Source organism: Ranitomeya imitator, chromosome 8 (genome assembly GCF_032444005.1).
Source record: "Ranitomeya imitator isolate aRanImi1 chromosome 8, aRanImi1.pri, whole genome shotgun sequence".
Taxonomy (NCBI): Eukaryota; Metazoa; Chordata; class Amphibia; order Anura; family Dendrobatidae; genus Ranitomeya; species Ranitomeya imitator.
Window position 1 is genome coordinate 132,219,355 of NC_091289.1, and position 72,089 is coordinate 132,291,443.

General features: G+C 43.9%; 1 protein-coding gene across 1 annotated transcript in view; it reads right to left on the reverse strand.

The window, feature by feature from the left end:
- Window positions 1-962, reverse strand: part of LOC138647968 (uncharacterized) — a 2,028-nt gene extending 1,066 nt beyond the window's left edge. Inside the window, exons 1-2 of the mRNA XM_069737378.1 lie at window positions 425-962; window positions 1-288 (exon numbers count right to left, since the gene is read on the reverse strand). The exon at window positions 1-288 is cut by the window's left edge and continues 1,066 nt beyond it. Coding sequence (XP_069593479.1) covers window positions 1-288; window positions 425-771 — 635 coding nt within the window. The 5' untranslated portion in view covers window positions 772-962. The remainder of the gene's footprint in view (window positions 289-424) is intronic.
- Window positions 963-72,089: the final 71,127 nt, after the last annotated feature.

Consider the following 72,089-nt stretch of genomic DNA (forward strand, 5'->3'; position numbering starts at 1 on the left):
GTTGAAAAGTATTTTTTATAATTGTAGAAAAGGGATCCACTTTTCGCAGGCTTGGTAATCCGAATGTGCTTTCCATCGACAGCGCCAATACAGTTTGGAAAATTACACACTTGGTTGAATTTCTGTGCGTTGGCCTCCCAGATTGCACTTGTAGGGACAGGTAAATATTCCTCCCGGAGATTATCCCACAAAGCGCGGCATGTCTCAGCAATAATTCCTGAAAGAGTGGACACTCCAATCCGGAATTGAAAATGAAGTGACCTCAACGTTTCTCCGGTAGCCAGGAAACTGCAAAGAAGATAAAGAAATTTAGAATAAAGCACATTATAATTTATAAAAGTACATTGACCATTACAATTGAAAAAAATTAATAAAATAAAATAAAAAGTAAATACATATCACAGTCATTCAAACAGCAACGTACCGTAGAGTCACCAGCAGCCGTTCCTCTGCGGAAATAGCTCTCCGGAGCTGCGTGTCCTGCCTGCTAATGGATCCTTCCACCCGACGCAGAAGATAGCGGAAGCTCTCCTGTGACATCCGGGTATATTCGAAATATTTTTCCCGGTTGTCATTCAGTTCGCCAAACAAGCAATGGTATGCTCCACGACTCTCCCGGACTTCAACTATAGGGTGGATCCAAAAGCGGCGACGACTCCATCTCCGTTTTTCCCTTTCCCTTTCATTAAAACAGGCAACAGCATAGGCATGAGCCAAGGCAAATTCCATATCCATATCCATGTAGATACTGTTCATGGTTCGCTCCATCATGAATACCAGCAAAATGTGAGGAATTCATCTCTGCCAGGGTATATACACATTTGTTAACACCAACCCTCTTCTAGCCATTGGTGGTTCTTTATCTATTGTGTAGACACTTTTTATTGTGGGTGGGGGATGATGAATGACTCACTGCACTAAAAACGCATGCGTCTAAAAACGCTGCGTTTTTTGGTAAAAACGCAACTGCGTTTCAAAAACCTGCAGCGTTTTGCGACGCATGCGTTGAACGCATGCGGCGCAAAACGCTGCGTTGTACATGCGTTTTGGTGCGTTTTTGTTTGCGTTGTGCGTTGCGGCGACGACGCTGCGGCGCACAACGCAAATGTGAACTTAGACTTAAAGAGAATCTGTCAGCAGGTTTTTGCTTTGTAATCTGAAATCAGCACAATGCATGGCAGGTAAGCCTGATTCCAAGGATTTGTGATTTAATATAAAGTGCTTTGTATTTTGAATATCAGTATTTTATCAACATGAGATTATCGCTACAGGACTACATCTCACGTGCACAACAGTCAAGCTAATCAGTGTAACCCTGCACCCGCCACTGATAAGCAGCTTGCTCACAATGCACAATGTACACAATGTAATGCGAGTCATCAGTTTTTCATCCATGCATCCGTTTTTACCATCAGTGTTTTTCCGGCATGGATAAAGAAAGAATTAAGAAGGGGGAGAAGCCAGCGCTGCCTATGGTCAGAACGCAATACATAAAGTGCAAATCCACATATTGATTTCTATCTGTATTTCAAAATGAGACATTTAGCAAACAATTGATCAATTCTTTGAGCTACCCCGCCACTTCACGGCAATCTCATAATGGGGCAGTCCTACACTACGTTTTTTATATTCGCTGTGCCATAAAGGCCTCCTAAATAAATTAAAAGCAAGACCACATTAAATGCAAACTGTACCTAGAGCATTTCTGAATCACTCCCATAGCGTCAGAGGGGCAGGTAAGGATAAAGGTTGACCAGGTCCAAACAGACATTTCAGGTCCAACTTCCACACTGCCCAGTCAGCTCCACAGATGAAGAGTGAGACAGGCTGAGACACAGGTGCACAATTAAACAGAGCCTAAGGCAGGGCAGGGCTGCTGTATGTGTGTGCCTTGTTTAATTGTGCACCTGTGTCTCAGCCTGTCTCACTCTTCATCTGTGGCGCTGACCTGGTCAACCTTTATCCTTACCTGCCCCTCTGGTGCTATGGGAGTGATTCAGAAATGCTCTAGGTACAGTTTGCATTTAATGTGGTCTTGCTTTTAATTTATTTAGGAGGCCTTTATGGCACAGCGAATATAAAAAACGTAGTGTAGGACTGCCCCATAATGAGATTGCCGTGAAGTGGCGGGGTAGCTCAAAGAATTGATCAATTGTTTGCTAAATGTCTCATTTTGAAATACAGCTAGAAATCAATATGTGCATTTGCACTTTATGTATTGCGTTCTGACCATAGGCAGCGCTGGCTCCTCCCCCTTCTTGCTTCGATAAAGAAAGAATTACAAAGCTTCTCCTATACACATATCCTTCTACTAAACACGTATATCACACAGATGCCATCCGGTTGCTGCACATGTTTTTCACAGCCCTATAGACTTGTAATGTCCCTTCTCCTTGCTGAAAAAAATAGACATATCGCCATGTGTTTTGCAAGAACACAAGGTCCATGTAAAAATATGGACTTGTGCATAGCAGCATAGATTACATTGGAATGAACGAAAGGAGAATTAGGAGTAGCAGGTGAAATTGAATAAAAGCAGATATAAATTTTATTAGATATCATATAAAAATAGAAAATGCATGTACTGTATGTTCACAAATACAACAGGACAGCATAGATACACCAAGGTCACCCAAAAGAAAGGGCAGAGAGATCAAACGTTTCTACATGTGTACAGACATACAGAGCCATAGACCGTATGGTGAGCTAAAAAAATAAACCATCCAGAAGAGACGTGCAGCAGCCAGTGATACAATAACAAGCAATACTGGAGGACAGAGCTTACCAGCGGTGTGGAGGGTGAACAACTTTCATTAACTGTTACGTGCAGGAATAACTACTCTGTAGAGACTCGCATCGGACCCACAAAAGTGCAATCCCAGATGCACATGGCGCAAGCCACCTCTGCTAGGCAACTCCGTAAGGGCCAGAATATTCTACACACACTCCCAAAAGGGAGGGGGTTTTACAGACCCCTACCCAGACTGCTGTTGCCGGATAGCTGGCGTATGGTGACGTGGATGATGTAGAGCCAAGTAATAAGAGATAATCCAAAGATAGCAGCATAAAACTCAAATGAAACCCAACAGGAAACCCCAGGACAATAGCTAATGAAGAAGAACCAATAAAGACCATTAGCAACTGCTGAGAAGCAACGAAAACCAAACCAGGGAGCACTCACCATATCACTACGCAGGGCAATTGAATAAACAGCACTGGACTGGATTAGGAGCAGGCTTTGAATAGCCGGCCCAAATCTAAAGATATCAATCAGGTGATACATTCCTCCCAGTCATGTCCAGGGAGCCACTCCCTACTCACTTATACAGCAAGGTGCACACATTTCCATCATTGGCCAACACCAGGCAAGGTATTGTCCTGGATTACCGGGCAACTGGGAGACACAGTGTCCCATGTTCCCACATAACTCACCACTTGCACATGTGAGGCACCACCGTATGTAGTTACACCACCCAAGTGCACGATAGCTCCACCCCCAGCGCAGACAGATCAGCGGAGCAGTCTGGAAACCAAAGGAGGACAATTGGGTCTACAGCAGGTATTCCTAACAAAACCTTTCTTATTTATTGGCTGTTGTACAGAATTGTCCTTAAAGGGAATATTTCACTAAGTTTTTCCTACCCATCTGAGAGCAGCTTGAAGCAGGGGCAGAGACTGTGATTATAGTAATGTGTCACTTAAGCCCTCCATACACATTAAACTAATGTCGGCTGAGCCCACCGATATTGATGAGTTCAGCTGATAGTCTAATGTGCATAGGGGTCAACTGATGGTCGAGAAAGATTTTGATCAGGAATGTTTGACTCCAAACTGATGATCACCTTGTTCTCCCTGAGATAATCTGCTGGTTGAGGTGTCAGTTGGCGGTTTTCTCTAAGTTAACACATGAGCGCTCAGGCAAACGAGCTGTCCTGTATATGTGAGTATCGGCTGAGATGGCTGTGAGCCTAACGATCTGCTAAAGTGTAAGCAGATTGCGGGATCCAGTGATGCAAGAAAGGCAGAGCAATGGTTAACAATTTAATTTAATAGTGAAGGTACTCTTCGAAGGGAGATAAACAGTAAAATAGAAAATGAAGGAAAGGGAAACAATGACAATGCAGCAACAGATCACTTAATAAATAGTGATGAGCGAGTGTACTTGTTGCTCGGGTTTTCCCCAGCACGCTCGGGTGACCTCCAAGTATTTGTTAGTGTTCGGAGATTTTGTTTTCATCGCGGCAGCTGAATGATTTACATCTACTACTCAGCTTAAGTACATGTGGGGGTTGCCTGGTTGCTAGGGAATCCCCACATGAATTCAAGCTAACAGCCGTAAATCATTCAGCTGAGGTGATGAAAACCAATACTCAGAGGTCACCCAAGCGTGTGCGGGAAAACTTGAACAGCAAGTATACTTGCTCATCACTATTTATATTATCATGTACTTGGCTTCCTCAGCCGCAGATGATCTGGTGAGGGTTGTAGTTCCAGCAATGGCCAATGTAATGTCCCCAGAGGAGGCTCCACAGCTCATGGTCATGTGGGGGTAGTAGTGCCGGCAACAGCCGGTGTAGATTTCTCTGATGAGGTCCGACAATAGCGATCTGTCTTCTGGCGGCAGCGGGCTGTCACAACTTTTGCCTGCTGAGCCCCAAGTTCATTTAACTGCGGAGCAAAAGAGTAAAGCTCTCTGCAAGTTTCATTGTATCATGTGTCTCTCTGAGCAGCTGCCATCACCTGAATGGTTGCTCTGCATGGCTCTGCTCCTCTGTGTGCCAGACGACACCCAGATGCCCGTGCTGCAATGCTCTGCCTGGCACATGCTGCTCTGCATGTCCACATTACCGGAAAGTCTCTCACACAGTAAGTCTCTCACGCAGCCGTCCTGTATCTGCGGTCCTTTTCTCTGCTGCGTGGCCTGTCATTGCTCGTGGTGCAGGTCATCACTTTCTGTCCCGCTCGAGCGCTCAGGAGACCTCGGCGATAGTACGTCTTCACGCTGTCTGTCACTTTGCGGAGCATGCCGCACACCTTCTTCTGCTTGCGTTGTTGGCGGGAAACTGACTGTGCACTTTCTCCTTACTGCCTACTGCCTGGCTTGGTCACATGTGGCACCCCAGGAGTTCGGTTGCCACACTGGCAATGCCTTCCTCTCAGGGGGGGGGGTGATGTCATGTCTGGAAAAAGGAGGGATCCCCTTAGCAGGTAACACAAACATACAGCACCTTCCTGACTCCAGACCAGAAATGGGAGCGCTAAACCCAGTTTCAGGGGAACTTCCCTATAAGATCTGGTCTGGAGGCGGGGTTAGGGAGTGAAGTGTGAGACAGTGGAGGGAGAGGAAGCTTGTGAGGAGAGAGACTGGGAGTGGAGCTGTAACTGAGCTCTTCCCAGAATTAAGCGTGAAAGAAGCCGAACACCAGAGTCCGTGGTTCCACGGGTACCAAGGGCACAGCAAAAGGAACCAGAGGGCAGGAGATTGAAGGTCTCCTGGCCCATCTGACACCTGGAGGCACCACAGCAGGTCAAGAGCCTGGGGCTGCCAGTGAAAATACAGTGCTTATGTGTTATGATAAGGTAATTCAGTACCACAATGGACATAGAAGTCAGAGCACATACAGTGACCTGACAATAACCCAAAAACATAGAACGAGCTCTGAGACGTGGGAACTCTGCTGACCGCAATCCCTAATCCTCTCCAACCATACTAGAGGCAGCCGTGGATTGCGCCTAACGCTCCCTATGCAACTCGGCACAGCCTGAGAAACTAGCTAGCCTGAAGATAGAAAATAAGCCTACCTTGCCTCAGAGAAATACCCCAAAGGAAAAGGCAGCCCCCACATATAATGACTAGTGTTGAGCATTCCGATACCGCAAGTATCGGGTATCGGCCGATATTTGCGGTATCGGAATTCCGATACCGAGATCCGATATTTTTGTGATATCGGGTATCGGTATCGAATCAATAGGGATGTGTAAAATAAAAAATTAAAATAAAAAATATTGATATGCTCACCTCTCCGGCGGCCCCTGGACTTCACGCTGCTATCCGGGAGGCTTCTTTGTTTAAAAAGCGCGCCTTTCGGACCGGTGAATGACGTCCCGGCTTCTGATTGGTCGCGTGCCGCCCATGTGACCGGCACGCGACCAATCAGAGGCCGCGACGTCATTCGCAGGTCCTCAATTCCTAGAATTAGCAGTTTTGTGAATGAGAATGACGTCGCGGCTTCTGATTGGCCGCGTGCCGCCCATGTGACCGGCACGCGGCCAATCAGAAGCCGCGACGTCATTCTCATTCACAAAACTTCTAATTATAGGAATTGAGGACCTGCGAATGACGTCACGGCCTCTGATTGGTCGCGTGCCGGTCATATGGGCGGCACGCGACCAATCAGAAGCCGGGACGTCATTCACAGGTCCGAAAGGCGCGCTTTTTAAACAAAGAAGCCTCCCGGTTAGCAGTGTGAAGTCCAGGGGCCGCCGGAGAGGTGAGCATATCAATATTTTTTATTTTAATTCTTTATTTTACACATCCCTATGGATCCCAGGGCCTGAAGGAGAGTTTCCTCTCCTTCAGACCCTGGGAACCATGAGAATACCTTCCGATACTTGATGTCCCATTGACTTGTATTGGTATCGGATATCAGTATTGGCGATATCCGATATTTTTCGGGTATCGGCCGATACTATCCGATACCGATACTTTCAAGTATCGGACGGTATCGCTCAACACTAATAATGACTGTGAGTTAAGATGAAAAGACAAACGTAGAGATGAAATAGATTTAGCAAAGTGAGGCCCGACTTTCTGAACAGAGCAAGGATAGGAAAGGTAACTTTGCGGTCAACACAAAACCCTACAAAAACCACGCAAAGGGGGCAAAAAGACCCTCCGTACCGAACTAACGGCACGGAGGTACACCCTCTGCGTCCCAGAGCTTCCAGCAAGCAAGAAAACAATATTAAACAAGCTGGACAGAAAAAATAGCAAACAAAAAAGCAAAAGCGGAACTTAGCTATGCAGAGCAGCAGGCCACAGGAACGATCCAGGAGAAAACAGGTCCAATACTAGAACATTGACTGGAGGCCAGGATCAAAGCACTAGGTGGAGTTAAATAGAGCAGCACCTAACGACATCACCACATCACCTGAGGAAGGAAACTCAGAAGCCGCAGTACCACTCTCCTCCACCAACGGAAGCTCACAAAGAGAATCAGCCGAAGTACCACTTGTGACCACAGGAGGGAGCTCTGCCACAGAATTCACAACAGTACCCCCCCTTGAGGAGGGGTCACCGAACCCTCACCAGAGCCCCCAGGACGACCAGGATGAGCCATATGAAAGGCACGAACAAGATCGGGAGCATGGACATCAGAGGCAAAGACCCAGGAATTATCTTCCTGAGCATAACCCTTCCACTTAACCAGATACTGAAGTTTCCGTCTTGAAACACGAGAATCCAAAATCTTCTCCACAATATACTCCAACTCCCCCTCCACCAAAACCGGGGCAGGAGGATGAACAGATGGAACCATAGGTGCCACGTATCTCCGCAACAATGACCTATGGAATACGTTATGTATGGAAAAAGAATCTGGAAGGGTCAGACGAAAAGACACAGGATTAAGAACCTCAGAAATCCTATACGGACCAATGAAACGAGGTTTAAACTTAGGAGAGGAAACCTTCATAGGAATATGACGAGAAGATAACCAAACCAAATCCCCAACACGAAGTCGAGGACCCACACAGGGTCTGCGATTAGCGAAACGTTGAGCCTTCTCTTGGGACAAGGTCAAATTGTCCACTACATGAGTCCAAATCTGCTGCAACCTGTCCACCACCGTATCCACACCAGGACAGTCCGAAGACTCAACCTGCCCTGAAGAGAAACGAGGATGGAACCCAGAGTTGCAGAAAAACGGCGAAACCAAGGTAGCCGAGCTGGCCCGATTATTAAGGGCGAACTCAGCCAAAGGCAAAAAGGACACCCAGTCATCCTGATCAGCAGAAACAAAGCATCTCAGATATGTTTCCAAGGTCTGATTGGTTCGTTCGGTCTGGCCATTAGTTTGAGGATGGAAAGCCGAGGAAAAAGACAAGTCAATGCCCATCCTACCACAAAAGGCTCGCCAAAACCTCGAAACAAACTGGGAACCTCTGTCAGAAACGATATTCTCTGGAATGCCATGTAAACGAACCACATGCTGGAAGAACAATGGCACCAAATCAGAGGAGGAAGGTAATTTAGACAAGGGTACCAAATGGACCATCTTAGAGAAGCGATCACAGACCACCCAAATGACTGACATCTTTTGAGAGACGGGAAGATCTGAAATAAAATCCATAGAGATATGTGTCCAAGGCCTCTTCGGGACCGGCAAGGGCAAAAGCAACCCACTGGCACGAGAACAGCAGGGCTTAGCCCGAGCACAAATCCCACAGGACTGCACAAAAGAACGCACATCCCGCGACAGAGATGGCCACCAAAAGGATCTAGCCACTAACTCTCTGGTACCAAAGATTCCAGGATGACCAGCCAACACCGAACAATGAACCTCAGAGATAACTTTATTCGTCCACTTATCTGAGACAAACAGTCTCTCTGCTGGGCAACGATCAGGTTTATTAGCCTGAAATTTTTGCAGCACCCGCCGCAAATCAGGGGAGATGGCAGACACAATTACTCCCTCTTTGAGAATACCCGCCGGCTCAGATAAACCCGGAGAGTTGGGCACAAAACTCCTAGACAGAGCATCCGCCTTCACATTTTTAGAGCCCAGAAGGTACGAAATCACAAAGTCAAAACGGGCAAAAAACAGCGACCAACGAGCCTGTCTAGGATTCAACCGCTTGGCAGACTCGAGATAAGTCAAGCTCTTATGATCAGTCAAGACCACCACGCGATGCTTAGCTCCTTCAAGCCAATGACGCCACTCCTTGAATGCCCACTTCATGGCCAGTAACTCTCGATTGCCAACATCATAATTTCGCTCAGCAGGCGAAAACTTCCTGGAAAAGAAGGTGCATGGTTTCATCACCGAGCAATCAGAACACCTCTGCGACAAAACAGCCCCTGCTCCAATCTCAGAAGCATCAACCTCGACCTGGAATGGAAGCGAAACATCTGGCTGACACAACACAGGGGCAGAAGAAAAACGACGCTTCAACTCTTGAAAAGCTTCCACAGCAGCAGAAGACCAATTGACCACATCAGCACCCTTCTTGGTCAAATCGGTCAATGGTTTAGCAATACTAGAAAAATTGCAGATGAAGCGACGATAAAAATTAGCAAAGCCCAGGAACTTTTGCAGACTTTTCAGAGATGTCGGCTGAGTCCAATCATGGATGGCTTGGACCTTAACAGGGTCTATCTCGATAGTAGAAGGGGAAAAGATGAACCCCAAAAATGAAACCTTCTGAACACCAAAGAGACACTTTGATCCCTTCACAAACAAAGAATTAGCACGCAGGACCTGAAACACCGTTCTGACCTGCTTCACATGAGACTCCCAATCATCCGAGAAGATCAAAATGTCATCCAAGTACACAATCAGGAATTTATCCAGGTACTCTCGAAAGATGTCATACATAAAGGACTGAAACACTGATGGAGCATTGGCAAGTCCGAATGGCATTACTAGATACTCAAAATGGCCCTCGGGCGTATTAAATGCAGTTTTCCATTCATCGCCTCGCTTAATACGCACAAGATTATACGCACCACGAAGATCTATCTTGGTGAACCAACTAGCCCCCTTAATCCGAGCAAACAAATCAGATAACAACGGCAAGGGGTACTGATATTTAACCGTGATCTTATTTAGAAGGCGGTAATCTATACAAGGTCTCAGTGAACCATCCTTCTTGGCTACAAAAAAGAACCCTGCTCCTAATGGCGACGATGACGGGCGAATATGCCCCTTCTCCAAGGACTCCTTCACATAACTCCGCATAGCGGCGTGTTCAGGCACAGATAAATTAAACAGTCGACCTTTTGGGAATTTACTACCAGGAATCAAATCGATAGCACAATCACAATCCCTATGCGGAGGTAGGGTATCGGACTTGGGCTCATCAAATACATCCCGGTAATCAGACAAGAACTCTGGAACCTCAGAAGGGGTGGATGACGAAATAGACAGAAATGGGACATCACCATGTACCCCCTGACAACCCCAGCTGGACACAGACATGGATTTCCAATCTAATACTGGATTATGGACTTGTAGCCATGGCAACCCCAACACGACCACATCATGCAGATTATGCAACACCAGAAAGCGAATAACCTCCTGATGTGCAGGAGTCATGCACATGGTCAGCTGGGTCCAGTACTGAGGCTTATTCTTGGCCAAAGGCGTAGCATCAATTCCTCTCAATGGAATAGGACACTGCAAGGGCTCCAAGAAAAACCCACAACGCCTAGCATAGTCCAAGTCCATCAAATTCAGGGCAGCGCCTGAATCCACAAATGCCATGACAGAATAAGATGACAAAGAGCAGATCAAGGTAACGGACAAAAGAAATTTTGACTGTACCATACCAATGGTGGCAGACCTAGCGAACCGCTTAGTGCGCTTAGGACAATCAGAGATAGCATGAGTGGAATCACCACAGTAGAAACACAGCCCATTCAGACGTCTGTGTTCTTGCCGTTCAACTCTGGTCAAAGTCCTATCGCACTGCATAGGCTCAGATTTATGCCCAGATAATACCGCCAAATGGTGCACAGATTTACGCTCACGCAAGCGTCGACCGATCTGAATGGCCAAAGACATAGACTCATTCAGACCAGCAGGCATAGGAAATCCCACCATGACATCCTTAAGGGCTTCAGAGAGACCCTTTCTGAAAATAGCTGCGAGCGCACCTTCATTCCATTGAGTGAGTACGGACCACTTTCTAAATTTCTGACAATATACCTCTATCTCATCCTGACCCTGACACAGAGCCAGCAAATTTTTCTCTGCCTGATCCACTGAATTAGGCTCATCGTACAGCAATCCGAGCGCCAGGAAAAACGCATCGATATTACTTAATGCAGGATCTTCTGACGCAAGAGAAAATGCCCAGTCCTGAGGGTCGCCACGTAAAAAAGAAATAATGATCCTAACTTGTTGAACTGGGTCACCAGAGGAGCGAGGTTTCAAAGCCAGAAATAGTTTACAATTATTTTGAAACTCAGAAATTTAGTTCTCTCTCCAAAAAACAAATAAGGAATAGGAATTCTTGGTTCTAACATAGAATTCTGAACCACAAAGTCTTGAATATTTTGTACTCTTGCCGTGAGCTGATCCACACATGAAGACAGACCTTTAATGTCCATTGCTACACCTGTGTCCTGAGCCACCCAAATGTCTAGGGGAAAAAAAAGGCAAAACACAGTGCAGAGAAAAAAAAATGGTCTTAGAACTTCTTTTTTCCCTCTATTGAGAATCATTAGTACTTTGGTCCTCCAGTACTGTTATGATAAGGTAATTCAGTACCACAATGGACATAGAAGTCAGAGCACATACAGTGACCTGACAATAACCCAAAAACATAGAACGAGCTCTGAGATGTGGGAACTCTGCTGACCGCAATCCCTAATCCTCTCCAACCACACTAGAGGCAGCCGTGGATTGCGCCTAACGCTCCCTATGCAACTCGGCACAGCCTGAGAAACTAGCTAGCCTGAAGATAGAAAATAAGCCTACCTTGCCTCAGAGAGATACCCCAAAGGAAAAGGCAGCCCCCACATATAATGACTGTGAGTTAAGATGAAAAGACAAACGTAGAGATGAAATAGATTTAGCAAAGTGAGGCCCGACTTTCTGAACAGAGCAAGGATAGGAAAGGTAACTTTGCGGTCAACACAAAACCCTACAAAAACCACGCAAAGGGGGCAAAAAGACCCTCCGTACCGAACTAACGGCACGGAGGTAACCCCCTCTGCGTCCCAGAGCTTCCAGCAAGCAAGAAAACAATATTAAACAAGCTGGACAGAAAAAATAGCAAACAAAAAAGCAAAAGCGGAACTTAGCTATGCAGAGCAGCAGGCCACAGGAACGATCCAGGAGAAAACAGGTCCAATACTAGAACATTGACTGGAGGCCAGGATCAAAGCACTAGGTGGAGTTAAATAGAGCAGCACCTAACGACATCACCACATCACCTGAGGAAGGAAACTCAGAAGCCGCAGTACCACTCTCCTCCACCAACGGAAGCTCACAAAGAGAATCAGCCGAAGTACCACTTGTGACCACAGGAGGGAGCTCTGCCACAGAATTCACAACACTTATGAAAGGCTCATGCTGTTAACCATACAGGTTAGGAGTAAAAGATAATGAGAGTAACTTGTGCAAAGCTTCAGGCAGAAAGAGACAGAGAATACAGCATAAAAGGAAGGCCTCCAATCCCCCCTGGCTAGGTGGATCTCAAATTACATCCAGGCTGCCCGGACCCCATCAACACCTGTAACCTGTGCTCCGGACTGCACCTGCAATTCACCTGTAAAAGGTAAAGGAGACTGCAATCCCTGTGTCCACCAATTATTTCCTGTACACTCAATCCTGCACCCCACCATCTATCATCCCTTACCAACTGTACTGGTGGCCCTGAGGCCCACGTTCAACCTGTGGGGAGCAAAACCATCCTCGTTGCATTACCATCTGTCCAGCGGTCCCTTTAAGCAGTGTCGGCCATCCTGGCCGAATACCACAGTTGGCATCACGAATTGTCCCCCATAGACTTTGTATTCCACTTTCCTCCATCATTTTTGTTGGACAGGCCACGGACGGGTCACTGCTTCCGTGACCACCCCTTTAATTACCGCCGAGTACCCCACTGTTCTAGGGGGTGTTGCACATGCCCCCTCTTCCCGTGTGGATCATGGGGCCTGTACTGTCCCCTATTCTTTCCCTCGTACAACATGTGAAGCAGCCTCAGCAGTTCCAGACCCAGCCTGATGCAGGCACCTGCCTCCCGGTCTTCCTTCTTATAGAAGCACCATTCGACTGACAGCCTTCTAATGTGTATAGCAAGCTTTAGTTTACTGGTCACTGCAGATCTACCAGTTCTCTGAATGTTGAGCCGTATATATCCCCACCCACACCACTGATTGGCAACTTTCCGTATACACTGTGCTGGGGGTGGGGTTTGACTACCTGTCAGCAGGTGTACTTGTCTTCTAGGGATAATCTTTTGTTGCTAAAATTCAGATTTCATCAAGGTTACTGCAAGCAGCCCATTAAGTGACACATCGCTGGACTCAGGTTCATTGTCTCAACCTCATGCTCTTTGACTAGATGGCAAAAACCCTGGTGACAGTTTCCCTTTCACCAGATATTTTAGTCATAATTGGTATGAACATCGATTATACATGTGAACATTTCCAATGAAAAAAATAAAGTAACACAAATAAAGTGAAAAGAGAATAAGCAATAAATGACAGTAGCTCAGGATAAGTCCAAAAATGCTGCCACCTGTAAAATGACATGCCTGCTTCAAGTTTTAAAACAGTCCTCATTTGGCCCTTTCTGCTGGTGCCAAAAATGACCCTGGTGTTCCTTATTATCGACGTCTATTTTCTTTGATAATACTTGGCTATTGCTTTTATAACAACAGACCGGCCCTTTATCCTGCAATAGGCATGAGTGATTTAATTGTCCATTAAGTACGTGACAGGAATGAAGCAAGAGGTTAACTCTTTGCTAAATGGGAGAGATATTAATTATTTGCATGTAAATGTGCCATTACTGCCTAATCATTGGCTGAATGCCAAGCAGAATGCGGAACTGTAAGACAGTATTGTCACCTTTCATCAGGACTACGGATTGACAAGCACCTAGGAACAAACAAAGGACTACAACAATGGCCATATTACCTCCTGGCGCTAAAATACTATTGAGAAATTAACAAATGATACCCAATGATGTAGTAAAGTAAGTGACAATGATGTATGTGTAGTAGAGTGAACAATGAAATCTACTGAGTGGTAAATGTGCTGTTATCTTAAAGGGAACCTGTCACCTGAATTTGGCGGGACTGGTTTTGGGTCATATGGGCGGAGTTTTCGGGTGTTTGATTCACCCTTTCCTTACCCGCTGGCTGCATGCTGGCTGCAATATTGGATTGAAGTTCATTCTCTGTCCTCCATAGTACACGCCTGCACAAGGCAAGATTGCTTTGCACAGGCGTGTACTATGGAGGACAGAGAATGAACTTCAATCCAATATTGCAGCCAGCATGCAGCCAGCGGGTAAGGAAAGGGTGAATCAAACACCCGAAAACTCCGCCCATATGACCCAAAACCAGTCCCGCCAAATTCAGGTGACAGAGTCCCTTTAAGTAGAATCCCATTATAGGAATTCCTGATTAATTCCCCAACTGGGAAATGTAACTGGGAATGTGTAATTCACGCTCCTGACAATATTGCTATTGCTAACATAACTGTTGGTAGAAAATGTTAGAAAGTATACATTGGAAAACTTAGTTGCTCTCTAAATTGAATTACGATCCCATGTAGGATGAACAATGGCCAATTACTGCATTGTACGCGGGAGGAGACATGGAATGGTTACAGCTTTATAAAATACCATCACTTGCATCAAAGAAAGCAAAGCAAATGAAGAAAAAAAGAGAATAATTCAATTGCTTTAACGTTTGATGTAGTCAGGTAAAATATCATCTTTAATGGATATGGCCACCCTTGCAACCAACTATTTTGTTAAATATCCTGCCTGCAGGATTTCACCCCACAAACTATTTATTTGTTAGCTCTTTCAAATACAAGTCCAGAAATACCTTTATCTAGACAGTCCATTCCTCCATTAAAAAAAATGCTTCCCAAGCCCAAGAGCTCTTTCCAAGCCTCTGTCATTCCAGCTCTACAGTATACCTTGCCCAGGGCCACCTCCTCCTGCTTGACTAATAGCTTCTTTGTTTAGGGCCACACAACAAAGGAGGTGTCAGACAAGCAGGAGGAGGCAGCGCTGTATGGGAGTGACAGTGGCTTGGGAAGAGCTTCCATCAACCAAAAGCACTTCAGCCTCATTTAAATATCTATTCAAATGCCAATTTCTCAGTAACGAAGAATCGGAGTGGACATGTAAATGCATTGCTGGGCTTGTCTCTGAAAGATTTACATGTACACTGTAGTGTACTGTAACTACAGAATCAGACTACACTATTTATTTGTAGTCTGTAGCCATGGAGACTTTGGGTCAAGATTCATCAAGAACGAAGTTGTTCACGCCTTTCTTAATGAGGGATCATACTGGAGTCATATACTCCAGATTCATGAAAACGTACATGCCTCTTTATGAATCTGGGGCATCTGATGACCTGTGCCCCGACGCTCTGTGCCACAAATCCTACTCTAGTCAGATATTGTAGTGAGATTTCTGGATTAAGAAAATCCACAACTCTTCATAAATATTGATGAGCCATGGTTCCATGCCCCCGCTGCGCCCTGTCCCACCCCAGCTCGCCAACATATTGATGGAACTGGGAAAAACTGAAAGCTTTAAAAGATGCAAAATTTAGGTACCGAGTTGCATCTAAATTTTGCAAATCCATGAAACCTTTTACGATAGAATTCTTTAGTAAAAGCTTTGATGATCAGACCTTTGTTTCTAGATTCCAGAAGCAATAAAAAGCAAAACTATCATTTCCTAGTATAAATCAGTTTCTATATTGCCCAGGCTGCATGTGTGAATCAAAAACTCTTTCAAATCGTTAACCCTGTCACAACATTTCATGTAAATGTAGGTCAAAATTCGTGTCACGGTGTGACCTGACCCAACTGGTGGTCGGTCAATGGATGGCACAACTCACAAACAATGGGATGGAAAAGGTGAGAGGAAGGCCCTACCCATAAGGAATGGGGGATGGCCATCACCTGAGCCCAAACCTGAGCCTGTCCCTGCATTCATCTAACACCCTATGTTGGTCCTTCCCCCCACCACCGTCAGGATACCTTGTCCCTAGTAGTCACCTATTACTGCCCTGGCTAGTACACTGGTCATCAATGAGCACTAGCCTCACCTCTGCAGATAATACACACAAGGGGAAGTGAAAAAACACCACACTTAGCTTAAGAACACCGCTGCTAAGCTACACACTGCAGATAACAACAGCAACTGGACTCCAATCACCAGACGTGGCTGACATCAGAGAGCTGCTCCTGCTAGGCTGGTCACCAGAAAGAAACTGTATCACCAACAGTCAGCTGATGCATCAGGTGACATTTTAAAAGATGGTGGGAGTGGTCACCACCTGCATCAGCTGACCCAGCAGCACTGCAGTAACACCAGAAAGCCAGCGGGGGAAAAATTAACATTAACCCCCGATAGTCCAAAAGGAAAAAAGTTTTAAACTGAGTAGAACCAGAGCTGCCTCAAGTCCAAAAACTGGATTGTGATAGTATCCCCCTTTCCATGAGGGGCCTCTGGACTCTCAGCACCAGTCCTCACCAGAAAACAACACATGGTGAGGACGCCACGATCCACCAGAGTTGACCTCTGCAGTCACCTGACCCTCAGGTTTATGGCGAATGCAGCCCGATGGAGGTAACGATAACGTAGGCTCCAGAGGCACCACAAATCTCCAGAGCACCAACCTGTGGAATGAGTTGTGTATGTGCATTATAGGGGGTAACTACAGTTGGAAAGTCCCTGTGTTGAGAATAGTTGACACTCGATACGGCCTGATCACCCTAGCACACTTCCATCTGATGTTTTCGGTGGACATCCACACGTACTCGTTCACACGCAGATCCGGAGCTTAACATTTATTCCCACGCATACATTTGCCACAAGATGGTGAACTCTTTGAGGAACCAACAGCAGAGGTGTCACCACACTCATACCCCCACTATGCCCAGAGGGAACCAACACCCTCCCCTGACCCCTCCTCATCTGAAGACTCCCACACAGGGTTTGCTTGTGGTGAGAGTTGAGTCTTGCCCCTACTCCCTGGCAGCACCTCTGCTGCCCCCCCAGATAAGAAGGGGTAGGTTGCAGAAAGATGGCAGAGATTGTAGCTACTGGGCAGCAGTCCTTACATGACTGGTTCCAGCTGACTACTGCCCTGAACCGTCAATCTATGACCGGTTTGTGTTTTATCAACCAAGGGAGGCCTAAAACAATGGGAGTTGGCATACCCTCAAAGACGTAACACGACAGGGACTCTTCATGATGAGTCACTATACGCAGGTGTATATTATCTACGACTTGGATCACAATCCCCTGGCTGAGTGGGACTGAGTCATTGGTCTGAATGCTTAGGGGTCTTGCTAGCGTCCTATCCCTTAGACCATGGGTTTGAGCAAAGCAAGCATCCACCAAATTGACTGCTGCTCCACTGTCCACAAGCACTGGTACAGTCTCAGTTATATAGTAGCATAGTTATTAAGGTTGAAGGAAGACCTTAAGTCCATCTAGTTCAACCCATAGCCCAACCTAACCTAACATGCCCTAACATGTTGATCCAGAGGAAGGCAAAAAAAACCCACATGGCAAAGAGTAAGCTCCACACTGGGGAAAAAAATTCCTTCCCGACTCCACATACTGCAAATAGACTAGTTCCCTGGATCAACACCCTAACAAGGAATCTATTATAGATACCCTGTAACATTATACTTTTCAAGAAAGGCATCCAGTCCCCTCTTAAATTTAAGTAATGAATCACTCATTACAACATCATACGGCAGAGAGTTCCATAATCTCACTGCTCTTACAGTAAATAATCCTCATCTTTTATTATGCTTAAACCTTCTTTCCTCCAGACGTAGAGGATGCCCCCTTTTCCCTGTCTCAGGTCTATGATTAAAAAGATCATTAGAGAGGTCTTTGTACTGTCCCCTCGTATATTTATACATTAACATAAGATCACCCCTTAGCTTTCGATTTTCCAAACTAAATAGCCCCAAGTGTAATAACCTATCTTGGTATAGCAGACCCCCCAGTCCTTTAATAACCTTGGTTGCTCTTCTCTGCACCCGCTCCAGTTCAGCTATGTCTTTCTTATACACCGGAGACCAGAACTGTACACAGTATTCTAAGTGTGGTCGAACAAGTGACTTGTATTGAGGTAAAATTATGTTCTCCTCATGAGCATCTATGCCCCTTTTAATGCATCCCATTATTTTATTTGCCTTTGTAGCAGCTGCCTGACACTGGCCACTAAATGTGAGTTTGTCATCCACCCATACTCCCAGGTCTTTTTCATTGATGGTTTTGCCAAGAGTTTTAGAATTAAGCACATAGTTATACATCTTATTACTTCTACCCAAGTGCATGACCTTACATTTATCTCCATTAAAGCGCATTTGCCATTTATCAGCCCAAGCTTCTAGTTTACATAAATCATCCTGTAATATAAAATTGTCCTCCTCTGTATTGATTACCCTGCAGAGTTTAGTGTCATCTGCAAATATTGAAATCCCACTCTGCATGCCCCCTACAAGATCATTAATAAATATGTTAAAAAGAAGAAGGCCCAATACTGACCCCTGTGGTACCTCACTGCTAACCTCGACCCAGTCCCAGTGTGCTCCATTAATGACCACCCTTTGTTTCCTATTCCTGAGCCAGCTCTTAACCCACTTACACATATTTTCCCCTATCCCCATTATTCTCATTTTATGTATCAACCTTTTGTGTGGCACCGTATCAAAAGCTTTTGAAAAGTTCACATACACTACGTCCACTGGGTTCCCTTGGTCCAGTCCGGAACTTACCTCTTCATAGAAATTGATCACATTAGTCTGACAGGAACGGTCCCTAGTAAACCCTTGTTGGTATTGGGTCATGATGTTATTCCTCTTCAGATACTCCAGTATAGCATCCCTTAGAATGCCCTCCAGGATTTTACCCACAGTAGAGGTTAAGCTTACTGGCCTATAATTTCCAAGTTCAGTTTTTGTTCGCTTTTTGAATATTGGCACCACATTTGCTATATGCCAGTACTGTGGTACAGACCTTGTTATTATGGACTCTTTAAAGATTAAAAATAATGGTTTATCAATGACTGTACTTAATTCCTGCAGTACTCGGGGGTGCATCCCATCCGGGCCCGGAGATTTGCCAATTTTAGTGATTTTTAGATGCCGACGTACTTCCTGCTGGGTTAAGTAGGTGACACTATATGGGGAATTTTTGTTATCACTGATCATATTGTCTGCCATGGAATTTTCCACCATTTCACCCAGACTATTTTTAAGGGGGCCAACACTATCATTTTTTAGTTTCTTACTATTTACGTAGTTAAAGAATATTTTGGGATTATTTTTACTCTCTCTGGCATTGAGTCTCTCTGTCTCAATCTTAGCTGCCTTGATTTGCTTTTTACAGAATTTATTTAATTTTCTGCATTTATTTAATGTCTCATCACTACCTACTTCCTTTAGTTCTCTAAATGCTTTCTTTTTGTCACTTATTGCGCCCCTTACAGCTCTATTTAGCCATATTGGTTTCCTCCTTTTTCTAGTATGTTTATTCCCATACGGTATATACTGTGCACAGGTCCTATCCAGGATGCTAATAAACGTATCCCATTTTCTTTGTGTATTTTTATGTCTCAGGATATCGGCCCAGTTAATTGCACTAAGAACATCTCTCATCCATTGGAAATTTGCCCTCCTGAAGTTTAGTGTCCTTGTAACCCCTCTACTACACATCTTATTAAAGGATACATGAAAACTTATTATTTTGTGATTACTATTCCTCAAGTGACCCCCAATCCTTATATTTGCTATGCGGTCTGGCCTGTTGGTTAATATTAGGTCTAGCAGTGCCCCCCTTCTTGTTGGGTCCTGAACCAACTGTGAAAGGTAATTGTCTCTCATAGTTGTCAAAAACCGATTACCTTTGCTGAAACTGCAGATTTCCATTCCCCAATCTATTTCAGGGTAGTTGAAGTCCCCCATAATAAGGACTTCTCCTCGAGTCGCAGCTTCATCTATTTGCTTTATGAGGATATTCTCCATTGCTTCCATTATTTTTGGAGACTTATAACAAACCCCTATCAGTAATTTATTATTTTTTCCCACTCATCTTATCTCCCCGCCCTCCACCACTTCAGCAGTTATGGTACACTGAGATGAGAAGATAGAGGATATATACATACCCTGGTCACCTCCCTCCACACGACCAGGGGGACACGACTTTTGAGATGGTGATGGTACTTTGGTGTGAGCTGGGCCGACATTGATAAAATGACCAGTCTGCCCAAAGTAAAAACATGCCCCCATATCAGGGCGAACCGCAGGCAACTCCATTTGAGATAACACTACTTCAGTTCCAACTACATAGGTTCATCCTTCTGCAAAGCTGTGTTCTCCTCCCTAGAAAGGTAACAGGGGCAGATTTGGTGTATGACTCTCCCTTTGGCGTCTATCCTTCCGGATTGCAAGGGACATGGTGGCTTTCAACAACCTGGGAGCAGCGTACTGCACAAGAGTATCTTGAAGCCTAGGTGCCAGACCCTGACAAAAACGGTTCCTAAGGGCAGAGTCATTCCACTGCACGTCAGTGGCCCACCTCCTAAACCCTAGCAGTACTCCTCAGCCGGCTGATCCCCTGCTTGATTTTATGAAGTCGAGACTCGGCCAGGGAGACACCATCAGGATCCCCATACACCAGCGCCAATGCTGCAAAAAACTCGTCCACCGACCGTAAAAATGGTGAACTGATTGGCAGGGAGAAGGCCCAGGATTGGGGATCACCCTTGAGAAGGGAGAATATAATCCCCACACGCTGTTCCTCACTCAGCTTGCCGGATTCTTTAAATACTACAAACTTATCTCTCCCTCCAGAGAAACGGTCAGGGAGAGATATTTTGGGTTCCGGTTGAGCCTACAACTGAGCCGAGGCCCAGATACCTGTCAACTGCTGAAGCTGCTGTGTCACCTGACCCCGCAGCTCCTTAAGCTCATCAGTGAGGGTCTGGATCAGTTGGGCAAAGGCCTGCATTTGAGCCATGGCTCACCGAAAAAAAATGTGACGGTTGGTGATAATGTCACTGTGTGAACCGATCCAAATGGTGGTCGGTCAATGGACAGCACAACTAACAAACAACGGGATGGAAAAGGTGAGAGGAAGGCCCTACCCATAGGAAATGGGAGATGGTCACCACCTCAGCTCAAACCTGAGCCTGTCCATGCACTCACCTAATGCATTTTCTCACGGTCCTGGGGTCACCGCAGTTCAGCCTGGCCTCGATGATGTCACTGCTGGTCAATGATGCTGAGCTCGCAGCATCTCATTCCCTACCACCACACTCACCCCAATTGTGTTCCTTATGGCACCCTATCTGTGCGCCTTTGTCCTATCCAGATCTTCCCAACCCTAAACAAGGATGTGCCTTAATCAATATGGAATTCTAAAATAGGGATTTTTAAAAATTAGTTCTTTAAATCCAAACTCGTATGGCCTGGCAACCTGTGATATCCTGTGTGTTTTATGCAGTTTCTAAAATTGTCAGACATTGCAGAAATATTCTCCATACAATAGCAAACAAGTCCAATTTATATTATTGGAATACACCTGACTAGATGGTGCTATGCTACTGATAGTATCGAAGGTGATGCAGAATACTTAGCCATATTGCAAAAACAGCATCCTGACAAAACAGTAACATAATCAAAAAAATTCAGAGCTTTATTGCTCTAAAAAGGACCATTGATTACCTACAAGTAGACAGACTCGCAATCCAGGAAAACAGCTATTTGCACTGTATATCCCAATTCCTAAAGTTTTTTAAATGGGCTTTACCACCATAACAGGCGTACACAATCGCTAAGGCTGTACAATATATATTTGTGAAATTAACATGTATTGTCACAATTACATGGTTATTTTATTCAATTATATGGTTGTGAACAATGGAATATTTTTTCATTACCAGCTGTGTCCTGCCATTCTCCACGCTTCCGTTTCTGGCACACTGCTCAGAGCAACAAGACATGTGAGAGCTTAGTTGAGACATTTCTACTTCGTTATTCCTCACGCTGCAAATTCTCTTATAAAATAGAAGTGATAATTTGCTGAGTTTACTTGATAAGAAGCGACCAAGAAAAGCTTGATGAGAAATTCTCTACTTTCACACAAGCGCTGTCAGGCACACATCGGGGACTAGGCAGCATATTGTACGAGGAGAGGGCAGGAGGCACGGCTCAGAGATGGGAACCTGCTGTGAAATAACCATCTGTGTTTAACTGTAATTTAATTACTGGCATCAGCCTCTAGTGTATACTGAGAGATCCGCACCATATCCATACACATCTTTGCAAGAATACTTACAAATGGCAAATTTGGGGTTAACAGCATTCTCTGTGTCAAAGCTAAAATGTTCAGTATATTAATATATGAAGGATAGGATGTAAAGAGCAAAATTTAGGAGCTAGGATGAAATGTTGAGGAATTGAGCTGTCACCACAAGTACAGTACAAGATCCATAAGTATCAACCTGGTGACCAGGCAGTAGTGAGAGACTGAGGGATATTGTAAAAATCTACCAGCTCTCATACATAGCTAGTGAGAGGACGCATACTGTATAATGTGCAAAGAAGAGTGTAAAAGAAAGATAATGCTTAATTAGAAGTGCAATCCAAAAAAAGGGGGTAACGTTTCAGTCTAATACTCAGATCTTCATCAGATTATTTGCTATTCAGATAATGGGACTAGAAGAAGCACTCTGTCTGAAACGGATGGTAGGCCAAGTAATATGCTCTCATGGTGGTGTACAAACTTAACTGTGTTGGCATACAAGATGCTGAGACAGTGAAAACCTGTGGTAGAGCAGGGAGACATAGGCTGCTACAGAAAAACAGGGGACACGCACAGGACATCGGTGTCTTTTTCCATCTTTCCTCAAATGCTAAATGTGTAGCTGCGAGCTCAGGTAATGGACTCTTCAGTATTCATGCATGTGTGGGTCTTCGTGGAAGAAATGTACATATTTCTGTATATAATAACCAAAAAGGAAAGCATCAAGAACAAAAAGTCATATAATAATAGACATCACAGGATGGATAGACATTTTAGTGATATGTAAATGATAAAAAAAACGGGAAAAAAGTTTTTGAAACATCTCAATTCATTCAGAAATGAGTATGAGTGCCACACAGAGTTCATGCACTAACACACCTTGTCTGATATCAAGAAGGTTATTAACCCCTTCATGACCCAGCCTATTTTGACCTTAAAGACCTTGCCGTTTTTTGCAATTCTGACCAGTGTCCCTTTATGAGGTAATAACTCAGGAACGCTTCAACGGATCCTAGCGGTTCTGAGATTGTTTTTTCGTGACATATTGGGCTTCATGTTAGCGGTAAATTTAGGTCAATAAATTATGCGTTTATTTGTGATAAAAACGGAAATTTGGCGAAAATTTTGAAAATTTTGCAATTTTCACATTTTGAATTTTTATTCTGTTAAACCAGAGAGTTATGTGACACAAAATAGTTAATAAATAACATTTCCCACATGTTTACTTTACATCAGCACAATTTTGGAAACAAAATTTTTTTTTGCTAGGAAGTTATAAGGGTTAAAATTTGACCAGCGATTTCTCATTTTTACAACGAAATTTACAAAACCATTTTTTTAGGGACCACCTCACATTTGAAGTCAGTTTGAGGGGTCTATATGGCTGAAAATACCCAAAAGTGACACCATTCTAAAAACTGCACCCCTCAAGGTACTCAAAACCACATTCCAGAAGTTTATTAACCCTTCAGGTGCTTCACAGCAGCAGAAGCAACATGGAAGGAAAAAATGAACATTTAACTTTTTAGTCGCAAAAATTATATTTTAGCAACAATTTTTTTATTTTCCCAATGGCAAAAGGAGAAACTGAACCACGTACGTTGTTGTCCAATTTGTCCTGAGTACGCTGATACCTCATATGTGGGGGTAAACCACTGTTTGGGCGCACGGCAGGGCTTGGAAGGGAAGGAGCGCCATTTGACTTTTTGAATCAAAAATTGGCTCCACTCTTTAGCGGACACCATGTCACGTTTGGAGAGCCCCCGTGTGCCTAAAAATTGGAGCTCCCGCACAAGTGACCGCATTTTGGAAACTAGACGCCCCAGGGAACTTATCTAGATGCATAGTGAGCACTTTGAACCCCCAGGTGCTTCACAAATTGATCCGTAAAAATGAAAAAGTACTTTTTTTTCACAAAAAAATTCTTTTAGCCTCAATTTTTTTCATTTTCACATGGGCAACAGGATAAAATGGATCCTAAAATTTGTTGGGCAATTTCTCCTGAGTACACTGATACCTCATATGTGGGGGTAAACCACTGTTTGGGCACATGGTAAGGCTCGGAAGGGAAGGAGCGCCATTTGACTTTTTGAATGAAAAATTATCTCCATCGTTAGCGGACACCATGTCGCGTTTGGAAAGCTACTGTGTGCCTAAACATTGGCGCTCCCCCACAAGTGACCCCATTTTGGAAACTAGACCCCCCAAGGAACTTATTTAGATGCCTAGTGAGCACTTTAAACCCTCAGGTGCTTCACAAATTGATCTGTAAAAATGAAAAAGTACTTTTTTTTCACAAAAAAATTCTTTTCGCCTCAATTTTTTCATTATCACATGGGCAATAGGATAAAATGGATCCTAAAATTTGTTGGGCAATTTCTCCCGAGTACGACGATACCTCATATGTGGGGGTAAACCACTGTTTGGGCACACGGCAGGGCTCAGAAGGGAAGGCGCGCCATTTGACTTTTTGAATGGAAAATTAGCTCCAATTGTTAGCGGACACCATGTCGCGTTTGGAGAGCCCCTGTGTGCCTAAACATTGGAGCTTCCCCACAAGTGACCCCATTTTGGAAACTAGACCCCCCAAGGAACTTATCTAGATGCATATTGAGCACTTTAAACCCCCAGGTGCTTCACAGAAGTTTATAACGCAGAGCCATGAAAATAAAAAATAATTTTTCTTTCCTCAAAAATGATTTTTTAGCCTGGAATTTCCTATTTTGCCAAGGGTAATAGGAGAAATTGGACCCCAAATGTTGTTGTCCAGTTTGTCCTGAGTACGCTGATACCCCATATGTGGGGGTAAACCACTGTTTGGGTGCACGGCAGGGCTCGGAAGGGAAGGCACGCCATTTGGCTTTTTAAATGGAAAATTAGCTCCAATCATTAGCGGACACCATGTCACGTTTGGAGAGCCCCTGTGTGCCTAAACATTGGAGATCCCCCAGAAATGACCCCATTTTGGAAACTAGACCCCCAAAGGAACTAATCTAGATGTGTGGTGAGGACTTTGAACTCCCAAGTGCTTCACAGAAGTTTATAACGCAGAGCCATGAAAATAAAAATAAAAAATTATTTTCTCAAAAATGATCTTTTAGCCTGCAAGTTTTTATTTTCCCAAGGGTATCAGGAGAAATTTGACCCCAAAATTTGTTGTCCAGTTTCTCCTGAGTACGCTGATACCCCATATGTGGGGGTAAACCACTGTTTGGGCACATGCCGGGGCTCGGAAGTGAAGTAGTGACGTTTTGAAATGCAGACTTTGATGGAATGCTCTGTGGGCGTCACATTGCGTTTGCAGAGCCCCTGATGTGGCTTAACAGTAGAAACCCCCCACAAGTGACCCCATTTTGGAAACTAGACCCCAAAAGGAACTGATCTAGATGTGTGGTGAGCACTTTGAACCCCCAAGTGCTTCACAGAAGTTTATAATGCAGAGCCGTGAAAATAATAAATCATTTTTCTTTCTTCAAAAATGATGTTTTAGCAAGCATTTTTTTATTTTCACAAGGGTAACAGGAGAAATTGGACCCCAGTATTTGTTGCGCAGTTTATCCTGAGTATGCTGGTACCCCATATGTGGGGGTAAACCACTGTTTGGGCACACGTCAGGGCTCGGAATTGAGGGAGAACCATTTGACTTTTTGAATACGAGATTGGCTGGAATCAATGGTGGCGCCATGTTGCGTTTGGAGACCCCCTGATGTGCCTAAACAGTGGTAACCCCTCAATTCTACCTCCAACACTAACCCCAACACACCCCTAACCCTAATCCCAACTGTAGCCATAACCCTAATCACAACCCTAACCCCAACACACCCCTAACCATAACCCTAACCCCAACACACCCCTAACCCTAACCACAACCCTAATTCCAACCCTAACCCTAACCCTAAACACAACCCTAATTCCAACTGTAGCCATAACCCTAATCACAGCCCTAACCCTAACCCTAACCCTAACCCCAACACATCCCTAACCCTAATCCCAACTGTAGCCATAACCCTAATCACAGCCCTAACCCTAACCCCAACACACCCCTAACCCTAATCCCAACTGTAGCCATAACCCTAATCACAACCCTAACCACAACACACCCCTATCCACAACCCTAATTCCAACCCTAACCCTAAGGTTATGTGCCCACGTTGCGGATTTGTGTGAGATTTTTCAGCATCATTTTTTAAAAATCCGCAGGTAAAAGGCACTGCGTTTTACCTGCGGATTTTGCGCGGATTTCCAGTGTTTTTTGTGCGGATTTCACCTGCGGATTCCTATTGAGGAACAGGTGTAAAACGCTGCGGAATCCGCACAAAGAATTGACATGCTGCGGAAAATACAACGCAGCGTTTCCGCGCGGTATTTTCCGCACCATGGGCACAGCGGATTTGGTTTCCATAGGTTTACATGGTACTGTACACCTGATGGAACACTGCTGCGAATCCGCAGCGGCCAATCCACTGCGGATCCGCAGCCAAATCCGCACCGTGTGCACATGGCCTAATTCTAAAGTTATGTGCACACGCTGCGGAAAACGCTGCGGATCCGCAGCAGTTTCCCATGAGTTTATAGTTCAATGTAAACCTATGGGAAACAAAAATCGCTGTAGACATGCTGCAGAAAAACTGCACGGAAACGCAGGGGTTTACATTCCGCAGCATGTCACTTCTTTGTGTGGATTCCGCAGCGGTTTTACAACTGCTCAAATAGAAAATCGCAGTTGTAAAACCGCAGTGAAATGCGCAGAAAAAACGCGGTAAATCCGCCATAAATCCGCAGCGGTTTAGCACTGCGGATTTATCAAATCCGCAGCGGAAAAATCCGCAGAGGACCAGAATACGTGTGCACATACCAAAACCCTAACCCTACCCCTACCCCTAACCCTACCCCTAACCCTACCCCTAACCCTAGCCCTAACCCTACCCCTAACCCTAGCCCTAGCCCTAACCCTAGCCCTAACCCTAGCCCTAACCCTACCCCTAACCCTACCCCTAACCCTAACCCTACCCCTAACCCTATTCTAACATTAGTGGAAAAAAAAAATCTTTATTTTTTTATTGTCCCTACCTATGGGGGTGACAAAGGGGGGGGGGGTCATTTATTATTTTTTTTATTTTGATCACTGAGATATAATCTATCTCAGTGATCAAAATGCACTTTGGAACGAATCTGCCAGCCGGCAGATTCGGCGGGCGCACTGCGCATGCGCCCGCCATTTTGGAAGATGGCGGCGCCCGGGGAGAAGACGGACGGACCCCGGCAGGATCGGTAAGTATGATAGGTTGGGGGGGGAGCATGGGGGGGGATTGGAGCATGGGGGGGGGATCGGAGAATTGGGGGGTGAATCGGAGCGCGGGAGGGGTGGAACGGAGCACAGGGGGGTAGAACGGAGCACGGGGGGGGTGGAACGGAGCACGGGGGGGTGGAACGGAGCACGGAGGGGGGTGGATCGGAGTGCAGGGGGGGGTGATCGGAGCACGGGGGGGTGATTGAAGCACAGGGGGAGCGGACAAAAGCACGGGGGGAGCCGGAGCACAGGACAGAGGGGAGCCGGAGCAGTGTACCGGCCAGATCGGAGGGCTGGGGGGGCGATTGGTGGGGTGGGGTGGGGGCACATTAGTACTTCCAGCCATGGCCGATGATATTGCAGCATCGGCCATGGCTGGATTGTAATATTTCACCCGTTATAATAGGTGAAATATTACAAATCGCTCTGATTGGCAGTTTCACTTTCAACAGCCAATCAGAGCGATCGTAGCCACGAGGGGGTGAAGCCACCCCCCTGGGCTAAACTACCACTCCCCCTGTCCCTGCAGATCGGGTGAAATGGGAGTTAACCCTTTCACCCGATCTGCAGGGACACGATCTTTCCATGACGCCACATAGGCGTCATGGGTCGGATTGGCACCGACTTTCATGACGCCTACGTGGCGTCATGGGTCGGGAAGGGGTTAATGGTTTCTAAGAAATGGTCTGCCATGCTGAATTCACTTAGGCACACAAATCATTGAGGTCTGCCGCTGGCAGCACCATTTTCAGTTGCTGACCAATGATGTCCCAAATCTGCTTGATGAGAGACAACTTCGAAGATGTGGCAGGCCATCATAGAATGTTTAGGCCACAATGCCTTCTTACAGTAGCACCAGGGAAATGACGCCTTGCATTGACAGGTTGAAAAAAGGCTACTGGGACACTTTGGAGAAACACATGTACTACTTATTAAGGGGGCATTCTGGGCTTTAGCTCATGAGCTCAGAAGGAGGAAGTTGTAGGTCCTTTTCTTGGTACTAAAAGTAGGGGTTGCATTTGTGACAATTTGCTGATACCTCCTATAGTCTCTTGGATATATTCTCAACAACACGTTGGTCACTGTGCAACTGTCTGTGTGTCACTTTCTTAGTAGCTTCACAGTCACCTCTTCGCAGAGGTGGGACTCAGCCAATGTGGCTTAACAGTTCACCAAACCGGGGAGCAACTGTGCCACAATCCGATTCAATATTTAATATTAATTGAGGAAAAAGCTTAGATGTTTATGTGGTCTCTTTATTGAATAAGCTGAATGACAAAAGACGGACATAATAGCCCAGGAACAAAGCAGAGTACAGCGATATCAGAACATTATGTGATAACGTTTCCTGTGGTGTGAGGCCCATTTATGGCATCACATGACTGTACCCTCATGCGGACATTTCTGTATTGTGCTCCTCCTCTGCATACATTGTGTGAGACTAGAACTGCTTCTGTGAGAAGTAATATTCTGCAGGATGATGCTGTATATAGAGGGTCTAAGATGAGTGATATTCTGCTGGATGGGGTTGTATATAGAGGGGCTGAGAGGGATGATGAACTACATCATGAGGCTGTACATACATGAGAGGAATATTACACTGTAGAATTCGGTCAGTTCTCCCATAGCAGTTGTTTTAAAAACAGCCATATTTGCGAAAAGTGAGAGTTGCAGGATTCAATCCAGTTCCCCTTTACATGATTCATCGTGAAGAGATGTAAAACCAGAGCTGCAGGGAAAGAGAGACTAATCAGCTCCCAGCCCATAGTGTCTTCTCAAGTCATGCAGCAGCATAAGCTCATGTCATAGAGTCGTGTTGCAGGGGCCTGGAGCATTGAGGCAGCAAGCACAGAGGAAGCTTTTGTTGATCCTTTTTGTAGTAGAAGATATTTCCATTTTTATTGCTACTTAGTTTTCTATGTGAAATCTAAGTAGCAAAACGGACATAGCAGGGTTGAGGGGTTACATAGTGGTGAGGAGGCAGAATTGAGTAGAACAATGAGAAAAGGTTTAGAGTGGAGGGTGACATTTTAGAGAGGGAACAGAGTGGGGTAAAAATGGAGAAGAAAGGGTGCAAGGGGGACAATGAGGTATGAGAATACTATGGAGGCCATATTTATGAGGGGGGACAGCATAGAGGCCATCATTTGTAAATAAGGAAGCTAGCTGTCTTAGTTCATGAAGAAGAATGGTGTGGAGGTTATAGCTCATAAGGGAGGAGAGTGCAGCGGCAACAAATCATTAGAGGGATATTTTCTGCAGGTATCACATTCAAGGGCAGGTATTTATTCAGGGGCCAAACATACATGGATAGTTTTATTCAGAGGGCACCATAATGACACACATTTTTAACTAAAACAAGAGTTTGCTGCAGAAAGCCAGATACAAATTTTGGAAATGAAATGTCATCATGGCATCTCCTAAAGATCATGTCACTATCAGAGATGACGTCACCTGTAAAGTCCCTGAATGTAAAGGTTTGTTTGAGATTCTGACTAAGTGGAATTCGTACTGGAGATCTTGTATGGTCCGTAGTCTGATAATAACTGGTAAAAATAATTCCAGATATCTCTTTATCATTTTTAAGGACACACTAGAAGTTGATAATTCATGCAATATAAATGTATATGATGGGTGCTGACATGACATTGGAGTTGATCACTGTGCTATGTTTGGTGCTGTAGTCATGTACTGATGGGTCTTATGGTGTTGTGTTCATGTAATGATGGTGGTTCTGGTGCTGTATGCATGTGCTAATTGTTATTCTCATGGTGTATTCATGTGCTGATGGTGCTTCTGGTGTTATATTCCTGTACAGATGGTGGTATATGTTATGAATTCATGTAGTGATCATGGTTACGGTGCTGCATTCATGTACTGATAATGGTTCTGTTACTGCATTCATATACTGATGAAAGTTTTGGTGTAGTATTCATGTACTGATGGTGGTTCTACTGCTGTACTGTATGTATGCACTATTTGAGTTCCTGATGCTGTGTTCACGTAGAGGGACATTTTCTGACCATACCACAGGAAGTAAAAATGTATACACACAGGACAGCATGAGAACACAGCTGATTATTTATTTGAGGCAAAACATTTTTTTTAAAAACAGAAATGCTTTATCTCACAAAGAGAATCAGGTGTGATCCCTTGTTGTGCTATCTGTAAAGTCTTTTGCTTCCTCCACTGCCCATGACATATGGTACGATCATACCATGCTCCCCTACGGTCAGGCACAGCCATTACACAATACACAGCAGGGGCACATTTATAAGATTATGTCAGCACAGGGACATGTTTTTTAAAACACATCCAGTTGTGGAACTTATTATTAATTAAAATTAACTTTAAACCTAACTTTGTTCTTGGGAGAACCCTTTTATCGTAAAATAAAACTCTTCTTGTTGAAACTCTTCTTCATGAAAAACTATGCTATATTTAAATATATTTTGTAACTTTATACTAAAGAGCTCATTTCTACCCACTAGTATGACCTTATCAAGAATATTATTGCCATCTATAAACAATCCATAAACAAGGACTATGCACAGAGGTGGTCTTAATGTAAAAGAAAAAGACTTATACAGTACATTGATACCAGAAACCATGATGTCAAATGACAAATACAGCTCTGTGATTTTCTACTGCATATCTATCCATGTTCCGTATATAACTTAACCAAATCCAATGATGTCCTAAGAATATAGAAAAGGATATAGAAGATTAAAGAATCCATGGACATGCTTGGGTCATATGTGTTTTTCAAAATAGTTTGGGCTAAACGCCATCAATTGAATCTGCTTTGTCATGGCCACCTTGATGATAAAACCCATTCTTCAATAAAGCTTTAGGTACGTCTTGTACAAGTTATTGAAAGGTCTTTTCAATTAAATGTGTCATTTATTACAACCTTCCTCGATCTCTTGCAATAAAAATTGACTTTCAGCAGAGCTTCTGAAATAAAAAGTTAACTCCATTGAGTTTATTTTCCCAGGCACATAACATAAAAAACAATGTGCTTTACTAGCCAGCTTCATGTCACACACCTTAAAATAATGTTTTATTTGAAGTTGGTTCAGTTTTGTAATGTTCTGCTGCAGCTGAGTTTTAGTATTTGGTATTAAATGTTGGCTTTACAATCCCTTTAGTGAAACAAATATATGGGTTGTCAGATATAAGCATTATATATATTCAGCTGCTATTTTCCCTATACAAAATGTAAAACGATACAATAAAAAATAGTTTGTCATAGAATAAAAAAAAAAAAACAAATTTACAGGGAAATTCATCAACACTGGAATTTTATAAATTCCGCTAGAGTAAGATGCACCAAATGAATTGTGTCATCAGCATCACAAGAGCCTCGATTAGCGATGAGCGAATATACTCGTTATTCGAGATTTCTCGAGCACGCTCGAGGGTCCTTCGAATATTTTTTTAGTGCTCGGAGATTTAGTTCTTATTGCCGCAGCTGAATGATTTACATCTGTTAGCCAGCATAAGTACATGTGGGGGTTGCCTGGTTGCTAGGGAATAAGTAACTCGAGTAACGAGTATATTCGCTCATCATCACTCGCTCATCACTAGCCTCGATTCATTATTTAATTTTTTTTCTTAAATCACTTTTCCTTTTCTGTATTGCACCAAATTTTTAAAAATGGTATTATTTGGCACAAAGTCAAAAATAGTTTTTTTCTCAATTCCAACTCTTTTTCTCCAACTCTTTAGAACAAAAAGATGCACGTTTCACAAAATTGAAAGACTAGAGTAGAGTTGCTTCAAATGTGACAACTTTTTAAAGAGTTGTGATGAATCAAGTGAAAACATTTGGAATCGCTAAACTCTGCCCAGAACGCGGAAAATAAAAAAAACTGGCAAGCACTAGTAAAATAGATTTAATAAAAGGTACAAATAGAATAGTGACCTGGGTGTAACATTTAAAAGGCACAAAAATAGACCAAAAACAGTCACAAAGACAACGATGAATCGGAGCCAAGGTGCATTAGACATAGCCACAAGGCTTAGATTAGTCAAGCTTTGTGTCCTGCCCTGCATGCACTTGCCGCTCATTTGGCTCCTTCTGCTGATTCCGTGTGTCTTCCTATGGCTTGTTCTGAATTCTGGCCTTGTTAAGGACCTTGAAACTATAAGCATATTCTACAGCCAATGTGCTATATACGTAGAATTCTTAACCCCTTCCCAACTGGGCGATTTTCCTTTTTTACACTTTCCTGCCGCTATTTCAAGAGCCACAACTTTGTTATTTTTCTGTCAACATAACCATGTGAGAGCTTCTTCTGAAAAAATTCCAAATCCTGTGAAATAGCTAAAAGAAAAAACCCCGCAATTGCTTTTTTCTTTTGTTTTTATTTACAGCATTCATTTTACTGTAAAAATTACCTGGCAATATGATTCTCAAAGTCAGAGTGATAACCCATTTACTAAACATGTATTAGTTTTATTTAATCTAAATGATGAAAAAAAAATTCAGACATTTGCAAAAAACACAATTTAAAAAATTGCTTGTGTTGCCATTTTCTGAGACCCGTAAAATTTTCAATTTTCAGGATAAGGAGCTATGTGAGGACTTTGTTTTTGTACCCAGTTTCACTGTTTTTATTGCTATCACTTTGGGGTACATACGATGTTTTGATACCTTTTTATTACATTTTATGTGTCGTTGCAACTGTCAACAAAAAACACAATTCTGGTGTTTTTATTTTTTTCCTCATTTTTCCAATTTTATATTTTGATAGAATGGACTTTTACGAATGCAGCGATACCTAATATGTGTATTTTGGGAAATTTTTTATTTCCAAATTTTTAATGGAGGAAGAAGCAAGTAATTTTAACTTTTATATATTTTAAAACATTTTTCTTAATTTTCACTGCATTTATTAGTACCCTTAGTGGACATGAAGCTGCAAACATCTGTTCGCTTGTGCTTATGAAAAATTTACTAGATCAAAACACATTTCTGTGTTAAAGGATCACAATTTATCAGTAAAACTTGGATGTCAAACGGTTAATCCGTATGGGATCTGTTTTTATTTTTCGCACCCATAGACTTAAATAGTTGAGTCTTATCCGAAATATGGAAGAAACTAGTGCATTCTGTGGCTCTTTTCACTTGCAGATTTGATCTATGAAAATAGTTTCTCACCTGCACTGCCCCATTGAATAACATAGGTACTAGTGCTGTCCACTAGGGTTGAGCGAAACGGGTCGAACATTTTCAAAAGTCGCCGACTTTTGACAAAGTCGGGTTTCATGAAACCCGATCCGACCCCTGTGCGGGGTCGGCCATGCGGTACGCGACTTTCGCGCCAAAGTCGCGTTTCAATGACGCGAAAAGCGCCATTTCTCAGCCAATGAAGGTAAACGCAGAGTGTGGGCAGCGTGATGACATAGGTCCTGGTCCCCACCATCTTAGAGAAGGGCATTGCAGTGATTGGCTTGCTGTCCGCGGCGTCACAGGGGCTATAAAGGGGCGTTCCCGCCGACCGCCATGTTACTGCTGCTGATCTGAGCTTAGGGAGAGGTTGCTGCCGCTTCGTCAGAAGCAGGGATAGCGTTAGGCAGGGTCCATTAACCACCAAACCGCTTGTGCTGTAGCGATTTCCACAGCCCAACACCACCTTCGGTGTGCAGGGACAGTGGAAGCTACATTTTTTTTTTTTCCTCAGCGCTGTAGCTCATTGGGCTGCCCTAGAAGGCTCCCTGATAGCTGCATTGTTTGTTTGTCCACACTTTTTATTTAATTTGTGCATCAGTGCACTCCTTATTGCTGCCTGCCATACCTGGCTGAGATTACTGCAGGGAGATAGTAATTGAAGGACAGTTCCTTTTTTATTTTTTTTTGTGGGAGATTAAGATTGGCATTTCTGCTAGAGTGCCATCCCTGTCTGTGTCATCTCTCACTCAGTGGGCCATAGAAAGCCTATTTATTTTTTTGCTTGATTTGGGTTCTAAAATCTACCTGAAAAAATCACTACATCAATCAGTGGGAGAAAAATATTGGCCTCAGGGCTTGTGTGCCACTCCTTACTCCTGTGTGTGCCATCTCTCACTCAGTGGGCCACAGAAAGCCTATTAATTTTTTTGCTTGATTTGGGTTCTAAATTCTACCTGAAAAAATCAATAAATCAATCAGTGGGAGATTAATATTGGCCTTTGGGCTTGTGTGCCAGTCCTCAGCGTGCCATCTCTCTCTCTCAGATAGTGGGCCATAGAAAGCCTATTTATTGTTTTTTTTTTATGGGTTTATAAATTTTCCCTGGAAAAAAAAAAAAGTGGGAGATTAATATTGGCTTCTGGGCTTGTGTGCCAGTCCTGAGCGTGCCATCTCTCTCACAAATAGTGGGCCATAGAAAGCCTATTTATTTTTTTGGTTGATTTGGGTTCTAAATTCTACCTGAAAAAATCAATAAATCAATCAGTGGGAGATTAATATTGGCCTTTGGGCTTGTGTGCCAGTCCTAAGCGTGCCATCTCTCTCTCTCAGATAGTGGGCCATAGAAAGCCTATTTATTATTTTTTTTACTGGGTTTATAAATTTTCCCTGGAAAAAAAAAAAAGTGGGAGATTAATATTGGCTTCTGGGCTTGTGTGCCAGTCCTGAGCGTGCCATCTCTCTCACAAATAGTGGGCCATAGAAAGCCTATTTATTTTTTTGGTTGATTTGGGTTCTAAATTCTACCTGAAAAAATCAATAAATCAATCAGTGGGAGATTAATATTGGCCTCTGGGCTTGTGTGCCAGTCCTGAGCGTGCCATCTCTCTCACAAATCAGTGGGAGATTAATATTGCCCTTTCTGCTTGTGTGCCAGTCTTGACTCCTGGGTGTGCCATCTCTCTCTCTCCAATTGTGGGCCATAGAAAGCCTATTAATTTTTTTGCTTGATTTGGGTTCCAAAATCTACCTGAAAAAAATCACTAAATCAATCAGTGGGAGATAAATATTGGCCTCTGGGCTTGTGTGCCACTCCTGACTCCTGGGTGCGTCCTCTCTCACTCAGTGGGCCATAGAAAGCCTATTTTTTTTTTATTTGTTTTCTGAATTCTCCCTGAAACAATCATTTCATTTTATTTGGTTTATAAATTCATCCTTAAAAAATCATTTTTTTATTATTTTTTTTTTCTAAAGTCTCCCTTTAAAAAAAAAAAAAATCAGTGGGAGATTAATATTTACATTTGCGCTTCAGTGACAGTCCTGCGTGTGTGGCATCTCTCTCATTTGTTGCCACCAACAACAGAGTGTGTAACATTGTGCCTGATTTTCGTTGTGGTCTCACCCACCTGTAAAGGGGTAGCTAAATCATACTGAAGTTATAGCTCACCATGTAAGTTGTTTGACAGCAACAAATACCGTTAGTTTGGTAACGTTTTTAAAACAATGAGGAAGTCTGGTGGAAGAGGTCGTGGCCGGGGGCGTTCATTGTCAGCTGGTAATGAGGGTAGTGGTAGTGGTGGAGCATCAGGTGGTCGTGGGAAAAAAAATATTGCACCTAAGTCTGGAGCTGTGGAGCCAGGTTCGTCGTCTGGCTACACAAGGCCTCGAACGCTCCCTTTTCTGGGAGTAGGAAAACCGCTTTTAAAGCCGGAGCAGCAAGAGCAAGTTTTGGCTTATCTTGCTGACTCAGCCTCTAGCTCTTTTGCCTCCTCTCGTGAAACTGGTAAAAGTAAAAGCAGCGCGTCGTTAGTGGATGTTCACGGTCAGGGACAAGTCGCTTCCTTGTCCTCTTCAGCAAAAACAACAACAGAGAAGAATGCAGCAGGCGACACAACGGGTTACTCCATGGAGCTCTTTACACATACCGTCCCTGGCTTAGAAAGTGAAGCAGTTAACAGTCCATGCCCATTACAAGTTGAATCTGACATGGAGTGCACTGATGCACAGCCACAGCCAGACTACTATGCTGGTCCTTTGACTCAGACCACAACATTGCCCTCGCAGGGTGCTGATCAAGAATCAGACCCTGATGAGACTATGTTGCCCCATCACGAACGCTATACCACCGACCGACACGGTGACACAGACGAAGTTGCACACGAGCTACAAGAAGAGGTAATAGATGACTCAGTTCTTGACCCCGATTGGCAGCCATTGGGGGAACAGGGTGCAGGCGGCAGCAGTTCTGAAGCGGAGGAGGAGGGGCCGCAGCAGGCATCAACATCGAAACAGGTTCCATCTGCCGGGCCCGTATCTTGCCCAAAACGCGTGGCAAAGTCAAAACCTGTTGGAGGACAGCGTGGCCATCCGGTTAAAGCTCAGTCTGCAATGCCTGAAAAGGTATCCGATGCTAGAAAGAGTGCAGTCTGGCATTTTTTTAAACAACATCCAATTGATCAGCGCAAAGTCATCTGTCAAAAATGTTCAACTACCTTAAGCAGAGGGCAGAATCTGAAAAGTCTCAATACAAGTTGCATGCATAGACATTTAACCACCATGCATTTGCAAGCTTGGACTAACTACCAAACGTCCCTTGAGGTTGTAGCACCCTCGGCCAATGAAGCTAGTCATCAACGCAACATCCCTTCCGGCAGTGTAGGGCCACCATTTTCCGCACCACCTGCAGTATCTGTGCAGGTTTCTTTGCCAGGCCAAAGCAGTCAGGGTCAGGGAATCACCAGTTTTGTAGTAGGAAACACTGCATCTAGGGCACCGGCGGCAACAATACCATCTCCCACCGTCTCTCAGTCTGCCATGTCCACCGGCACCCCCGCTAGTTCCACGATCTCCAGCTCTCCAGTCCAGCTCACCCTACACGAGACTATGGTTAGAAAAAGGAAGTACTTAGCCTCGCATCCGCGTACACAGGGTTTGAACGCCCACATAGCTAGACTAATCTCGTTAGAGATGATGCCCTACCGGTTAGTTGAAAGCAAAGCTTTCAAAGCCCTTATGGACTACGCTGTACCACGCTACGAGCTACCCAGTTGACACTTTTTTTCCAGAAAAGCCATCCCAGCCCTCCACCAGCATGTTAAAGAGCGCATCGTCCATGCACTCAGGCAATCTGTGAGCACAAAGGTGCACCTGACAACAGATGCATGGACCAGTAGGCATGGCCAGGGACGTTACGTGTCCATCACGGCACACTGGGTAAATGTGGTGGATGCAGGGTCCACAGGGGACAGCAAGTTTGGGACAGTTCTGCCTAGCCCACGGTCTAGGAAACAGTTGGCTGTAGCCGTTCGCACTCCCTCCTCCTCCTCCTCGTCCTCCTGCAGAAGCGAGACCTCGTCCACAGACCGCAGTCGCACAACCACTCCATCCGCAGCTGCCACTGTTGCACACCAGGTCTCCCATTATGGGGCAGCTACTGGCAAACGTCAGCAGGCTGTATTGGCTATGAAGTGTTTGGGCGACAACAGACACACCGCTGAAGTTCTGTCCGAGTTCTTGCAGAAAGAAACGCAGTCGTGGCTGGGCACTGTAGATCTTGAGGCAGGCAAGGTAGTGAGTGATAATGGAAGGAATTTCATGGCTGCCATCTCCCTTTCCCAACTGAAACACATTCCTTGCCTGGCTCACACCTTAAACCTGGTGGTGCAGTGCTTCCTGAAAAGTTATCCGGGGTTATCCGACCTGCTCCTCAAAGTGCGTGGACTTTGCTCACATATCCGCCGTACGCCCGTACACTCCAGCCGTATGCAGACCTATCAGCGTTCTTTGAACCTTCCCCAGCATCGCCTAATCATAGACGTTGCAACAAGGTGGAACTCAACACTGCACATGCTTCAGAGACTGTGCGAACAGAGGCGGGCTGTTATGTTTTTGTGGGAGGATACACATACACGGGCAGGCAGTAGGATGGCAGACATGGAGTTGTCAGGTGTGCAGTGGTCGAAGATTCAAGACGTGTGAAGTCCTTCAGTGTTTTGAGGAATGCACACGGCTGGTTAGTGCAGACAACGCCATAATAAGCATGAGCATCCCCCTAATGCGTCTGCTGATGCAAAGTTTGACGCACATAAAGGATCAGGCGTCTGCAGCTGAGGAAGAGGAAAGCCTTGATGACAGTCAGCCATTGTCTGGCCAGGGCAGTGTACAGGACGAGGTAGCGGGCGAAGAGGAGAAGGAGGACGAGGAGGATGATGGGGATGATTATATTTTTAATGAGGAAGCTTTTCCGGGGCCACTGGAAATTGGTGGCGCGGCAAGGCCGGGTTCTGGTTTTTGGAGGGACACAAGTGACGTGGATTTGCCTGAAACTGCCCCTCAACCAAGCACAACCACAGATTTGAGAACTGGAACTTTGGGCCACATGGCGGATTATGCCTTACGTATCCTCAAAAGGGACACACGCATAACAAAAATGATGAACGATGACGATTACTGGTTGGCCTGCCTCCTTGATCCTCGCTATAAAGGCAAATTGCAAAATATAATGCCACATGAGAACTTGGAACTAATATTAGCAACCAAACAATCAACTCTTATTGACCGTTTGCTTCTGGCATTCCCTGCACACAGCGCCCGTGATCATTCTAACACGAGCTGCAGGGGCCAGCAGACCAGAGGTGTTAGAGGGGCAGAAATCAGAAGTGGCGTTGGCCAGAGGGGTTTTCTGACCAGGTTGTGGAGTGATTTTGCTATGACCGCAGACAGGACAGGTACTGCAGCATCAATTCAAAGTGACAGGAGACAACATTTGTCCAGTATGGTTACTAACTATTTTTCATCCCTTATCGACGTTCTCCCTCAACCGTCATTCCCATTTGATTACTGGGCATCAAAATTAGACACCTGGCCAGAATTGGCAGAATATGCATTGCAGGAGCTTGCTTGCCCGGCAGCTAGTGTCCTATCAGAAAGAGTATTCAGTGCTGCAGGTTCAATACTAACAGAAAAAAGGACTCGTCTGGCTACCCAAAATGTAGATGATCTAACCTTCATTAAAATGAACCACAACTGGATTTCGAAATCTTTTGCCCCACCTTGCCCGGCTGACACCTAGCTTTCCTATGTAAAGGTCTTGCCTGTGGACTATTCTGAATGACTTTTCCAATCTCGTAATTTGCAGCACCTGATTGTCCAGCATCCGACATGTTAACACCTCCCTAAATGGCCAAAGTCCCCACACGGGGCCGTGGTATCGCCACTTGGCGCCAGCACCCGTGAGAGTACTGTTTGTCTGAAGAGGTGGGTGTGCCCGCTTTTGGTCGACGGCACTGCCACTAGGTCCTCATAGTACAATAAAGTGTCTGGCGGTGGTGGTGCGCACCCAACGTCAGACACACCGTTGTAATATGAGGGGCCCTGGGCCTGTACCGCCGGCCACAAGACAGTCCCCCCCCCCAGGTCAAACAGTGCTCTACCACTTGCAAAATTTTCTCTCACAGCTCCACCAATGTTTAGTCTATGCGTTGACATCCTTCAATGCCTGGCACTGTCAATACCATTGTATTGACATTTTTCTTATGCTAGGCCTTCGAAGCCTGTCTGCGGTCACTCCTTCCACTAGGCCTCCACTGACCTGTCTACTGCTGCCCGTGTTCCCCTGGAACCAATTTTAAATTGCCTACAGCCAGCCCAATTTATTATGTTAGGGCTTCGAAGCCTGTCTGCGGTCCCTCCTTCCACTAGGCCTCCACTGACCTGTCTACTGCCGCCCGTGTTCCCCTGGAACCAATTTTAAATTGCCTACAGCCCAATTTTTGTTATGTTAGGCCTTCGAAGCCTGTCTGCGGCCCGTTCTTTCCACTACTACTACACTGACCTGGCTACTGCCGCCCGTGTTCCCCTGGAACCAATTTTAAATTGCCTACAGCCAGCCCAATTTATTATGTTAGGGCTTCGAAGCCTGTCTGCGGTCCCTCCTTCCACTAGGCCTCCACTGACCTGTCTACTGCTGCCCGTGTTCCCCTGGAACCAATTTTAAATTGCCTACAGCCAGCCCAATTTATTATGTTAGGGCTTCGAAGCCTGTCTGTGGTCCCTCCTTCCACTAGGCCTCCACTGACCTGTCTACTGCCGCCCGTGTTCCCCTGGAACCAATTTTAAATTGCCTACAGCCAGCCCAATTTATTATGTTAGGGCTTCGAAGCCTGTCTGCGGTCCCTTCTTCCACTAGGCCTCCACTGACCTGTCTACTGCTGCCCGTGTTCCCCTGGAACCAATTTTAAATTGCCTACAGCCAGCCCAATTTATTATGTTAGGGCTTCGAAGCCTGTCTGCGGTCCCTCCTTCCACTAGGCCTCCACTGACCTGTCTACTGCTGCCCGTGTTCCCCTGGAACCAATTTTAAATTGCCTACAGCCAGCCCAATTTATTATGTTAGGGCTTCGAAGCCTGTCTGCGGTCCCTCCTTCCACTAGGCCTCCACTGACCTGTCTACTGCTGCCCGTGTTCCCCTGGAACCAATTTTAAATTGCCTACAGCCAGCCCAATTTATTATGTTAGGGCTTCGAAGCCTGTCTGCGGTCCCTCCTTCCACTAGGCCTCCACTGACCTGTCTACTGCTGCCCGTGTTCCCCTGGAACCAACATCACAAAATATAAAAATAAGTATTTTGCTTATAAAAAAGAAAATACTGGAGAGATATCAAATGCAGACATTTTAACATTAAAAACAAACACATACAACAAAAATCTGGTACAGTACTAGAAATGGCCACCAGCTACAATAACTTTCTCCTGCAAGTAGTTAACTGAAAGTTTTTTTCAATTTAAAACACAGATATGGCATCCACCGAGTGTTGTCCTGTCGCGTCTTCTTTATATTATTGCCAAGAAGATGCAAAACAATGAAAATAATAAAATCATTATTTACCAAAAAAATAGAGTAAGTCAAAACCGCATTGCAAATAAACATTCATTACAAATAAAGAAGCAGGGCGCGTCCGAGGGTGAGTATATACCTAATAAGAATATTATCACCCTCGGACGCGCCCTGCTTCTTTCCGACAGCCTTCCTTCCTAAGAATCAGCCCTTCCGTGGTGTAGAGAGAGGGTGTGTTACACTCCAAGGTGTTCCCCAGGTTGCCTTTCCTGAGCTTCGATCTTCATGCTCTCGTTTAGTAGTTGTCGGAAAGTAGGCTGCATTAGGCCTACAAATTGGGTATGGGGTGGAGAGAGATGGTGTGTTACACTCCAAGGTGTTCCCCAGGTTTCCTTGCCATTGCTTCGGTCTTCCGACTCTCGTTTAGTAGTTGTAGAAAAGTACACTGCATTAGGCCTACAAAATGGGTATCGGGTGGAGAGAGATGGTGTGTTACACTCCAAGGTGTTCCCCAGGTTTCCTTGCCATTGCTTCGGTCTTCCGACTCTCGTTTAGTAGTTGTAGAAAACTACACTGCATTAGGCCTACAAAATGGGTATAGGGTGGAGAGAGATGGTGTGTTCCACTCCAAGGTGTTCTCCAGGTTGCCTTTCCAGAGCTTCGATCTTAATGCTCTCATTTAGTAGTTGTTGGAAACTACACTGCATTAGGCCTCCAAATTGGCTATGGGGTGGAGAGAGATGGTGTGTTACACTCCAAGGTGTTCTCCAGGTTTCCTCGCCATTGCTTCGATCTTCAGACTCTCGTTTAGTAGTTGTAGAAAACTACACTGCATTAGGCCTACAAAATGGGTATCGGGTGGAGAGAGATGGTGTGTTACACTCCAAGGTGTTCCCCAGGTTTCCTTGCCATTGCTTCGGTCTTCCGACTCTCGTTTAGTAGTTGTAGAAAACTACACTGCATTAGGCCTACAAAATGGGTATAGGGTGGAGAGAGATGGTGTGTTCCACTCCAAGGTGTTCTCCAGGTTGCCTTTCCAGAGCTTCGATCTTAATGCTCTCATTTAGTAGTTGTTGGAAACTACACTGCATTAGGCCTCCAAATTGGCTATGGGGTGGAGAGAGATGGTGTGTTACACTCCAAGGTGTTCTCCAGGTTTCCTCGCCATTGCTTCGATCTTCAGACTCTCGTTTAGTAGTTGTAGAAAACTACACTGCATTAGGCCTACAAAATGGGTATCGGGTGGAGAGAGATGGTGTGTTACACTCCAAGGTGTTCCCCAGGTTTCCTTGCCATTGCTTCGGTCTTCCGACTCTCGTTTAGTAGTTGTAGAAAACTACACTGCATTAGGCCTACAAAATGGGTATGGGGTGGAGAGAGATGGTGTGTTCCACTCCAAGGTGTTCTCCAGGTTGCCTTTCCGGAGCTTCTATCTTCAGGCTCTCGTTAAATTGTGGTTAAATGGAACAACTGCATTTGGCGTACTAGTTGGTTTGAGGCCTACTAACAGTGTCTGCCGCTCCTTGCTGTTCTCCTGGTTTCCTGTCCTGAAATTCCGTTTTCAGGCGCTCGTTAAGTAGTTGTTAATGTTAGACTGCATTTGGCCTACTAGTTGGGTTGGGGCCTACTATCGGTGTCTGCCACTCCTTGCTGTTCTCCTCCACTGAACAAAGCTGTGCCGCCTGTTTACTACGGTTGCCAATTTTGAACTGCATTTGAACTGATTTTGGCCTACTCTCTGTGTCAGCCTCTCATTCCAGTTGTCCTCCACTGCAATGCCCCCTGGTTATTCCTGTGTTACCAATTTTGAACTGCATTTAGCCAACTTTATTCTTTGGGCCTATATCTGTGTTTCCTCCTCATCCTGCCCATTGCCCAGCCAGTGATAGATGAGTCTGCTGGTACATTGACCCATAACGCAACATTCCCCGTGCACGCTACACAACAACATTGTGACCCTGCTGAAAGTCAGGTTGCTCTTCCCGCATACCATACCACCTTACACGGGGACAAAGAGGAAGGTGCAGATGAAAGTGCAGGTTCCTTCATCAGGTGGGGGGAGGAATACTAGTTGGCGACGTCACTGGCACAGGGCCTCTCATAGTACGCAAAAGTGTTGCTGCCGGTGGGAGGCGCCCCCGCCGTGCAAACACACCGCTGTACTTTGAGGGGCCCTGTGCCAGTGCCAATGCCAACGAGTGGCCCCCCCCTGCTTGCTCAGGTTCACAGCACTTGCAAAGTTGAAATACTTACCTCTCCCTGCTCCACTGCCGTGACGTGGTCCAGATTTCCTGGGCCCACTAATTACTTGAACCAGCCCTACCCACCACCACTTTAGCCAAATGACCCCCAATTTCAAATGCCTTCCAATTATTATAAGGTAAATTACGCTTGACAAGCTTCATTAAGAAGAATGGATGGTTTTGACATTAAAATGGGCACTCTAGGTGTTTTCCTGGCCCCCACTCACTGCCGACTATGCTGCCCCATTGACTTGCATTGGGTTTCGTGTTTCGGTCGATCCCGACTTTACGTCATAATCGGCCGATTTCACTCGACCCGACTTTTGAGATAGTCGGGTTTCGCGAAACCCGGCTCGACTCTAAAAAGGTCAAGGTCGCTCAACTCTACTGTCCACTGTACATCACTCAGACCAAAAATACAGCTGTGTGAACCTGGCCTAAGGCTGTTTTTAATTAGCATTGGATCCTACCTGCCCATTAAATCTGTAGACTTTTGTCACAGGAGAAGCGTGTCTGATAGAAATGGTTAAGGTCCCTATCAAAGAAAGGTCGCCTGTTGTGACTGGTGGGCTCTCATGAATTGGCTAAATTATGGCTAAGTAGCTTAATCGTATAAGTATATTCTATATAATATTAATGTTATTTAAATTTAACATGTCCAATATTTGTATATAATATAGCCCATACCGTCTGCAGATGCACTCTTTGGTTCGGAAGTCTCTTATTATCAGCAGCTGTAAACAGAGACTGCAGTAAAATTTCCGATCCCTGACATACTGTGTATTCAGGACACTTAAGAATTTCTGCTCTATGTTGACAAAATCTCAATAAAAATAATTATAACAGTCCAGTATTAAATATTCTTTTGATAACCTCCTTCTTTACAACTGATTAGCATTTTACTATTTTATTTTTTTTTGCTCATAATGGTGAGATAAATAATTCTACCACCATATGACTGACAATTTTCTAAATGTAAATCTTTCATGGATCTGTTTAATTGAAATAACTTATATCTATCAGATGCCATAATATAGAAACGACTTTATACAGTATGCATAGGATAGTAACTATAAAACTCATTAAGTGCCTAGAGAGACAATGAGTAACGATATATTTACTGGATTTGGCCACTTTCCTTCATATAAACCTGGTGGTGAACAATGGCAGATGAGGCCCAGCATTGTTTTTGTGGGCAGCGTGTTAGTGAGTGTAGCTCTCAGTACCTTGACATATTAGAATACTCTGTGCCAGTCTTTATAAATTCAATTATCTGTATTTAGAAAATTATGTCTTTGCATGTTGGCCGGTAAGACCCCAAAGTCTAGTCGTGAATAAGTTTGGATATATAGTATCTGTGCACAGAATGAGTCCTCCAAGTTCTGTGCTTTTCTAAATTCTATTATATACTTGAAAGGGTTTTCAAGAACTTTTTCAAAACCCAAAAAATGGAAGGGAGTGCTCCAAAATAATTAAGTGTTGCTTAACACATCAGTCCCGTGCTACTTCCTATCACCATTGCAGAGATCTTTGCTGGGACCTGAAGTGATAATGTCCTATTTAATCAGTCATATGATTGCTGAGGACACTGATTGGCTACAGTTTCATGGAAGGGACCCCTAATTATTGTGATAAATGGGGGTCACAAAAAGTAGTAGAATATTTAACACTAGAGATAAGCGAACTTGTTCAGAAAACATTCGCCAATTTCAAATTTGGCATGAACCTAGCACATTCGGATTTGTGTTCGGTTTCCCGACCAATATTCCTCAAAGTTGGGAAAATTCATTCACAGTTCTGTAAATGATCGCGTTTCCACTAATGCTTTTGATATGACTTTGGATAGGATAGTGGTGCAGTATGATGAGAGGGGGGGGGGTGTTTTATGAGGGGAGAGTGTGTGCCCAGGTCAAAGGAGAGGTAGAATGTATTTTTTTTTTCAAAAACTTAATGTGTGTATATTAAGGCAGCCAATCAGGGCGCAGAATCCATCCTCAACATCATGACACAAGGTCTTCTGTGATTGGCTGCCGAATCACATGTCCCTCTCCATATAAAAAGAGGACATGTTGTTTTCCTGATGCCATTTTCTCAGTGTAACAGCATAGAGAGGCCGCTCCTGCTGCTGCAAGTCAACTTGTCATTTAGTTAGATACAATTCTGTCTTGTAAACCAAGGGAAGAGGAAAGGTCAATGCATATATAACGCGCACACCTAATATATAATAAATTGATAAGCACAATTTGTATTTGCATTAAAAAAAACACACGATAAAAAAGATTTAAAAACAAACTAAGTAGCAAAACGTGTGCAATTGTAATACAAGAAGCCGTCAATGGGAATATAACCAGCAGCATATATAAGCCACAAATTCAATTCAAAACCAACAATTGGGACTGTCTTGGCAAATGACATGATCATCTGAATATAAAGTATCTCAAACAAATAATAGCAAACAGCCATCCCCATAGGGATGGGAATGGAATGGGATTCTCATCCCACATAGAGTTACATAGGGATAGAAGAAACAGCCATCGAGGAGCGGGTACACCAGTGCGCAGGTCTTAGCGTGCCAACCTCTGCTGGTAGGTAGGAGCAGTCCAGTAATCTAATAGGTTCAGGCACCCCTTGGGTCCTATCTTCTCTTACTTTTTCAATGGTGATAGTGGTCTCTCTTATTATTATTATGTTCACGTTAAGACTTTAAATAAAGATTATATTTAGTAAGTACAGCAATTTTTACAGTGATATATTTCTCTTGATATCTGTACAAAGAGTAGCTCTCTATCTGTGACTCATTTTGTTTGTTTTTCTATCCTTACATTTTTCCTAACATTGGTGCTCTACCAAGCTCATATTTGTGCCACCTGAGTGTGGAGCGCCCCCAAACACAGGGCCACGAGTTCTCGGTACCGGGCCTCTCTGGTTCGGTTCTGAGGCTGTCACGGTGGCTAGACCCGGTCTGTGACCCTGCTAAGGGGCGTCCAAAAAAAGGTGATGGGAGTTTGTCAAGGTTTCGTGACGCCACCTGTGGTGTTCGGTCACTGTGACCGACGCTGCTGTGGGGTCCGCTGGGGTGATGGAATGGCAGCTGGATGGTATACCATCCCACAGGTGAAGTATGTCCCCAGGGCTTCCCAGTAAGGTGGATGGTGATGGTGTGAGGTGCAGTCAATAACGAGGACACAAGGTTGCAGTCTCTTTACCTCTTTACTGAAGACTTCAGGATCCTCAATCCAGAGCACGCTTAACAGGGCTATCTGAGACCGGCCGGTCCGATGGGCACTTCCAGAGTTCCCTTTGCAGGTGGAAATCAGTGCCTACCACTAGCGCCTGTGTGTTGTAGTGCTACCCTGCTGAGCATTCGGAATAGTCCTCACAACTGCTGTTCTCGTTCGTTCGTTCGTTCTTTCTAATTCTCTCTCGCTTGTTCCAGATGTTACTAGTTTCTCGTCCCCCAGGTATGTTATGGCTAGGATGCACCCGTATGATGGGAAGGCTTGGAGCTCTTCCGGGACCCTAGAGACGCCCCTCTCCACGCGTTGCCCCCTATGTCTTTGTAGGAAATTTAAGGTAGACAGCCAACCTATAATTAACTGTCCTGCGGAGTTCAAGGTAAGGCCTAGAGTCAGTTACTCCCGCGGTGTTCCGGCCACCGGCTACGCGCCTCAGTAGGATGTTGCCTCGGTCTCACGGCACGACTCCTACTGGTTCTCCTTTGTGCTTGATCTCGTTTCTCACTGTTCCACAATATCCTTCCCTTCGTATCTCTCTCTTAGGATACCGCCGCGGGGTGTGCAGGCGCGGTTCCATTACGTTCTGCTCTGTTCGCTAGACACCTGCCAGGTTACCACGCCTGACAGGGACCCCCCTGTGTCTTCTCCCTGCAACACCCCCTGCTATGGGATGTTGCCTGAATCCAACCCAGTCAGCTTCTGACTAACTTCCTATCCAACCCCTAGTTTTACCAGTGTGAGGAGTGGCCCAATAAATAAAGCCTTTTTCTTCCCCTAGTGGCCGGAGTGTGAAGTGTAATGTGTGCTGGTGATACCTGGGCAGTAGAATTCCTTCAGTGCCATCAGACGTACCATCACTCCCCTTAGTGGCAGAGTGTCATACTGCAATGACCAGATCTCTGGGGTGCTGCAAGTGTGGCTTGGAAAAAAAAAACAATTTGAGCTGTTGCATGAGGTATCAGGGCTCCCAGAAAAGAAGGCTTACCTTCTCTTAACCCTCCGTCAGGGGCAACTGATCTGACAGGCGCAGCTCACTTTGTTTCATTTCTCTATTTTCAGTGGTTTGTCTGGGAAACACCATCCTCCCAGTTAGGGTTGAGCGACCTTCACTTTTATAGGATCGGGTCGGGTTTCACGAAACCCGACTTTTGGAAAAGTCGGGTCGAGTGAAATCGGCCGATCCTATAAAAAAGTCGGGGTCGGGGTCGGCCGAAACTCGAAACCCAATGCAGTGCATTGGGTTTCCATGGTTCCCAGGGTCTGAAGGAGCGGAAACTCTCCTTCAGGCCCTGGGATCCATATTTAAGTGTAAAATATAGAATTAAAATAAAAAATATCCTTATACTTACCCTCTGACGCGCCCTGGTACTAACCCGGAACCTTCCTTCCTTAGAATCAGCCTTCCAGGACCTTCGGTGACGTCGCGGGTGACGTCGCGGCTTGTGATTGGCCGCGCGGCCGCCCATGTGACCGCTCGCGCGGCCAATCACAAGCCGCGACGTCACCCGCGACGTCACCGAAGGTCCTGGAAGGGCTGATTCTTAGGAAGGAAGGCTGTCGGAAGGAAGCAGGGCGCTTCCGAGGGTGAGTATATTCCTATTAGGTATATACTCACCCTCGGAAGCGCCCTGCTTCCTTCCGACAGCCTTCCTTCCTAAGAATCAGCCCTTCCAGGACCTTCGGTGACGTCGCGGGTGACGTCGCGGCTTGTGATTGGCCGCGCGAGCGGTCACATGGGCGGCCGCGCGGCCAATCACAAGCCGCGACGTCACCGCGACGTCACGGCAAGGTCCTAGAAGCGCGGATTCGAAGGAGGAAGGCTGCCGGTTAGTACCAGGGCGCGTCAGAGGGTAAGTATTGCAATATTTTTTATTTTAATTCTATATTTTACACTTTAATCTGAATTCCGATACCAATTCCCGATATCTTAAACATATCGGGAATCAGGATCGGAATTCCGATTCCAGATTCAAAAGATCGCCGACTTCATGGCCGACCCCCCACTGGGGTCGGGTCGGGTTTCATGAAACCCGACCTTGCCAAAAGTCGGCGACTTTTGAACAATTTCGACCCGTTTCGCTCAACCCTACTCCCAGTACCTTCATAACTTTAAAGGCTGTGTAAAACTTGAGAAGCCTCTTGTGCTGCAGAGCTGCAGGAGATCAGATATCAGTGTTTTGGCTTCTCAGGCTCATTGCCCCTCAATGCGTCACACCTTTGACGATTAGAATTTGCTGTTTTTATTCATCCCAATAGTTTTTTTTAGCTTGTTTTATGAATAGCTAGTGCTAAATTTGTGGATTTGTCATAGAAGGTTTTGTTAGAAATAAGAGTGTGCTTCTCAGGCACATTGCACCCTAACACATATTCTCTCTCTTGCTTCTGCTTTTCTTATGAAATGGCGAGGAGAATATTTGACTTGTCCAATGCCCTTCATGTTGAGCAAGTGCAAAATATACTGCTTGATGATGAGACAGACCCCTTACAGTTAGAAGATTTAAGGGAAGAAAGTGACATTGATTCAGAAGATGATGTGGAAGAATGTCCAGATGTGTCTGATAGAGATCAAGATGGAGAGAGTAAGGAGGATGCTCAAGACATAGGAACATATTACTTTTCTGGTTATTAAACATTTTTTTACACCTGATTATGTGTATTCTCATTTATTACATTCCTATTAAGGTAACTGATCACTTTTAGAGCATTGAAATTTAAAAAAAAAGGAAAATATAGCCAATTTTCTAGCCTGTGCCGGACAGGCGCAATGCCCCTAAGCTCATTTAGAAACATATTGCCCCTGACTGAGGGTTAATTGAAACTTCAATTCTAAGCTGTAAATGCTGGGCCAGACCCTGATACCTCATGCATGGCCCATGGCTGACTGCTGCTGTGCTATCATCAAATTTCTACTATGATTAATTGATGCCACTTTTTCTGGTGTCTGCCCCTATTTTTTGTAAATGTCTGGACTGTCTGTAATTTTTCAGGGCTCTTAGAGCACTATGCCTACACTTGTCACTTATCCACCTGTTACTGATTAATGTTTAAGCTAGAAATTCCGGTCCACGCCCTATCCTGGGCCCTTTCTTATGCATCCATGCTCTGCAATTAAACTACTTGTACTCTGGGTCAAATGATGGCACTTTTCCTGGTGTCTGTTCCTAATTTAAGCTGTTTGGGAAGCTTTGGGCTCCCCTTAGGGTGTTGTCTATGCATTTGGTTTTGCCTCCCATTGAGTTAAATGGGGTCCAGGTACGTTTGGCAAATATGTTGAGGGAACTTCTAGATGTTCGCCGAGTCAAACCGAACCTTGAAAGGTTCGCTCATCTCTATTTTCACATCTGTATACCATCTTTTATGGGAAAAAACCTGTCTATGATGGTGAAGGGATATTGTTTTCCAGCCTAAGGACCCTTTGGTTTGAATCTGAAGATAGGTCTGTTACCCTTACTTTGATTCTTTTCCTTTTTCAACTTTTCACATAACTGATCACTGCAGCAAAACTCAGACTGGAAAGTCCGCAGCTTCAGTTTACTCACTTCAGACATTAGAAGACTAAATTAAAAGGAACCCGTCAGCAGATTTGTGCTGCCTAATTATGGGCAGCATGAAATATCCACAGGCTCTTTCATTCATAGCAGAGGGCTGCACCTTACTTCCAAACTCTCTACAGAGTTTCAGAGTATACATAGTTTTCGAAATAGACCTGTTGCTCAAGAAAAACTTAAAAGGGTTTGTCCAGCAGGCGCTTCTCCTACTTTTTAAATCTATGATTTATCTGAAATTCTGCAGTTTTTCACAGTACACATAGCTCTTTGTATCGAGGGAACCTGTCGGAATTTCATGCTACCCATGGTTCAGCATGAATCTTCTGAAATGTTCCATTTAAAATAATAATTGTGGAGCACCTAGATGCATAATTTTATACTGAGGAGAAGACATTGTATTGGTTCATACATATGTCACTTAAAGGCCCGATATACACCTGGTAACTATTAAAATGCCCTGCTTTCTCTTCAATGAGTAAAGACACAGACTGCTTTAAAACTGTGTTTATTTCGTTCTTTTTCCTGAATCTGTCCAGGGATCTGGGGCCTCTCGTGGCTCTGACATCTGCGCTCTCAGAAAACCTTTGCCCGATGTTTTTATTAACTCAATTTAATGGAAATCTTCTTTTATGGTGACCTTAAGAATTTAATAACTCTTCAATGCAAGGACAATACCATCTGCAGGTCCTTCGGGATTACTCTGTACTGCTCAATATGTCTGCAGGAAAACATTAGCGAGGAAGTGGAGGGGGATGAAGCAAAGTGAGAAGCACGAGCCTGTCAGTCTTTCATCTGTGACTAGCTGTGTATTCCAGGCTTAGCATTCCAACCACCTTGTATGGAGTTTTGAACATTTCTTGAGCTTACGTCTTATGCTTTTTGTAAAACCTGTGGTGCAGGTTGGGATGCAATGGAGGAGACGGCAATAATATTGATAACATCCTTCAATGCAAGTTTCATTAGACAGAGTTTTCGGTAAACAGCAATGAAATTCAGGATGGAAACACATAACGTCTAAGGGAAAAATGAATAAATAAATGTTCACAGAGAGATAAACTAAAAATATTCCCAGCTCCATGGCTCTTTAGTATCGAAAACTGTATCTAAAAATGAACCATTATCAGATTATAGAAACTAAAGGGAGCAAAGAGTTTCAAAATTAAAATGCGCAGTGATTTTAACTCTTCTGTGTGTGTGTGCATCTGGTTGAACGAGAAAAATCACTCTATGCTCTTTTGCTGCATTTTTTATACAAATTAAAAGCTGCTTTTTACAGTACCAGTAAAAGCTATGACGTTTCAAAAGTCGCATGCACACATTGTTCTTTTTTTTCTGACGGAATTGAAAAACTCCTGCATTTTTTAAAATTGCGACATGTCAATTCTTCCAGCATTTTTACAGCGTTTTTGCACCCTAAGAAAACAATGAGTAAATGAAAAAAAAAATGCTGATGTCAGTTTTCGCAATGTTTTTGGTGATAATAATGCTGGTACGACAGGATGCGAAGCCCATTTATTTTTTGTGATTTTCCTAAGTTTAACCCCTTCAAGAGGTATTTTCATTTTTGCCAACCCATCGGTGACCCGTAATCACGTGACGGGGTCACCTATGGGCGGGATTTCCGACGCTCTTGCCAGAAGGGCATGTTAAATGCTGCTGTTACAGTTTGACAGAGGCATTTAGAGGGTTAACAGCCAGGGGTGGATCGCGATTCCTCCAGAGGATGTTAGTGGCACTTGTCAACTGTTCAAAACAGTTAATCAACCAAATAAACAACTATATGTGTGGTCGTGCATCTGTATAAATACATAACACCTATAGATATGAAACAACAACCAATGATTTAAGATTAAAATATAAATGTTATTATAAACACAATAATAACAGTTTAAAATTCAGGAAAGGACCACCAGGTGGCAGTAGAATGCAGGTTATCATACAAGGGCATGTCAATAAATTTTGAATAATTAATTTCTAAGGAAATCAGAAAATGTAACGAGCTTGGAAATCTCACCATAAATGATCAAAAATTGAGGTAATTTTGCTTATATTGCACTGTTCACATTTCATAGTATATTCCATATGGAAAAAGTAAGGGATAAAGTGAACATAGTGCATGTAGCAGAGTTGATATTTCAAATAAATACTCAAAAATAAATGCAGTGACAAAAAAGTGAAATTTACCCAGAAAAGTCTAAATAAATAAATAAATAATATTAAAGAGGTAGTTTATTATTAATAATAAAGAGGTAGTTTATTATTATTCATTTATTTATTTAGACTTTTCTGGGTAAATTTCACTTTTTTGTCACTGCATTTATTTTTTGAGTATTTATTTGTAATATCAACTCTGCTACATGCACTATGTTCACTTTATCCCTTACTTTTTCATATGGAATGTACTATGAAATGTGAACAGTGCAATATAAGCAAAATTACCTCAATTTTTGATCATTTATGGTGAGATTTCCATGCTCGTTACATTATCTGATTTTTTTAGAAATTAATTATTCAAAATTTATTGACATGCCCTTGTATGATAACCTGCATTCTACTGCCACCTGGTGGTCCTTTCCTGAATTTTAAACTGTTATTATAGTAACATAGTAACATAGTAGCATAGTTAGTAAGGCCAAAAAAAGACATTTGTCCATCCAGTTCAGCCTATATTCCATCATAATAAATCCCCAGATCTAAGTCCTTCTACAGAACCTAATAATAGTATGATACAATATTGTTCTGCTCCAGGAAGACATCCAGGCCTCTCTTGAACCCCTCGACTGAGTTCGCCATCACTACCTCCTCAGGCAAGCAATTCCAGATTCTCACCGCCCTAACACTAAAGAATCCTCTTCTATGTTGGTGGAAAAACCTTCTATCCTCCAGACGCAAACAATGCCCCCTTGTGCCCGTCACCTTCCTTGGTATAAACAGATCCTCAGGGAGATATTTGTATTTTCCCCTTATATACTTATACATGGTTATTAGATCGTCCCTCAGTCGTCTTTTTTCTAGACTAAATAATCCTAATTTCGCTAATCTATCTGGGTATTGTAGTTCTCCCATCCCCTTTATTAATTTTGTTGCCCTCCTTTGTACTCTCTCTAGTTCCTTTATATTCTTCCTGAGCACCGGTGCCCAAAACTGTACACAGTACTCCATGTGCGGTCTAACTAGGGATTTGTACAGAGGCAGTATAATGCTCTCATCATGTGTATCCAGACCCCGTTCAGTGTGTAATGATGATATTGATTCCCTCTTCCCATGTGTATAACCTTACATTTATCATTGTTAAATCTCATCTGCCACCTTTCAGCCCAAGTTTCCAACTTATCCAGATCCATCTGTAGCAGAATACTATCTTCTCTTGTATTAACTGCTTTACATAGTTTTGTATCATCTGCAAATATCGATATTTTACTGTGTAAACCTTCTACCAGATCATTAATGAATATGTTGAAGAGAACAGGTCCCAATACTGACCCCTGCGGTACCCCACTGGTCACAGCGACCCAGTTAGAGACTATACCATTTATAACCACCCTCTGCTTTCTATCACTGAGCCAGTTACTAACCCATTTACACACATTTTCCCCCAGACCAAGCATTCTCATTTTGTGTACCAACCTCTTGTGCGGCACGGTATCAAACACTTTGGAAAAATCGAGATATACCACGTCCAATGACTCACCGTGGTCCAGCCTATAGCTTACCTCTTCATAAAAACTGATTAGATTGGTTTGACAGGAGCGATTTCTCATAAACCCATGCTGATATGGAGTTAAACAGTTATTCTCATTGAGATAATCCAGAATAACATCCCTCAGAAACCCTTCAAATATTTTACCAACAATAGAGGTTAGACTTACTGGCCTATAATTTCCAGGTTCACTTTTAGAGCCCTTTTTGAATATTGGCACCACATTTGCTATGCGCCAGTCCTGCAGAACAGACCCCTTCGCTATAGAGTCCCTAAAAATAAGAAATAATGGTTTATCTATTACATTACTTAGTTCTCTTAGTACTCGTGGGTGTATGCCATCCGGACCCGGAGATTTATCTATTTTAATCTTATTTAGCCGGTTTCGCACCTCTTCTTGGGTTAGATTGGTGACCCTTAATATAGGGTTTTCATTGTTTCTTGGGATTTCACCTAGCATTTCATTTTCCACCGTGAATACCGTGGAGAAGAAGGTGTTTAATATGTTAGCTTTTTCCTCGTCATCTACAACCATTCTTTCCTCACTATTTTTTAAGGGGCCTACATTTTCAGTTTTTATTCTTTTACTATTGATATAGTTAAAGAACAGTTTGGGATTAGTTTTACTCTCCTTAGCAATGTGTTTCTCTGTTTCCTTTTTGGCAGCTTTAATTAGTTTTTTAGATAAAGTATTTTTCTCCCTATAGTTTTTTAGAGCTTCAATGGTGCCATCCTGCTTTAGTAGTGCAAATGCTTTCTTTTTACCGTTAATTGCCTGTCTTACTTCTTTGTTTAGCCACATTGGGTTTTTCCTATTTCTAGTCCTTTTATTCCCACAAGGTATAAACCGCTTACACTACCTATTTAGGATGTTCTTAAACATTTTCCATTTATTGTCTGTATTCTTATTTCTGAGGATATTGTCCCAGTCTACCAGATTAAGGGCATCTCTAAACTGGTCAAACTTTGCCTTCCTAAAGTTCAGTGTTTTTGTGACTCCCTGACAAGTCCCCCTAGTGAAAGACAGGTGAAACTGTACAATATTGTGGTCGCTATTTCCTAGATGCCCGACCACCTGCAGATTTGTTATTCTGTCAGGTCTATTAGATAGTATTAGGTCTAAAAGTGCTGCTCCTCTGGTTGGATTCTGCACCAATTGTGAAAGATAATTTTTCTTGGTTATTAGCAGAAACCTGTTGTCTTTATGGTTTTCACAGGTTTCTGTTTCCCAGTTAATATCCGGGTAGTTAAAGTCCCCCATAACCAGGACCTCATTATGGGTTGCAACTTCATCTATCTGGTTTAGAAGTAGACTTTCTATGATTTCTGTTATATTTGGGGGTTTGTAACAGACCCCAATGAGAATTTTGTTACCATTTTTCCCTCCATGAATTTCGACCCATATGGACTCGACATCCTCATTCCCTTCGCTAATATCCTCCCTTAAAACATTATTGTATTTATAATAACATTTATATTTTAATCTTAAATCATTGGTTGTTGTTTCATATCTACAGGTGTTATATAACTGTTCAAAACAGCTGACGTGTGCCAGAAAAGATGTGGGCTCACCGCCAGAGCCCACATCAAAGGGAGGGTGTCCATCATTGACGCATTATTACGCCCGATATCGAAAGGGGTTAAACCATAATGTCTTGGCATCCTAACAAGAGCATAGATGTTAAGCTAAGCTTTGTCTAATTAAATTAGTGATATGCGTTTAAGTAAACAATGCCATAGCAACTGAATGCTCTACTAATGTGTGAAAGTAAACAATGCACTGCCAATTTAACTTATCAATAAGCAAAGAAAAAAAAAAAAGGGTTGTTTTTATATAAACCTTAGCCAGCTCACCGATCAGACGCAGGTGCTCGGAACTTTGTCCAGGACCACGACGAGAGAAGATACAGCAACAAAAAAAAAGCGTTCCGGCTCCATAAAACAATGTTTATTTATTCATTCATTAAAATTCCTTCAATTCCATAATTCCTTGCTATTGTGCAAATGCTTAGGTACAGAAGAATATGCGACGCGTTTCGATCGTGTCAGATCTTAGTCAATGCATAATCCTAACAGGCATATACTGATTCTTTTATATTGTGCTTGGACCAATACCAAGGACAGTCCAAGTCACCTGACTGGAACTGCAGGTCCTAAACAGCAATTCTACCCCTTGCATATAAATATAACAGTCAATTTGTACAAAACTATCTAGTAAATTCACAAAGATTAAAATTTGACAATAATAATATATTATTTTAATTGTTGGATTGGAATCCAATAGATATCTGATTTGATTTTTTGATTTTTTTTATATGTGTTGCTTGGACCAATGTCAGAGGCAGTTCAAGTCACCTGACTGGAGCTGCAGGTCCTGGACAGAAATTCTCTCTTTTGCATATATAAATGTAGATAAAACACTTCATTTTGTACAAAACTATTAGCTAAATTTACAAAAGTTAAAATATAAACACATAATGCAATTTAACAATAATGATACATTATTTCGGTTTTTCGGTTGAGACCTAATGGATATCTAGTTTGTAAATTATATATCCAGAAGGCTTCTCTAGTGAGAAGCCGTCTTTTGACATCACCTCCACGCTGCGACATTTTAACATGTTCAATTCCTTGAATCCTCATACTAGACGTGCTTCCCACAGATCGGATGCTAATAAAATGTCATTCTTGGATTTGGATCTGATGGGGGTAACGAATAAAATAATTGGAAGTAAAACCCATGTGAAACCCCTAAGTGGTAATACCATATTACACGCAAGGAGTAGTCATCCAAGACATATGATAAAATCTATCCCGGTGGGGGAATATACCAGATTAAAAAGTAATTGTAGTGGGGAAACAGATAGAGAGGAAGAATTTCATCAATTGAGGACAAAATTAAAGAAGCGTGGGTACCCCAACTGGACCCTAGATAGGGCACACAATTTAGTACGCAATAAATCTAGAGACAATTTTCTTAGAACAAATGTAGAAAACAATGAAGGTAAAGAGAAGAATAAAAATAAACCATATGTCTGTTTCCAATATAGTCCTCAATTCTCTGATATAAAAAACATAATCTTAAAGAGATTACCCATTTTACAGGAGGATGACACGCTTTCTGAAATTTTAAAAGATGGCCTGAATATAGTGGCAAGGAGAGCCCCAACAATTGGCTGTACATTATCTCCTAGCTCTCATATTCCCCAGGTGACATCGAAAACCTGGCCGAATTGTAAGGGTTTTTTCAAATGTGGTGTCACAGCATGTAGCACCTGTCGTAATGCTGTAACAAAAAATACTTTCCAAAATAAAGCGGAAACAAAATCCTACTTTAACAAGGATTTTATTAACTGTCGTACCAATAATGTTGTCTATAAGATTGATTGTATCGCCTGTAATGTCTCTTATATAGGATGCACCACCAGAAAATTAAAGGTGAGAATATCAGAGCATTTGAGAGATATGGCGAATAGTGTTGAGCATTCCGATACCGCAAGTATCGGGTATCGGCCAATATTTGCGGTATCGGAATTCCGATACCGAATTCCGACACTTCCCGCGTATCGGATACCGGAATCGGAAGTTCCCAGAATTCAAACTGAACGCAGCAGCCAATGAGGAATGAATGGAAGTGTGGGCACATCCTGTTTAGCATGGTGGGCATGTAAGTACTGGCAAGGCTGTGATTGGCTGCTGAAATGATGTCACTCTGCACTATAAAAAACGCTGCCGCCATTTTGCGCTCACTCTGCTGTGATTTCAGTTAGGGACAGGACGCTGTGTTCTAACTGAGGGCCAGTTGAGATAGCTAATTGCTTTATTTTCCTTTCCCAAGGCTAATTTAGCAAAACGCTGTGTGTTATTCACTGTTCACCTTGCTCTTGCCTTGCAGCGCTGTTTTAACAGCGTTCTGCAATGTCTCTGTGTGTGTGTGTGTGTGTGCAGCTCACTCTGTAGTCTGTGTGCAGCCATATACCCGGTTGTATTCAGCTCAGGGGGGGTTCACACTGCCTCACACAGTTGTCCTTTTTTGCTCATAGTGCAGCCTGCTGCACATTTTTTCTCAAATTTCCTATTAGTGTCTTTCCACCCGTCTCCAGCTAAATTGTGGAAAAACACTACATAGGATAACCTAGAGGGGTTTTTTTGGGCCTTGCAGCGCCGTTTACGGCTGTCTGCACGGTCTCTGTGTGAGCCCAGCTCGCCCTGTAGTCTGTGTGCAGCCATAGCCGGTTGGATTCAGCTCAGGGTTCGTTACTGCCTCATACCTTGAAAAAAATTTCCCTTTTTTTCAAATAGTGCAGCCTGTTTAAAATTTAAAAAAAAAAATTCCTATTAGTGTTTTTCCACCCGTCTCCAGCTAAATTGTGGAAAAACACTACATAGGATAACCTAGAGGGTTTTTTTTGGGCCTTGCAGCGCCGTTTACGGCTGTCTGCACGGTGTCTGTGTGAGCGCAGCTCGCCCTGTAGTCTGTGTGCAGCCATAGCTGGTTGGATTCAGCTCAGGGTGCGTTACTGCCTCATACCTTGAAAAAAAATTTCCTTTTTTTCAAATAGTGCAGCCTGTTTAAAATTTAAAAAAAAAAAAATTCCTATTAGTGTCTTTCCACTCGTCTCCAGCTAAATAGTGGAAAAACACTACATAGGATAACCTAGAGGAGGGTTTTTGGGCCTTGCAGCGCCGTTTACGGCTGTCTGCACAGTCCCCGTGTGAGTTAAACTTGCTCTGTAGTCCGATCTGCAGAAAAAAAAAAAAGGAAAGTTCACCAAACACAACTTAACACTTGTGTAGGCCACATTTGAAAAATAATAAAGTTTAGTCCATTAGTGTTTCTTACACCTGTTAGGAGGAGCATTTCAGGAATAAGCACACTAAGGCCTTAGTACTTTTCTGCTTATCTTTATCTGTCAACCAAGATGAAGAGGGCAGGGAGTAAGGCACGTGGGCGTGGGCGCGGAGCAGGGAGAGGAGCAGGGAGAGGACGTGGTGATTCTGTGCCTGCTGCGGGCACCGGTGACTCGTCGTCACTCAGTTTCAGCAGGGAACAGTCCTTCATGGGCAGCTTTGTCGGAGAGCGCCGTGAACCGCTGCTGCGTGAAGACCAAATTGAAGCCGTTGTCGGGTGGATGGCAGCTAACGCCTCGGCATCGACTTCAGTTAGTGCCACATCCTCTCAGGCACAGAGCACTGGAGAGCAGCCATCTGTGTCTTCACCACCTGCCAAATTGGCCAGGCAGTCAGAGAGCCCAGGACAGGAGCCGTCTCTACTTCTGTTCTCTGAATCTCTTGGCTTGGAAACAGGGGGCCAGCCAAGCAGCATTGGAGAAATGGAAGAAGAGGCAGTGTGCAGTGATGCCCAACAGCTTTGTCTCTCTGACTCTGAAGAGGCGGGTGGGCCAGTGCCTCCGGTGACCACAGCGCAGTACGCATCTGATGATGAAACTCAGGTGACGCTTTCTGGTGCGTACTGTGCTGCCGAGACTACCCAGGAGGAGCAGTTGGTGGCAGAGGGTAGTGGAGATGATGAGGTCGTTGACCCATCGTGGCGTGAGGAACAGGAAGGTGGTGGGAGCAGCTCTGAGGAAGAGATTCCCCTTACGGGCCAAAGAGGGAGAGGGAGGGGGAAGACTGCGGAGCCTGTAGCCTCCACTTTGGCACCCGTTAGGAGCCTGTCTCTTTCCAAAGCCAAAAAGGGCGCTCCCAAGACTTGCAGTGCCTGGTCCTTTTTTGACACAGTTGCAGATGACATTTGTTTTGTCAAATGCAAGCTGTGTCATCAGAAAGTAAAAAGAGGGAAAAATGTCAGCAACCTCAATACCACAAATATGTGGAAACATGTGCGGACCAGGCACGCGGTGGAGTTACAGAAACACACTGAAGATGTAGGCCAACCAACAGCGGCAGCTACCACCTCTTCAGCTCGTGTTGCCTCTTCCTCCAGCTCACGCACAGCTGGTTTGGCTTCCTCCCAGGATCGCCATGGAAGAACCTCTGGCACTGTTGTCCAGAGACCTTGTGTAATTCCACCCACAGCACCACCTTCCCAGTCATCCTCACACTCCCAGTCTACTCTACAGCCATCGGTAGTACAGGCATGGGAGAAAAGGCGGGCATTCTCGGCCAACCACCCCCGAGCACAGGCTCTGAATGCAGGCATTGCCAAACTGTTGTCCCTGGAAATGCTCTCATTCAGGCTGGTGGAGACTGACAGCTTCCATGACTTGATGGCATTGGCAGTCCCACAGTACAAGGTGCCCAGCCGCTTTTACTTCAGCAGGCAAGCTGTCCCTGCCCTGCACAGGCATGTTGAGGGAAACATAAAACATGCGCTACTGAATGCCGTCAGTAGCAAGGTCCACCTCACCACCGATGCGTGGACCAGTCAGCATGGACAGGGGCGATACGTTTCCCTCACTGCCCATTGGCTTAATGTTGTTGAGCCAGGTACAGATCGTGCGAGTGGCGCAGGACGTGTCCTGCCCACTCCAAGGATTGCAGGAATCCAGTCTGTACGCATTGACTCCTCCTCTTACACAAGTTCCTCAGAATCATCTCTGCAGGATCCGTCACAGTCCACCTCCACATGGACCCGTGAACGTTTACCTATGACCGACATGAGCACAGCCGTGGCCAAACGTCAGCAGGCCGTCTTGAAACTAGTTTCATTGGGGAATCGAAGCCACACAGCGCAGGAGCTCTGGAATGCCATCAAGCAGGAGAGCGATGTGTGGTTACTGCCAGCGAATCTCCAGCCAGGCATGGCTGCCAGCTAATCTCCAGCCAGCTAGTGTGACAATGGCCGAAATCTGGTGGCAGCTTTGGCCCTTGGCAACCTCACTCACATCCCATGTCTGGCACATGTGCTCAATTTGATTGTGCAGAGTTTTCTGAGGGACTATCCGGATCTTGATGCCCTGCTGCACAAGGTCCGCCTAGAGTGTGCTCACTTGCGGCGTTCCAGCTTGGCAAGATCCCGCATTGCTGCTCTGCAGCGCCGATTCCGCCTTCCGGAACACCGCATCATATGTGACCTACCTACCCGGTGGAATTCCACGTTACATATGTTGGAGCGGTTGTGTGAGCAGCAGCAAGCAGTTATGGAGTACCAGCTGCATCAGGCGCAAAGAAGTCGCAGTCAGCGCCGATCAGACTTCACAACCACAGAGTGGGCCACTGTGAAGGACGTCTGCCAGGTTTTGCGTCCTTTTGATTATTCCACGCGGATGGCAAGTGCAGATGATGCACTAGTCAGCATGACTGTCCCCCTTAACTGCCTGCTTCAGCAAACTTTGCAAGGGTTAAGGGATGATGTTGTGGAAGAGGTGGAGGATGAGGAGTCACCTTTTCCATCAGCTTCTGGAGAGTCAGCGCCACGTGGTTCCTCACAAAGGGGTACGCAGGGGCCACTTTGTGAGGAGGAGGAGGAGGAGTCAATGGAGGAGGAAGAGCTTCGTCCAGAGGAGGGAGCGACACAATTGTCCAGTGGTCAGTGTGTACAGCGAGGGTGGGGTGATGACGAGCGGGCAGAGATCATGTCTCAAGCAGGGGACAGCATTTCTGGGCCAGTTGGCAGTCTGCAGCACATGGTGGATTTCATGCTGCAGTGCCTGAGAAAGGACCGCCGCATCGACCACATTCTCAACATGCCTGATTATTGGGTGTTCACCCTCCTCGATCCTCGCTACCGGGACAACGTCCAAAACCTCATCCCAGCGTTGACCCGGGAGCGTAAATTGCGGGAGTACCACGACACACTGGTGAATTCCATCATCTTCTCCAGTCCAACTGAGAGGAGTGCTGCTAGTGCTTTACAAAGCAGCTCAGTGCGTCGAGGCAGTGGGGGAGGCTCTGCCCAAAGAGGAAGCAGAAGCAGTGCCTCTGCCCAAGGCAAGCCCAGTATGGCACAACTCTGGCACACTTTTGTGTGCCCGCCCCAAATGTCTACACCATCACCGGCGGCTCCAGTCAGCAGGAGGCAACGGTTCCGTCAGATGGTGACAGACTACATGGCTTGCCCTCTTACTGTACTCCCAGACGGCTCTTCCCCGTTCAAGTTTTGGGTCTCTAAGCTGGATACATGACCAGAGCTAAGCCAGTATGCATTGGAGGTGCTGGCTTCCCTGCGGCTAGTGTCTTATCGAAACATGTCTTTAGTGCCGCAGGTGGTGTACTAACAGACCGTCGCATGCGACTATCCTCCGATAACGTTGACCGGCTTACTTTCCTGAAAATGAACCAGGCCTGGATCTCGCAGGAATTTGCCACTCCTCTGCCTGATTAAGTAATTGGGTGTCATCCAGGTCTCCTGATGTGTTCATCTTTCTACCACCTGAACTGCTATTCCCGGGCTCCAACACCGCCAGTTGCGGCTCAGAAGTGCAGGCTGCACAGTAAAAACATACGACCCAGTGTTATTGGGTTTCAGTAACGTCTGCTGATCCCCAGCTGTGTAGCCGGCAATGTGTCCTGCGACCACCACGCTGGCACAACAACCTAAATGTAAGGGAACCTGTCCCACCCCCCCCCGGCATTTGTTACTGAAAGAGCCATCTTGTGCAGCAGTAATGCTGCACAAGGAAAAGGTAGCTCTTTTATTTTAGCTCCTTGCACACGCAGAACTTAACACTTATAAAATGTGTTCACTGATACCGTTATACCGTCCCGGAGCTGGGACTTTCCTTCGTAATGTGACGCAGCACAGCCGTCATTCCTACCCCCTTGGTGCCATGCGCTGCCTCCTCAATGTTGTTTTGAGCTGTCACGGAGCCTGCGCTGTTCTGTTATCCCTTGGCCATGCCCTATTTGCGCTGCCTGTCTTCTGACATAATTTGGTGTCAGGCTGGCTGCGCCTGTGCGGCCGCGCTGCCCAAGATCCCGCCTCGCAGTGTCTTCTGATTGAATCACACTGCGGGCCTTGGATCCATGGGCATGCGCAGTGCATATCTTCCCCTCGGGCTCTCGCTCATCTCCCTCCGCCTTCCTTAGACTGTGCGCCGTGAGCTGATTCCTAATAGCATGCCACGGACGTGACACCGCACAGTCTGAAGAAGAGGGAAGGAGGGGAGTGAGAGTCGAGGATATGCACTGTGCATGCCCATGGATCCAAGGCCCGCAGTGGGATTACGTTAGACGACACTGCGAGGTGGGATCTGGAGCAGCTTGGACGCACAGGCACTGACAGCCTGACACCAAATTATGTCAGAAGACAGGCAGCGCTAATTGGGCATGGCCAAGGGATAACAGAACAGCGCAGGTTCCGTGACAGCTTAAAACAACGCTGAGGAGGCAGCGCACGGCACCAAGGGGATAGGAATGACAGCTGTGCTGTGTCCCATTACGAAGGAAATTCGCACCTCCGTGACGGTTTTACGGTATAAGGGGACACATTTTTAGTGTTTACTTCTGTGTTTGCAAGGAGCATAATTAAAAGAGCAACCTTTTCCTTTTGCATCCTTAGTGCTGCACAAGATGGCTCTTTCAGCTACAAACGTCTTGGGGGGGGTTAAAGGTTCCCTTTCAACTTGCTCCAATCAGGCTTCGGCCTACACTCTGTTCCTCTGCTCCTCCTGCTGTCCCTGGGCTCTAACACCGCCAGTTGGTGCCTGGAAGTGCTGTCTGCACAGTCAACAGTCGCTCCTCTGTTATTGGGGTTCAGTAACGTCAGCTGATCCCCAGCTGTGTGTGCGGCAATACCTCCAATCTGCTCCTCCTGCTGTCCCTGGGCTCTAACACCGCCAGTTGGTGCCTGGAAGTGCTGTCTGCACAGTCAACAGTCGCTCCTCTGTTATTGGGGTTCAGTAACGTCAGCTGATCCCCAGCTGTGTGTGCAGCAATACCTCCAATCTGCTCCTCCTGCTGTCCCTGGGCTCTAACACCGCCAGTTGGTGCCTGGAAGTGCTGTCTGCACAGTCAACAGTCGCTCCTCTGTTATTGGGGTTCAGTAACGTCAGCTGATCCCCAGCTGTGTATCCGGCAACGTGTCATGCGACCGCCACGCTGGCACAACTAAAATGTAAGGGGACCTGTCTCCCCCCCTAGGCGTTTGTTACTGAAAGAGCCACCTTGTGCAGCACTAATACTGCACAAGGAAAAGGTCGCTCTTGAAATTATGCTCCTTGCAAACGCTGAACTACACACTCATGTAATGTGTCCCCTCACACCGTCAAACTGTCCCTGAGGTGGGACTTTCCTTTGTAATGTGACGCAGCACAGCCGTCATTGCTACCCCCTTGGCACCGTGCGCTGCCTCCTTAGCGTTGTTTGATTCCGTCCTGGACCCTGCGCTGTTATGTTATCCCTTGGCCATGCACAGTTTGCGCTGCCCGTCCTCTGACATCATTTGTTGTCGTCCTGGCTGCGCCTGTGCGTCCACGCTGCCCGAAATCCCACCTCGCAGTGTCGTCTAATGTGATCCCACAGTGGGCCTGGTATCCATGGCCATGCGCAGTGCATATACTAGCCTCTCACTCCCCTTCTTCACGCTTCTTCAGACTAGGCGGCGTCAGCTGATCCCTAATAGCATGCCACGGCCGTGACGCCGCACAGTCTGAAGAAGCAGGAAGGAGGTGAGTGAGAGGCGATGATATGCACTTCACATGCCCATGGATCCCTGGCCCGCAGTGGGATTACATTAGATGACACTGCGAGGTTGGATCTCGGGCAGCTTGGACGCACAGGCACTGCCAGCCTGACACCTAAATGATGTCAGAAGACAGGCACCGCTAACTGTGCATGGCCAAGGGATAACATTACAGCGCGGGCTCTGTGACAGAACCAAACAACGTTGAGGAGGTGGCGCACGGCACCAAGGGGGTTGGAATGACGGCTGTGCTGTGTCACATTACAAAGGAAAGTCCCACTTCCGGGACGGTTTGACGGTGTGAGGGGACACATTATATGAGTGTGTACTTCAGCGTTTGCAAGGAGCATAATTTTCGGAGCCACCATTTTCCATGTGCAGTATTACTGCTGTACAAGATGGCTCTTTCAGCAACAAATGCCTGGGGGGGGGGGGGGTTAAAGGTTCCCTTTCAACTTGCTCCACTGCAGGCTTCGGCCTACACTCTGCTCCTCTTTGATTCCCTGGGTTTCAATACTGTCAGTTGCCACCTGGAAGTGTTGTCTACACAGAAAAAACACTAGCTGATGTGTCAGTGGGGTTCAGCACCGCCAGCTGTTCCCCTGCTGTGTAGTCGGCAACGTGTCCAGCACAAGCCACGCTGACACAACAGAACAAAAGCTGCCACCAGTGCAGGCTTCGGCCTACACTCTGCTCCTCTCCTCCTCCTGCTGCCCCTGGGCTCAAACACCGCTAGTTTTTGCCCGGAAGTGCTAGCTGCACAGAGAAAAACACCAGCCAATGTGTTAGTGGGGTTCAGCAACGCCAGCTGTTCCCCTGCTGTGTAGCCGGCAACGTGACCTGCAAACGCCACGCTGGCACATGAACTGAAATTAAAGGGACCCTGCCACCCACCCCAAAGTGTTTCTATGTATAACAGCTACCTTGTACAGCAGTAATGCTGTATTTGTACAAGGTGGCTGACTTTTTCTCATTGCCAACGTGGAACTTAACACGTACAAAATGTGTCTCATTGAGACCATTCCACTGTCCCTGAGGTTTCACAAGGATATCCGAAGGAGATATAAAAAGGGAGACAAGGGGCGCAGAGTCTAAGTGTAGATGTATATTCACAGCAAGAAATATATATTGTTGCACTCACCCTTTGGATGTCTTGTATGTACATTCAATTGATCCGTATGATGGATCCACGTCTTATAATATTCCGGTATGCAGCACTATTGCAGGAACTATGCCAGCCTTGATCCAAGGATTGCATGTGAATACAATGGTTAGAGAAAAAAAAAAAAAAAATTTCCTTTCTAGGCGCTTCCGGAAGACAAGGATAATTTGAAGGTTGAGATAATTTGCTCAGTACCAAATTTATTAGAACACTTTAATAAGAACAAAATAACGCGTTTCAGCCCACAACGGCCTTCATCAGGTATTATATATGTGCTTTTAAAAATGTTTTACAAGAAAGTTATCTTTATAGACTACTGACTCCTAACACATAGCAGGGGTGTGCCTGAATTGATTAGGATTAACACTCCACCCCAAGTGAGTCAGTGTGATCTTAAACCAATCCTGGTATAATAATAATAAAAAAAAAATTATATATATGTAAATAAATATACAAGACATATTATAAATTGTAAAGTTACACAGTAAATCCTTTCAAAAAGTATTTAAAAAGCAATTAAATTACATATCGTCTTAGTAAAATTTAAAAGTTAGGAAAGGAGAGAATAATTAAAAAATGAAAAATAAAAATAAAATAAATAAATAAATTAATAAATATGCGAAGCACATTATAAAATGCAAAATTGCACAGTGGATTCTGTAATCCTTTCCACAAATATTTATAAAACAATTCAATTACATGACATTATAGCAGAATTCAGAAGGGAGAAAAAATACATATACCTATATGCACATACATACACATATATATATATATATACCTCTTTTTTTTTATTCTTTACTCCTTTTTCTCTTTTCTTCTCTCCTTTATTCCCTTTATCTTTCATTTACCTCTTATCCCTCTCCCTCCTCCTCCCCACTTCATTGTGAATCTCTATACATTTTCCACTGTTTCATTGAGGCCATCGGGATATAAAGTTTTTAATCGGAAAATCCAATAGGACTCCTTTCTATTTAATTTCTGGATTCTGTTGATGTCATTCTGTGGTATTTGCTCCACAGGGGTTACCTTTATATCAAATTTTTGGTGATGTTTGACCAGAAGGTGTCTGGACAGACTATGTTTAAAAAAACCTTTTTTGGTGTTGTGCCTGTGGCCATTCATACGCAATCACACTGTCTGTGTGGTGCGACCCACGTATTGAAGGCCACAAGCACAAGTGATCACATAAATAACATAGTTACTATCACAAGTAAGGTGTTGATTTATATTTATGGTTTCTCCTGTACTGCTTGATATTATACAGTTTTGTTTATGGCTGATGATGTTGCAGCAGTGACACTTTTTAGATCCACATTTGAAAACTCCAAAAGGATGTTGTATAGGAGTCTCTTTAGTATTTAAAGAGGAAAGGGGTTTCCCCAAATTACTAGGAGCAATGATGTTTTTAATTGTAACTCCCCTCCGAAATGTGATACCGGGATACTTGGGTAACCATTGTTTTAAAAAAGAATCCTTTCTTAGGATGTACCAATACTTATTTAAAATCTGTCTTACTTGCACACTTCCCTGATTAAAAGCTGTGATGAAATTATATTCCCATCTAGTATTTTTTTCTATAGTGTTTTCATTTTTGTTTTTGCACATCTTCGTTTGTTCGATGTTTGAACTAGAAGGTTGTTTATTGTTTATGAGTTTCTTGTACAGGCACTCATTTTGAGGTTTTTTCAAGTTTGTTTCATAAGCTTCTGCTATGAGTTTCTTCGGGTATTTTTTATCCAAGAACTTTTTTGTCAAAATTTTGGATTGTTCTACATAGTCTGCGTCTACCGTGTTATTTTTACAGATGCGCCGATATTGACTAAACGGTATATTCTTTTTCCATTTAGAATAGTGTGCGATCCGAAAATCCAAAAAACCATTAGAATCTGTTTTTTTAAAATGAGTTTTGGTTATAATTTTTTTGCCTGAATGACTGATTTCTAGATCCAAATAATGGATTTTCTCTTTATCTATATTGTATGTGAAGGAAATGCCCCAATTATTCTTGTTCTTCTACAAGTGAGATTGCTAATTTTTCAGTGCCCTTCCAAAAGATGATAAGATCATCTATATAATGCCTGTATAGCAATATGTTTTCTTTATAAGGTGTTTGGCTGAGAGGCGATGAGGACTCGAATCGCCCCATAAAGAGATTTGCGAAACTGGGCGCGACCCGAGTCCCCATCGCGGTGCTAAATTGCTGCAGGAACAGCTCACCCTGGAATTCAAAAACATTATGCTCCAATATAAATCTTAAACCTGCTATGAGAAAATCTCTCTGGACTGGTGGCATATCTGGAATCCCAGATGAATAGTATGCTACTGCTTCGATTCCCCTATTGTGTTCTATGTTGGAATATAGAGCATTCACATCTAGTGTAATAAAGAAATAATCTTTTTCCCAATTTAGGGAACTACATTCCTTTATAAGTTGGTTAGAATCCAGTAGAAAAGATGGTAGTTTTTTTTACAAGATCCTGAAGATGTAAGTCTATATAATGGGATAACTGGCTTGTCAAAGATCCGATACCTGAGATAATTGGTCTACCTGGAGGTGCTATGGGATTTTTGTGGATCTTTGGTAAGTGGTAAAAAATTGCTGTGCTTGGATTTTGTTTGTCAGAAAACGTTTTTCTTTTTTATTGATAATATGTTGAGAATAAGCTTTATTTATAAATAGATGGTATTCTGAATTGTATGTTTTGGCTGGATCCATATTTACTTTTTTATAATATTTTTCATTTGATAAAATATTGTAGGCTTCCTGCAAATATATTTCTCTGTCTTGAATCACCATTCCACCTCCTTTGTCCGCTTGTCTTATGAGTATTTTTTTGTTATTTTTTAATTGCTTGAGAGCTTGCTGCTCTGATCTAGAAATATTGTTTTTCATATAAAAAAATCTCTTTGCATTGTTTTTCTCTTTATTTATATATTTTTTTCTCTGTTTGACAAGGTTCGCTTTGTATTTGGGGTCAACGGATTTTTTTACATTTTTTGATTAATTTAAATTGCGAAATTCATCAGCTACTAATGTATAAAAAGTGTCCAAACTACTCCCCCTGTGATATACAGGGTTAAAGTTGGACCTCTGTTGGACTTCTTTGTGAATGCAATGGCCATTCAAAACAACAGGTTCTTTATCTGTAAGTTTATTTGTATCTACTGTTCGCTCCTGAATTGCAAAGTGACGTTTTAAAGTGAGTTTTCGAACAAATTCATTGAGATCCAAGAATAGGTCAAACTCGCTTGCTTTTTGTGTGGGGCAATAATTTAGACCCTTTGATAAGATTTTTTGTTCTGTTGTGGTCAAATTGTGCGCTGACAGATTGAATATTTTTATCGTGTTATTTTTGTCTGAATTTTCGTTTTCAAGAATGTTTTTGAAGCAATCTGAATGAATCATTTTGTTTTTGGTTTTTATAGATTTATTGATTCTGTACCTGTCAATGTTTTTTTTGGTGGTTCCTTTTCCCCTAGTGCCTCGGGACCTCCTTTTCTTTTTGCTGACTGGGAGGGGGTCCGTAAAAAATAATTTGTTATGGGATTGTTTGCCCGAGTATGTAGCGGTGTTGCTGAGAGAGAGCAACTCTCTAGTCTGGGTAAAAGCACCTCCGATAATGGAGGCGGGAGAGTGGGGCATATCTCTAAAAAAGATACATGTGAACTGCCAGGTGAAGGGGATGGAGTGGTTGCTTGTAACACTGTGGTGAATATGGATGATGATTCAGTAGTTTCATGTACTGTAAGATCACTGATGTTGAGAGATATATTGGAGGCTTCGTAAATGGAGGGGAGATTTGTGATAATATTTGAAGAACATATTTCAGGATTTTTGACCAGAATCGCAGTGGGTGTTGAATTATTTGGTATGGGTGAGATATCTTTGTCTAGCAGAGAAAGTGGAGAAGGGTTAATCTCCACAATTATGTTGTCCTTGATAACCTTGGATGTTCTGATAGATGTATTTGGTGTGGAAAGATTCTGTCTAGTGTGAATTGTGTCTTTTATTTTTTTGGTGATATTATTAATTTCCACATGGCTTTTTTTCATATTTTTAACTAGATTTTTATTTTTTGGAATGGCTCCTGCTTCTGTTGCTGAAAAACGCATTTTTGATTTATTTGAGTCAGTGATTTCCCTTAGTGGTAGTTTTGAATTGTAAAAGGTACGCAACCCACTTAGAACTGAATGAATAAATGAGACTTTTGATCAAAAAAAGAACAAGTTTGGCTCACAGATTTGTCCAACTTTGTGAGGCAGATTTGAATGAACTAACACAGTATAATGGGTGTGCTCTATATAATGCCTTAAATAGAGACACTAATAGAAACTTACAAATCTTTGAGAACAATCTCATTGAAATAAAAACCAAAAAAATTAGAAGAGATTTTTTTGAGCTGAAAAACTCAAAGAACTCAAAATCAAAAGGAGAAACGGTTTCAAACTCTAAACCCATTTCAGATAAAAAACGTATTCCCATTTTCCAGCCAATCGGGAATTATCCAAAAAACAACATGAAGTTCTAAGTGGGTTGCGTACCTTTTACAATTCAAATTGGGAAAAAGATTATTTCTTTATTACACTAGATGTGAATGCTCTATATTCCAACATAGAACACAATAGGGGAATCGAAGCAGTAGCATACTATTCATCTGGGATTCCAGATATGCCACCAGTCCAGAGAGATTTTCTCATAGCAGGTTTAAGATTTATATTGGAGCATAATGTTTTTGAATTCCAGGGTGAGCTGTTCCTGCAGCAATTTAGCACCGCGATGGGGACTCTGGTCGCGCCCAGTTTCGCAAATCTCTTTATGGGGCGATTCGAGTCCTCATCGCCTCTCAGCCAAACACCTTATAAAGAAAACATATTGCTATACAGGCGTTATATACATGATCTTATCATCTTTTGGAAGGGCACTGAAAAATTAGCAATCTCACTTGTAGAAGAACTCAACAAGAATAATTGGGGCATTTCCTTCACATACAATATAGATAAAGAGAAAATCCATTATTTGGATCTAGAAATCAGTCATTCAGGCAAAAAAATTATAACCAAAACTCATTTTAAAAAAACAGATTCTAATGGTTTTTTGGATTTTCGGAGCGCACACTATTCTAAATGGAAAAAGAATATACCGTTTAGTCAATATCGGCGCTTCCGTAAAAATGACACGGTAGACGCAGACTATGTAGAACAATCCAAAATTTTGACAAAAAAGTTCTTGGATAAAAAATACCCGAAGAAACTCATAGCAGAAGCTTATGAAACAAACTTGAAAAAACCTCAAAATGAGTGCCTGTACAAGAAACTCATAAACAATAAACAACCTTCTAGTTCAAACATCGAACAAACGAAGATGTGCAAAAACAAAAATGAAAACACTATAGAAAAAAATACTAGATGGGAATATAATTTCATCACAGCTTTTAATCAGGGAAGTGTGCAAGTAAGACAGATTTTAAATAAGTATTGGTACATCCTAAGAAAGGATTCTTTTTTAAAACAATGGTTACCCAAGTATCCCGGTATCACATTTCGGAGGGGAGTTACAATTAAAAACATCATTGCTCCTAGTAATTTGGGGAAACCCCTTTCCTCTTTAAATACTAAAGAGACTCCTATACAACATCCTTTTGGAGTTTTCAAATGTGGATCTAAAAAGTGTCACTGCTGCAACATCATCAGCCATAAACAAAACTGTATAATATCAAGCAGTACAGGAGAAACCATAAATATAAATCAACACCTTACTTGTGATAGTAAATATGTTATTTATGTGATCACTTGTGCTTGTGGCCTTCAATACGTGGGTCGCACCACACAGACAGTGCGATTGCGTATGAATGGCCACAGGCACAACACCAAAAAAGGTTTTTTAAAACATAGTCTGTCCAGACACCTTCTGGTCAAACATCACCAAAAATTTGATATAAAGGTAACCCCTGTGGAGCAAATACCACAGAATGACATCAACAGAATCCAGAAATTAAATAGAAAGGAGTCCTATTGGATTTTCCGATTAAAAACTTTATATCCCGATGGCCTCAATGAAACAGTGGAAAATGTATAGAGATTCACAATGAAGAGGGGAGGAGGAGGGAGAGGGATAAGAGGTAAATGAAAGATAAAGGGAATAAAGGAGAGAAGAAAAGAGAAAAAGGAGTAAAGAATAAAAAAAAAAAGAGGTATATATATATATATGTGTATGTATGTGCATATAGGTATATGTATTTTTTCTCCCTTCTGAATTCTGCTATAATGTCATGTAATTGAATTGTTTTATAAATATTTGTGGAAAGGATTACAGAATCCACTGTGCAATTTTGCATTT